Source organism: Dasypus novemcinctus, chromosome 9 (genome assembly GCF_030445035.2).
Source record: "Dasypus novemcinctus isolate mDasNov1 chromosome 9, mDasNov1.1.hap2, whole genome shotgun sequence".
Lineage (NCBI taxonomy): Eukaryota > Metazoa > Chordata > Mammalia > Cingulata > Dasypodidae > Dasypus > Dasypus novemcinctus.
In genome coordinates, this window is record NC_080681.1 from 109868678 (window position 1) to 109940766 (window position 72089).

General features: G+C 43.6%; 1 non-coding gene across 1 annotated transcript; it reads left to right on the forward strand.

Moving 5' to 3' along the window:
• Positions 1-14044: 14044 nt before the first annotated feature.
• On the forward strand, positions 14045-14156 carry LOC111765826 (U6 spliceosomal RNA). The gene has a single exon (XR_002798050.1). It is a non-coding gene; the product is annotated as a U6 spliceosomal RNA (small nuclear RNA).
• Positions 14157-72089: the final 57933 nt, after the last annotated feature.

The window sequence follows — 72089 nt, forward strand, 5'->3', positions numbered from 1 at the left end:
CTTTTGATCACCTGGGCAGCTTTAAGGAGTACAGATGAGGTCCTTTGTGGACTGTGCCTCCGTGTGGGATTGTCTGGTGTTTTCCCCGTGACTGGACTGGGTGATGGGTTTTAGGGTGGAAGACCCTGGAGGCAAAGGGCCAGTCTCATCACATCACATCAAGGGCACGTGCTACCAGCGTGACTGATCACTGGCGAGGTTAACTGTGAGCGCTCGGTTCCAACAGTGTTTACCAGGTTTTGCCTTTGTAAAGTTCCTTTATCCCCTGTCTCCTTTTCAATATTCTGTTATTTGAAGGGAGGTCACTATGTGCAGCCCATGCTTAAGGAGTGGCCACTCTATTCTTCCAGATATTAGGACTAAAAACTTTGGAATCATCTTTGACCCTCTTTTTTTAACCCACCTGATGATCAGCAAGTCTTGCTTGTTGCACCAGTGCAGAAGAGCTTACATGTACTAGATGAGCTGGATGCCTGGTACTGCTCTAGGCACTTTACATGGTGACTCATTTAATTGGCACAATGACTCTGTGAAGTAGATACATGTATCCCCATTTTGCAGATGGTGAAACTAAGGCACAGAGAGGTTAAGTGACATGCCCAAGATGAAACAGCTGTAAAGTGGTACTTTGAAACTGTAAATACGCTGTTCGTCATCAAACTTCAATTTATTCATTTACTAATTTGTATCATGGTTTCCTATGTTATTCGATGGGTTATAAACTGCCACTATGATTATTAATTTTGATGCCCAAGTTGTCCCTGAGTTAGTCAGTGGGTGCCCCCTTGAATGCTGTCTTTTTGACCTGCCCCCATCTTTCTTTGAGCCTGTTCCAGGCTCATCTTGTACTTTCCCTGCCTCAGCCCTGGAACAAGGCATTCCTCCAAGGAGTTCTGGTTCTTTTTGTGGAGAAGGCACTTAGAAACCAAGCACTGGGTGCTAGGGGTGCTCACTGCTCTTGGGAGGTGTGGGGGGTGGCTGCTTCCAGGCTGTCTCCTTACATCTCCATTTATTTCCCCCTCCTGTACAGACACTGTCCTCAAGTGCCCTAATCTCTGGAACCTGTGAATATGTTACCATATGTGGCCAAAGGGACTTTGGAGATGTGATGATAAAGGGACCTTGAGATGGTGAGATTACCTGAGATTACCCAGTGGGCCCAGTCTAACCACATGAGCCCTAACAGCATGGAACCTTTACAGGCTGGGGCAGAGAGGGCAGACAGAGGAAGAAGGAGAGGTTCGTAGTGGGAGAGGGACTCGAACTGTGTGGCTGGTTTGAAGGTGGATTAAGAGGGACATGAGTCAAGGAATGTGGGTGGCCTCCAGAAGCTGGAAGAGGCCCTCAGCTGACAGCCGTCAAGGAAATGGGAGCTCAGTCCTACAATCACAGGCAACTGGATTCTGCCAACAACCTGAATGAGCAAGAAAATGGATTCTCCCTTGAGCCTCCAGACAGGAATGCAGCGCTGCAGACACCTTGATTTTAGCCTGATAGGACCCATGCCAGACCTCTGAGCTACAAAACTGTAAAATAATATACTTAAGCTGTTTTAAGCCACTGAGTTTGTGGTAACTTGTTATACCAGCAATAGAAAAGTAATGTACTCTCAAATTTGGGTTTGTTTGATGGCTTCGTCATAATTAGATTCATATTTATTGATCTTTTCTAATAATCAGTTTTGGGTTTGTTGATCCTCTAGAACAGGGGTTCTTAACCAGGGGTCCAGGGAAAGATTTCAGGGGGTCTGTGAGCTTGAATTGGAAAAAAAAAATCAATTTATCTTTATCTTCTCTGGCTTCTAACTGAAATCTAGCATTTCTTTCATTTATGAATATATGCAGTAAATAAATTACAGTAGTGTTCATTTCACCTGACTGGCAAAGGGGTCTGTAGAACAAAAAAGGCTAAGAACCCCTGCTCTAGAATTGCATGTTTTCTCATTCATGAATTATTTCTGCTCTTTATTTTTCCTTCATTCTACTTTCTTTGAAGGCATTTAGGTAAAATGCTTAGCTCATTAGTTTTCAGCTTTCGTTTTTTTGTAACATAACCATTTAAGACTATAAATTTCCTTTTTAATGTTGCTATAGCTGCATCCCACAAGTTTTGATATGTAATATTTTCATTGTCATTCAGCTCAAATATTTTCTACTTACCATTTTAATATCTTTTTTAATCCATCAGTCATTTTGAAGTGTTTCTTACTTTGGAAACTTATGGAGTTTCTCCAGTTATATTTTGTAATTGTTTTATAAATTAATGATACTGTGTTTAGAGAATGTTCATAAAAATTATTTCATCCATGGATGGAGGTATACTTAGTGCAATATTTTATATATGTACATCAGATAAAGCTTGCTAATTGTGCCAGTCGAATTTTCTAAATGCTTACTGATTTTTTTTCCCTAAAGATTTATTTATTTCTCTCCCCTCCCTCCATTGTCTGCTCTCCGTGTCCATTTGCTGTGTGCTCTTCTGTGTCTGCTTGTATTCTCATTAGGCAGCTCTGGGGACTGATTCTGGGACCTTCTGGAGTAGGAGAGAGGTGATCATTCTCTTATGCCACCTCAACTCCCTAGTCTGTTGCATCTCTTATTGTCTCTCCTCTGTCTCTCTTTTTGTTGCATCATCTTGTTGTGTCAGCAGTCCGTGTGGGCCAGCACTCCTGTGGGGCAGCGCTCCTGTGCGGGGCAGCACTCCACGTGGGCCAGCTTGCCACATGGGCCAGCTTCCCTTTACTAGGAGGCCCTGGGTATCGAAACCTGGGCCTCCTATGTGGTAGATGGGAGCCCAATTGCTTGAGCCACATCTGTTTCCCTGCTTACTGATTTCTTGTCTGTGTATCAATCCTGAGAAGACTAGGCTAAAATGGTAGATTATTCAATTTTTCCTTGTAGTTCTGTCAAATGTTCCTTAAATGTTTCTAGGTTATGTTATTAGTTGCTTATCAATTTAGAATTATTTCTTCTTGGTGAATTAAATATCTTATCATTATTTTGTGACCTTCTTTATTTCTAGTAATATTTATTTTGCATTAAAATCTATTTTTATGATGTTAGCATAACTACTCTATCTTTCTCATTTGGTTAATAAACCTGGAATATCTTTTTCTATTCTTTTACTTTTAACCCTTCTGTGTACTTGTATTAATCAGGGTTCTCTTGGGAAACAGAACCATGTGTGTGTGTGTGTATATATATACATATATGAATATGAGATTTTTAAAGAATTGTCTCAAGTGACCTTGGGGATGGGCAAATCCAAATTCCATAGGCAGGTTGCAAACAGGGAACTATGATGAAGATTTTCAATGAATTCCCCAAGAGAAGCTGGCTGACTGAAGATGAGATGGAAATTTTCCTTTCTGCTGCTGAAATCATCACTTCTCTTTTTAAAGCCTTCAACTGATTGGATGAGACTCCCCTCACTGTTGAAGGCAATCTCAATTGCTTGTAGATTAATTAGCCATAGATGCAACCAACTTACTGATGATTTAAGCCCATGAAATATCTTCACCATAACAACCAGGCCTGTGCTTGCTTGACCAAAAAAGTGGACACTATGGCCTGGCCAGGTTAGCGCATGAACTTGACCCAGTCCACCCCTTGTCAGCCTGGCACCCATACACATCTCCTTAAACCATACTTTATCTCTAAATAAAAACAACAAGAGTCATATTTTTCCAACAATGCACAACTGTCCTGCATACAACCAGAAAGGCAGTAACTTTCCCCAGAATATGGTACAAGTCCTTAGGCCATATGGTAAGGGGATAAGATAGGGAAGAAACCAATGATATTTGCTTTATGTATATGTACAAGCATGCTCAAACAAAACAAGGAAGAAATATTCATAACCATTATAGTCCTTATTTCTGTAACTGGTCACATGGTTGTAGCTCAGATTTATAACTACCTTCTTCCACTATCCATTCCATATTCACTTTACCGTCAGCAAGTACCTCAGATGGCTGTGGTTCTTTGCTTGGTGGCGTGACCTAAACCTTCATTCCTGAAATTTCTGGGCTATTGATAGTACTAACTGGATTGCATTGTTGCAATTTTTCATTGACTGCAATCACAGGGCTTGGTAGTACCAAGAGATGCCCAGGGGATCTCCTGTACTCTAGGCAACCTCTTCTTTACCTCCATTGTGTAGGTGCAGTCCTATTTCCCCATAGTCAGGATCAATCACTCCAGCCAGTACAGTAATTCCCTTCTTTGCTGATTGAGTCAGAGGCATGAGGAGCCCAAAGTGATCTGGTAGTAGTCTTCATTTCAAGGTCAATTGCATCATTGTTTTGTCTCCTGGTGTAAGGACTCCTTCTTTTGTAACTAAGACTTGTAGACCAGCAGCGCTTAAGGTTGCAGCAACAGGAAGCAAACATTTTTCTAGTGGATCACTGGGGTTAATAGTGAGTGGTGCCACTCCCATTTCCACTCTTTGATTCCTAGACCCATGAATCCTGGCTAGGGGAGAAACAGCACCATAGAGTGGATCCTGATTTAGAGCATGCACGGCCTCCTGGAGAGCACTGCCCCAGCCCTACAAGATATTGCCACCCAGTTGGCGCCATAATTGAGTCTTCAAAAGGCCATTCCACCATTTGTTCTATCAATCCAGCTGCTTCAGGATCATGGGGGTAAGACCAGTGGATTCCATGGACATGTACACACTCCTGCACATCATTTGCTGTGCACTGGGTTCCTTGGTCAGAAGCAATGCTGTGTGGAATACCATGGCAATGAATAAGGCATTCTGTAAGTCCATGTATGGTAGTTTTGGCAGAAGCATTGTGTGCAGAGAAGGCAAACCCGTATCCAGAATATGTGTCTATTCCACTTAGAATAAATCACTGCCCCTTCCATGAAGGAAGTGGTCCAATGTAATTGACCTGCCACCAGGTAGCAGGCTGATCACCTTGGGGAGTGCTGCCATATTGGGGACAGATTGTTGGTCTCTGATGCTGGAGACTGGTCACTCAGCAGTGGTTACAGCCAGGTTGGCCTTGGTGAGTGAAAGTCCATGTTGCTGAGCCCACACATAATCTCCATCCTTACCACTGTGGTCACTTTGTTCATGAGCCCATTGAGCAATGATAGGAGTGACTGGAGAAAGAGACCAACTGGTAGCCACAGAGCGGGTCATCTTATCCACTTGATTATTAAAATCTTTCTCTGCTGAAGTCATCCTCTGGTGAGCATTCATTGGGGAGAAAATATCTTCATGTTTTTTGTGCACTCAGAAAGGTGTTTTCACATATCTCTCTCCCAGACCTCTTCGTCACCAATTTTCCAATCATGTTCCTTCCAAGCCCCTGACCATCCAGTCAAACCTTTGGCAACTGCCCTTGAATCCATAAAAAATTCCCCTCTGGTCATTTCTCTTTCCAAAACAAAATGAAGATTCAGGTGCGGTGCTCAAAGTTCTGCCCGTTGGGAGGAATTCCCTTCAATATTGTCCTTCAGGGGCATCTCAGAAAGGGGCTGCAGTGCTGCAACAGTCCACTTTCAGGTGTTAGCTGTATTTAGTACAGAACCATCTATAAACCAGGCCTGAGTTTTCTCTTCCTTAGTCAACTGATTGGAAGGAACTCCCCAGGAGGCCAGAGTTGTGGACTGGGAAAGAGAAGGCAATAGGGCAGGAGTGGGGGCCATAGGCCTTTGGTCACTTCCTCATGTAACTTACTTGTGCCTTCAGGATCTGCTCAAGACCTATTTCATATATGCCACCTCCATTTTAGGATGGAGTGCTGCTGTGCACACCCAACTTTATGGCTTGGCAAGTCAGACAACACCCATTTCATGATGGGCAGCTCAGGTCTCATGGTAACTTGGTGGCCCATGATTATGTGTTTGGTCTCTACTAAGGCCCAGCAGAAGGCAAAAAGCTGTTTCTCAAAAGGAGAGTATTTATCTGCAGAGGATGGGAGAGTTTTGCTCCAAAAGCCTAAGGGTCTGCATTGTAACTCTCCTTTAATGGCCTGTCAAATGGTCCAGACAGTGTCTCTATTTGCCACTGACACTTCCGGCCCCATTGCACATGGGTATATGACCCAAGTGGCAGAGCAGCTTGCACAGCAATGTGGACCTGTTGCATGCAGCGAAGCCTCCTTTTGTTCCTGTCCACATTCAAAACAAGCAGCTTTTTGGATCACTTGGTAAATGGGCTGGAGTAGCAAATGAGGAATATGTTGTCTCTCAAGCCCAAAGAAGCCGAATAAGCTTTGTGCCTCTTTTCTGGCTGTAGGAGGGGCCTACATAAGATGTAACAGCTTATCCTTCACCTTAGAAGGAATATCTTGACAAGCCCCACACCACTGGACACCTGGAAATTTCACTGAGGTGGAAGTGCCCTGAAATTTTATTGATTTGTCTCCCACCTTCTGACATGAAAATGACTTATGAATAAGTCTTGTGTAGTTGCTAGATCTTGCTCACTAAGGTCAATCAACATGATATCATCAGTATAATGGCCTAGCGTGATGTCTTGCAGGAGGGAGGGACAACAAGGTTCCTGCGGACTAGATTATGACATGAGGCTGGCGACTTGATATACCCCTGAGGTAAGACAGTGAAGATGTATTGCTGGCCTTGCCAGCTGAAAGTGAACTATTTCTGGTAGTCTTTTCTAAGAGAAATTGAGAAAAAGACATTTTCCAGGTTAATAGCTGCATACCAGGTACCAGGGGGATATGTTGATTTGCTGAAGTAATGATAAAACATCTGGAACAGCAGCTGCAATTGGAGCCACAACCTGGTTAAGTTTATGATAATCTACTGTCATCCTCCAAGATCCATCTGTTTTCTGCACAGGTCAATAGAGTTGAATGGGGATGTGGTGGGAATCACCATCCCTGCATCCTTCAGATCATTGAGGGTGGCACTAATTGCTGCAATCCTTCCAGGAATCCAGTATCGCTTTTATTTACTATTTTGCTAGGTAGAGGCAGTTCTAGTGGCTTCCACTTGGCCTTTCCTACCATAATAGTCCTCAGCCCACAAGTCAGGGATGATTGTGGGGGTTCTGCCAGCTGCAGAAATGTCTAGTCCAATTATGCATACTGGAACTAGGAAATAACCGCAGAATGGGCCTGGAGCCCACTGTGACATGGACCTGAGCTAAAACCCCACTGATCACCTGACCTCCAAAGCCCCTCCTCTGACTGGTGGCCTACAGTGACATTTTGGGTCTCCTAGAATTAATGTCACTTTTGAGCCAGGGTCTGATTATCACCAAAATGTCTGATCATTTCCTTTCCCCATAGCAGTTACTCTAGTAAAAGGCCATAGGTCTCTTTGGGGATGGATGGGAAGAAGATTTAATAGTATAACTTCTTGGCAATGTAGCAGGCTCCTTCCCCAAGTGGACCTGACCTTCTCTTCATTCAAGGGGTTCTGGGTCTGTAAACTGTCCCATCTGGGAATTGATTAAGGGGGCATGACTCTCCAGTTTTGTAATTCAAGTTAGCCTTTGTTTACTTGACTTAGAACTCTTCTACTTATACAGATCAAGTAAGAATTTAAGTTTGCCTACCCATTTTACTTCTGGGTACCCCATGATCTACTAGCCAGTGCCATAGGTCTCCGCGAGTCAGACTATTCTGATTACTGCTTTGAGTCTGCTTTCCATTAGGGTAGCCACATCCACCTTGTTTTTGTAGACTTAAGTGCTGTCACTTAGCTTCCGTCAAAATGGGGTCCAGTCATCCCCGTGGTGTTTAAGGATCCCAGTTCAGTGACAGGAGTTCCAAAAGTAAAACCTGACCCACAGAGAAGAGCAACCACAGAACTTTTAGGGATTATGGAGTAAAGCTCACAAATTTATTCCTCACAGTCTTGGTGAAAGATGTGTCCTCTGGCCACTCCTGGGGTAGGTGAGCACGACTTAACATGGCAGATCCACCCTAACATTTCCACCTCTCTCAGGCTTTGGATCCCCTCATCTACGTTATACCAGGGCAGTTCTGGCATTTTGACTTCAGACCCGGCAGGCCACGTTTTGGTCCATGTTTCAGCCAACTCACACGAACACACTGTTAGAGTACTGTTTAGTCCTTTGAACTGCAACAATGAATCCAGAATCTCTGCTTAGTGGGCCCGTATCATTAAATTCAGCCTGACCTAACTTTATATTCCTTCCAGCATTATCCCACTCCCTTAATGCCGACCCCCTGATTTCTGTCTGTATGAATTGGAAAAGCCAAGCAGTTCATTTGGAGCATATTATACCTCCTCATGAGTCACACTTTGTACCTCCCCTTTTGTGGCCTGTTGGGACTTCAGTCTACATATAGGTCTGGAAGAGAGAGGGGTGGTGGGCATGGGTTATTGGAAGAGTTAGAAGTACATGTGGGAGTGGATGTAGCTCAAGTGGTTGAGTGCCTGCTTCTTACACGGGAGGTCCTGGGTTTGGTTCCCAGTAACTCCCAAACAAACAAACAAACAAACACCAGGAAAACAAACAAGCAAAACAAATGAAGAAACCAACTCAGGGTTGCTGATAAGGCTCAGTGGCTGAGCACTGGCTTCCCAGATACAGGTCCCAGGTTCAATCCCTGGCTCCTAGTACCTTAAAAAAAAAAAAGAGGTATATATAAGCCAAATACCTCCCAGCATTCCATTGCAGTTTCATAAGGTGAAATATGATTAGGATTAATCTCTTCAGACAGACGTGTGTGTGTGTGTGCGTGTGTGTGTGTGTGTGTGTGTGCGTGTGCGTGTTTCCTCTGGGAAAGTGGTTACAGGTTTATCCAACAGCAGGATAAACCTGTTTAGGTGGAGGTTGGATGGCCAGTTCCTCGGAGCAGACCATTATAGTTTTATCTGGCAAATACTCAGCAGAATCAGTGTCCCCACTGTCATCATTATCAGCCCATATGTCCCCAATTCAATTCTCAGTATCCCATTGTTTTCTAATCAATGTCCTCACTTTAACATCACATATCCTACAAGGTTAGGTAACCAATTTACATTGCAATTCAGTCACTTACACAATGAGACTCTGGATCTGTTTTTTCAGAGATCTCAAGTGTGAGGCTACAAGAAATAAGATCTTCTTTCAAGGCAAACATATAAAATTTTATGTCCTTAATGAAGCATGTAAGTTGGGAATTTGAAACCTTGAGCTCATCCCTTTCTTTTACAACTGTATTCAATATATTTAGGAACAATCAGTCAATATCATTATACTTTTTAAAAAAATTAATTTATTTTATTTCTCTCCCCTTCCCCCACACCCCCACCCCAACTGTCTGTTCTCTGTGTCTATTTGCTGCGTCTTCTTCTTTGTCCGCTTCTGTTGTTGTCAGCAGCATGGGAACTTCTTTTTGTTGCATCATCTTGTTTTGTCAGCTCTCTGTGTGTGCGGCTCCATTCCTGGGCAGGCTGAACTTTCTTTCACGCTGGGTGACTCTCCTTACAGGGTGCACTCCTTGCGCGTGGGGCTCCCCTATGCAGGGACACCACTGCGTGGCAGGGCACTCCTTGTGTGCATCAGTGCTGCGCATGGGCCAGCTCCACACGGGTCAAGGAGGCCTGGGGTTTGAACCGCGGACCTCCCATGTGGTAAACGGACGCCTTAACCACTGGGCCAAGTCTGCTTCCCTCATTATACTTTTTAACTCTATAAACTGTTAAGGTATCAAAAATACTCTCACTTAGAGCACTGCCTCTTGTAAGCATTTGAGTAACCATATCCAGTGGTGATAATTTACATATTTCTATTGTTAACCGTGGACTATGAGAGCCATCTTGATTGTTGGAAATAGAGTCATTAGAGCCTTTGAATCGAATCAGATTAAAGAACTAATTCCACAAAACCCTAGAACCAACTCAAAAGTCTCATGCCTAAGATTCTGTTTTTCAAGAACCATTCCTGGTAACAACATCTGGATTAGTCAGGATTTTCTGGGGAAATAGAACCAATAGAATAAATATTTATATAATGCAAATATTATGAGATGTTTTATAGGAATTGGCTCACATGACTGTGAGTATGGGAAAGTCCAAATTCCATAGGGCAGGCCACAAGCTGGGAACTCTGATGAAGGTCCTCAGTGAATTCCGCAGGAGGAGCAGGCTGGCTGAAGTAGAGATGGAAATTCTCCCTTCTGACTACTGGAATTATCGCTTCTCATTTTAAGGCCTTCGACTGATTAGATGAGACTTTTCTCATTGTTGAAGGCAATCTTCTCAGTTGTCCGATGATTTAAATCCACGAAATATCTTCACAGCAACAATCAGATAAGTGCTTGCTTGACCAAACAGCTGGATACCATATATCTGACCAAGATGATGCTTGAACTTAACCATCACACTTCTTACTTATGTTGTAGTTTTACCTTTAATAAATGGAACTTAACTGGGTTTTAAAAATCTAGATTTTTAACTGGGAATTTAGGTAATCAATGACATATGTGGATTTTTCCTACTGTTTACTTTTTGTTTTGTATTTGTTTTGCCTTTTCTGTGTTTATGTTTTCTGTCTTTTCTAGCCAAGTTTGGGAGATTGTTATTTTTCTCATTCCCCTTCCCTGCCCCCAATCATCAGTTTGGAAGTTACATACTTTATTACTTTTCTTTTAGTCATCACTCTAGAAATGTCAACATACCCACTGACCTAATCAAAATTTAAAATTAATCATCATTATCCTTTCCCCCAAGTGTTGGCAACTTCTAAATCTCCATCATCCTTCTTGCATTTTATTGTTATATGTATTTTAGTTCTAACTTGTTTTTTTTTTTTAAATCCTACATGGTATTAATGATTTGGTCAATCTATGTTGTTTAGATTTTCTCGCACAGTCACCGTATTCCTTGCTCTCCATCTCTTCTTGTTTTTCTGATCTTACATCTGTGATTACTTTTCTTCTGCCTAAAGGAGTCCTTCAGCATTTTTAAAGTGAGGATCTGTTTATGGCAAATTTGTTGTTTTATTTACTTGAATATGTCTTTATTTTAGTCCAATTTTAAAGGATATTTTTTCTGGGTATAGAATTCTAGTTACGTTCTTTCCATATTTTGAAGATGTTATTCCACTGAATTTCAGTATCTGTTGTTGCTGTTGAGAAGTCATTTGTCAGTCTAATTGTCATTGATTTAGAGGCAATCTATCTTATCTCTTTGGCTGCTTTTCTGAACTTCCTTTTACTTTGGTGCTTTATGGGCTCATGGTGATGTGTCTAGGTGTTAGGATTGCCAGATAAAATACAAGATGCCCAGTTAAAGGTGAATTTCAGGTAAAAAAATGAATACATATTTAGTATAAAAATGTCCCAAATATTGCATGGGGGTATACTTATACTGAAAGGTTTTATTCATTTTTATCTGAAGCTCATATCTAACTATATTTTTATTTGCTAAATCTGATAACCCTGATTGAGATTTTCTAAAGGATTCTTAAATCTGTAGCTATTTATTTTCATTAGTTAAGGAAATTTCTCAGGGATAATGGCTGATTCAATGACCATTATATCTCTGCAAATATTACCTCTGTCTTATTCTTTCTCCTCTTTCCTCCCGTAGTCAGGATTAGATAAGTTATACCTTTTCACAATATTATCAATATATCTTAATCTGTTTTATATTTAAGACATCTTTATGTCTTTCTGCTTCACTTTTCTTCAGTTGTGTCAATTTGCAGTTAAACTCATCTGATGAGTTAAAAATTTCAGACATAATGTTTTTCATTTCTTGAAGTTCTTTTTTAAACCCATGAAGTAAATTTTATAGATGCTAACTTTTTACTTATATTTTAATACTTCTTTTAAAATTTCATTAAAAATATTAAAATTATTTCAAATTCTACATCTGATAATCCCAGTGTTTGAGGTCTTTGTGGGTCTGAATCTACTAACTGTTATTTCTGCTGACTCTTGCCCTGGATGCCTAGCTTCTTGTATGTTTTGTAATTGTGACTGTGAGCTCATATATCAGAATTTTACCTTTGGGCAATTTGTGAGCTTGTGTTGAAGGTGGGTTTACGACCACTTTAAATTCTTGACTTGATATTTTTAGACCACCCCAGGTGAATAAATTCAGTCTGCACACCTTATTATTAGAGTTGGCTTGTAGCTACAAATTCTATGCGAGTGTTTTTTTTTCCTTTCACTCATTGCCAAAGTCCAGTATAAGCAATTTGTTGTAAAGTCCTCAGGGACTATAGACTAGAGTGGTTTTGTTCTGATGTGTAATTTTTGGGGTCTCAGATTTATGCAGAGGGGGTTTTATATTAGAATCCTGGTCACTTTAAGTGGGCTCTCAGCTCTGTCTCCAGTCTGCACTGGAACTTTGGGGCACCACTAACCTTCCTAGGTTCTAGTTTTCACTTTGTTTTTAGTTTTGAGTATTGCTTATCTTTTTTAGAGTAATTGATGCAACTAAAACATGTTTCTATTTTCTGTCTGGCATATTTGGTTTGTTTATAGTTGGAGGGTGTAAAGAGTATTAGCCAGCATCCTTCTGGCTATACAAGACTCCCCCTTCCCTTCTCGTGGTAGCAATTCTTTAGTGAAAATAGTCATAGCATTGAATCTTTAATTTTGGCTAGCAGTCATTCATTTACTCGTTTGTTCATCAAATTTTTATTGAGCAACCCTTAAAGGCTAAACTTTTTATTAGGTCCTGGGGATCCAGGGTAGACAAAGCAGTATCAATCCTTGTCTGCCCTCACGAGGCTTACAGTCCAGTGGCTTGAACGTGGTGTAGTGCTAAGTACTTTATGTACATTATTTAATTCATTTTATAGATTAATAGAAGAAATTAATTAATAGTAGATCACCCAAGTTCAGACAAGTAAAAACTCATCAATATAAGATCTTAACCATTATGCTCTTGGTTATGCCAAGAGAGGGTACTCTTGGGTATGCCAGGAAGAGAGGGCACTGTCTCATTTAAATGTGAGGAGGGATATGCAGGCAGAAACCAGTGTTAGTTTTTTCAGAATGAATTTGGATGGTATGTCATGCCAACCCATGATCAGAGTTTAGAGCTGCAAGTAATAGGATGGAGGCAAATGAAGGCTCATTTTCAGGATCTCAGTAGCTATTTTTTTCATACTGAAACATTGTGGCTAGATAGTTGTCTGCGGTCATGAAGGACAACTAGGAAGAAGGAATTAGTAGCAACCAGAGCAGTAAGTACCTGGGGGTTGCAGTACTGCAGTTGTCACTGACTTTTGGAAAATGTGCCCTGCTTGGTAATGGTATCAGAAGCCGAGTCTGACTGGAATGTGAGGCTAGCTGGTTCCTAGCTCGAAAATCAGGAGACCTCGGGAAAAGACCTTTCCCCTCAGTGGGCCTCACTTTCCTCACATACAACGAGGACAATCAACTCCACTATCTCTAAGGAGTCCTGCCAACTCCAACTCGCTATGGTTCTGTGATTCTGTGAGATGTCCAGGGAAGGCCCATTTTCTGTGCCTTGTCCAGGGAAGAGAAGGTGGCAGAGAGTCTGAGAGCAGGAGACCTAGCTTCTCCTGCCCCCAGCCAGTGTCCCAGTTCTGGTTACAGAAGAGTGAAATAGAAGATTTGAAACTATGTGTTCAAATCCTTTAACTCTGTACCTTCCCTAACCTGGCCTGAAGGGCATCTCTTTTAAGACGCTCTCCTTGCTTGTCCTCCTTTGGGATTCCCAGAACACTTTGCCTGGACTTCTTCCAGAACACCCACCTCTTTCCTTCTTGCTAGACTGTTAAACTTCCCACACAGCTCACAGCATCCGGAGCAATGCCTGTTGTGCATATAAATAAAAGGAATTCTAGATATTTTGTCCCATATATTCTACTGAAATGCTCAAATTTTAAAGAAATAAGTAACTTTTCTATATTATAAATAATAGAAAAACATTTTATAGAGCATGTAACATAAAAAAAAACACAACTGTTCATATAGCTTTTAAATGTTCATGGTAGAAAGCAGATGTGACTCAAGCGACTGAGCTCCTGTCTACCATATGGCAGGGTCCTGGGTTTGGTTCCCGGTGCCTCCTGATGAAGGCAAGCCGGCTCGTGCAGCGAGCTGATGCAACAAGATAATACAACAGTGCTCGCTTTGGCAGCACATATACAGCACATGTAAATTGGAATGATACAGAGAAGATTAGCATGGCCCCTGTGCAAGGATGATGCAAATTTGTGAAATGTTCCATATTTTGAATCTGTTTAAAATTCAGTCTTTTAAAAGTGACAAATAAAATGTCATATTTGTGATGGCTTGCTAAAAAAAAAAGAAAAAAAAAAAAAGATGATGCAACAAAAAAGAGACACAAAGGAAAAGAGAATGAGAGACACAACAAACCAGGGAACTGAGGTGGCTCAAGAGATTGGGTGCCTCTCTCCCATGTCAGAAGTTTCCAGGATCAGTTCCCAGTGCTTTTAGAGAAGATGAAAAGAGAAGACAAGTTGCCACAGAAGAGTGTGCAGTGAATGGACACAGAGAGTGCAAGTGGCAAGGAGGGGGGAAATAAATTTTTAAAAAATCTAAAAAAAATTGTTCATGGCAAAAATTTCGTAAGTATCAGAAAAATGTAACGATGCAAATAAGTATCCCTTGCATTCCGCTCCCCCACCACCTAGAAAAAGCAATGGCCAATGTTTTGGTGGAGCTGTCCCCAGGCTTCCTTCCACACGTGAGCACTCTGGCACCTGCTGCACACGGAGTTTGCTACTCTATCTGTGCTCAGAAATTTTTGGAAGCCTTCCCCTATTTCCTTAAATATTCTTTGAGTATATGATGTTTAATGGTTATAGGGTGTTTCAAACACGTTAAGGTTTGAGACTGACTTTCTGAGCTGCACAGGGGAGCTATGTTTGGAATTTCCCCCTGAGAGGCTCAAAAGAGTCTAGGGGGTTAGCTGCAGACAAGCTCCATGTTCTCCATTTATGGTGCACCCACTCTGCCGCCAGCCTCTGGGCCTCTAGTCCTCAAAAAAAACCTACGAGAAGGTTCTATAGAGATACTCTGGAAGGCTCAGAGAGGCCAAGTACTTTAGCTGCACAGCTGGTAAATGGTAAAGGAAGGTGTGGATTTCCAGGCCTCCTGCAGTTCTCTCTACCGTTGTCACTGGCCATCGGGGGAGCAGGAAGAAGGAATTAGAAACAGCAGAAGCAGTGCCCTGTGGCTGGGGGTGCCGCTGTGGTCGAACCGGCCCTTCCTGGGAGGGAGAACTGGAAGCCCGGGTTGGTGCTTCCCGGAGGATGAACTCCCAGAGCCTGTCCCGCCCTCCGTGCTCTGGCTCCAGAAGCAGTCTGGAATGCCACTCGGCACATTAGCTGTAAAGTTAACTGGCTCTGGATCACAAGTTCACAGCTCTCGGCCCCTTCAGGGAGGCAGAGGAGCCGCGTCTGGTGGCCAGAGCAGAGGGAGGGGCAGGAGGGAGGCTGCGGGCCCCAAGCAGTAAAACATCTTCTCTGATGACTCCTCTCTCTTCAAGAGTCTTCAGTGATTCATTAGCATGGAGAAGAGGGTAATTAGCTGGCTAATTATGAAGGGGAGAAACAAAAAATCAAACTAACCAGTTACATAAATGCAGTTCCTTGGAGAACCGCTCTCCTCCCCAAGCCCTTCCCAGCTCTGGTCCTGGCTGCTGAGACTTGGGGTTTCTTGTCTGTGTGATAAAAGCTCCTCTCTGTTCCGGTGTGTGCACCATTTGTCACCCTCGAAAACTGGGCCAAGAATACTCGATGGGGGCCGGGGGGCTGGTTATTGTGCTGCAGAAACGGCTATTACATGAATTGGCATTCCTTTCCACCCACATGCTTGAAAACTTCCTGGTTATAATTAGAACCATTTCTAACTGTTCTGACACTTACAGGGGGCTGCCCCGAGCTCAGGCTGAACTGCAGAGGACGGAGCCAGAAAGTCAGGTTCTAACTCCGTCCTTGATCATCATGGCCATTAATTTAGGTTAATCGTGAGCCGGATGGTTTCAAGTCCTTGGACCGTGAAAACCAGAGCTGCCTGCCCCGCAAAGGCCACCCCCCCAGGCCCTGATTCCCTCCCCGCCTCCTCTTCCTTTCTGCTGAGGAGACTGAGGGGGGTGTGTGTCGGGGCAGGGGAGGGGTAGTTCTAGCCTGAATCCCTAAAACGTTTGGAATAGGATACATTTTCACATAAAAATGATAAATTTTTGGAATGAAGAGACTTTAGTAATCTTTTAACTGTGTGGTTTTTCAGCTTTGGGGATATGCCAAAAAACACACACGCGGGTCCCCACCCCAGAGCTATTGAATCAGGCTCCCACCTCAGGTGGTTATTTTGAGAAAGACTCCCAGGCTTTTTTGTTTGTTTTACTCTGTTAATTGAAGTGTTTATTTTGAGATAATTGTGGATTGACAGGCGGTTTCAAGAAATAATGCAGAGTGCTCCCCTTCCCCGACCTTTATCAGTTCCTCCGGAGATAACATCCTGCAAAACCATACAAGATATTGACAGAGATACAGAGAAGGTCCAGAGGATTCCCATCAGCTCCAGGATCACTCCTGCTGCACTTTCACAACCTCCCCTCTCCCCCATCCCCTCCCGAGTCCTCAAAACCACTACTTTGTTCTTCATTTCTATGGTTCCGTCAGTTCAAGAATTTTATATAAATTGAATCACATATTATGTAACATTTTTAAAAAGATTTATTTATTTACCCCCCCCACCCCCCTGGCTTATTTTTGTTATCTGCTCTCTGTGTCCATTTGCTACCTGTTCTTCTGAGTCTGCTTGTCTCCCTTTGTTGTGTCATCTTGCTGTGCCAGCTCTCCATGGGTGCGGGCCAGCCTGCCTTCACAAAGAGGCCCTGGGATGTGAACCCAGGGCCTCCCACATGGTAGACGGGAGCCCAATCGGTTGAGTCACAGCCGCTTCCCTATGTAACATTTTGGGATTCCATTCAGCATAATTCTCTGGAGATCGATCCAAGTTTGTTCCTTTTTCTTGCTGAGTAGCATTCCACAGTATGGATGCCCCACAGTTTGTTTGACCATGTTGGTGGCCAGGAGCCACGTACCCCAGGAAAATACGTTCTTAAACTTAAGCTGTTCCTGTGGGTGTGAACCCTTGGAAACAGGACATTTTGATGAGATTAATTCAGTTAAGATCTGTCCCAGCTGACTCAGGATGGGTCTTAATCCTATTACTGAGACCTATAGGAAAGGCCACAAGTGGAGAGAAAACCAGAGGAAGCAGCCAGAACTGAAAGTCAATGGAATTGGAAGAGGAGGGAGAAGCCAGGAGAGACTGCCAAGTGACAGAAAAGCACAGTACCAAAGGATCACTGGCAGCGAACCCCAGGATGCCCACTGTATTCTAGGTGAAACGATCACCTTGATTTCGGACTTTTCCAAGCCTCAAAACTGTAAGCCAACAAATTCTCATTGTTTAGGCCAACCCAGTGAATGGCATTTGCTTTGGCATCTAGGAAACTAAAGCAGCTTTTGGTACCAGGAGTGGGATGCTGCTATTGCAAATACAAATACAGATATGTATCAAACAAAAAAATCTGTTGAAGGACATCTAGAATGCTTCTAGCTTTTGACTACCACTAATAAAGCTGTTATATACTTTCAGGTATAGGTTTTTGGGTGAACACAAGTTTTCGTTTCTCCAGAATAAAAGCCCAGGAGTGCAATTGCTGGGTCATTTGATAGATGTATATTTAGTGTTTTAAGACACTGCAAACTGTTTCCCAGAGTGACCATACCATTTTACACTCCACCAGCAATGTATGAGTGGCCCAGTTTCTCCTCATCAACATTTGATGTTCTTTATTTTACCCCTCTGATAGGTGTGTAGTGATATCTCACTGTGGTTTTAAGTCACATTTCCCTAATGGCTAATGATATTGAGTGTCTTTCCATGTGCTTGGTTACCATCTGCATGTCCTCCTCTGTGAACTCCCAGATGGTTTGGATGGGCAGTGAAGGTCACACATTAGGTCTGCTTGAGTTCTCTCAACCCCTGGACTGAGTTCTCTGTCCAAGCCCATCTGCCGTTAGGAGCAGGCTTTCTTCCTTCTGACAGTCGTTTTGGTCAGACAGTGTCTGTTCAGGTAAAACTAATTGTCTTGGGATTGGACACAGGTCCTTCCTTATCTACAACATTTATAGTGATTTAAACTATGTGATATAATATAAGGGATATATCTATCAGATGCTGCTTGGCCGGTGCTAGTGTCTCTGGCATTGGAGGAGGGTTCCTGTGGACTGCGATCCAGACGTCAGAGAAGGGGGCACTGGCTGGTTGGTGCTGGAGTCTGGGGAAGGGATGGGGGCAATGAAGCTGTTCTGCAATTGTTGGAAACCCTCAAAGTGGATTCCTTTGTTGATACTGGAAGGAAGTGCTATGTCAGGGTGAAGGAGCACTGCTAGAGTGACCTTCACAGGAGCAAAACCAGTCTCCAACTCCTATTTTGGGACCGCTCCTGGTGTGGGTCAGGGTCCCATCAGGAGACAGAAGCTACAGTAGTTATTTTAACAGACAGAATTAATATCAAGAATTGTTAACTAGGTATAAAGTTGTTAAACAAGTAATTGAAAGGTTGAAAAGAGAACTTTGAGGTATCACAGAAATATCTAAGGTATCCCTTAGAGCTGGGAGAACAAAGGGAAGAGATTGGAATCATTAAGATTTAGAGACTTAAAGGAAGGGCCGCAGGGAGCTGACGCTCAGGCCTCTGAGGAGGGGCTCCTGCTCAGCTGGGGCTGGTGTTTCTGAGCTTGGGGGAGGGGCCCCATTGGTCCAGGACTTGGACTTCTATAGAAGAGGTGCAGGGAAGCTAGTGCTCATGTCTCAGAAGAGGATGTGACGAAACTGCTTCTGCAACTGCTAGAAAAACTGCAAAGTGGATTCAGCTGCTGCTGCAGGAAGGCTCTGCTGCTGCTGGGGTGACCCTCAGAGAAACAGGAAGCAAACAGGAAGTAGCAAGTGCCTTCCTCCTCCTCCAGCCTTGCAGTCTCCCTTAAGCCCCCTATGGTTAGAGTCAGACACAGAGCCACCTGGCAAAGCAGACCCCTGCGAGCAGAGTCCCTGCTTCCACATCCTAGAGTAGCATGCACAGGGGCAAGTCTGGAGGTGAGCGACAATAGCTCAATGGCTGGCGTAGCAGCCCACTGTAGGGCTCTGGCCTCAGGCAGGCCTGGGCTACAATTTTGCCTCTTGCCAGCTGTGTGGCTTTGGGCAGGTCACTTTCCCCTTCTAAGGCTCAGATGTCCCAGAGGTAAAATGGGGATTAATGATGTCTTCGTTGATGAATTGTTCATGGGAATTATTCTCTCTCTCTCTTTTTCTGTTCAGGGGAATTAAACAAGAGAATGTATGTAAAGCAGTTAGCCCTGTGCCTGGTAAATAGAGCTTTCAATAAATTCAACTTTGTAATTCATGCACTCATAATTGGTATTTAATGAGTGGTCCTGGGGCATTTGGGACAGGAACCTGTGACAATGGCAAGGGCAGGGGGACTAAGGAGCCATTGATATGCGCTGTAGTCTCCATTCTGCTTGCTCGCTGTGTAAGCTTGGACAAATCACTTACCCTCTCTGGGCCTCAGTTTCTTCAGCAGTAAAGAGAGAGGTTAGGCTCCATGGACTCTGGTGGATCAGGGATGGTCCCTGCAATCCAGTGTTCGCAGGTTATGTTTGTAGCAAACTTTTCTTTGCACAGAGAGGGATGGGTGGGGGTGGAAAGGCCAACAGCCGAGAAATGGGGTTCACACAGCCTGACAGGGTTTCCTGGAGTTCTTCTGGGGATCAGTGGAGAAACAGCTACAGAAAAAAGTTCAAATGCTGATGAAAAAAAAGGAAGGAAAGAAAGAGAGCCTTCTCCCCTTTAGAATCCCAGGGGAGCCAGCACCTCCATTTTGATGGGGGCGCAGCAGGTCTAATCCAGTGGGTCCCAAACCTGGCTGACCATTGTCATCGCCTGGAGCGGTTGTAGGAATATAAATTCCCGGGCTCCATCTCAGAGAGTCAAAGCCAGGGGCTTCCAGAGCGGGCCTGGGCCTCTGCCTCCTGAACAAATGCCCCAGGCAGGACCCCTGGAGGCTGCTTGGTAACAGGCATCCCCGGTCCTTGGAAGCGATGCCCCTCCCTGCTGGGTGGACAGCCGTGATTATGATTATGTCTAATCATATTGACATCAACAAGAACAGCAAAGGATTATTAAGCGTTTCCTTCCAGGAATTGTTCTAAGTGTTACCCCGCCCATGCTCCACCCTCACCTATGTGAGGAGTAGGTATCTACACATCCCCTCCTCCCTACATTCTCAGGGCCTGGGTACGATTATCACCCCCGTTTAACCGGGGAGGGAATGGAGAGGGCCGGCGAGTGGCCGAGCTGCTTGCATCTGGGCCCCGGGGTGCTTCGAGGCCCCCGGAGTGGGCCCCGTGCGTGGCAGGCAGCGGAGAGCTCCAGGGCGCAGGCCGGTCACCTCGCTAGCTCCCGGCTTCCCCAGCCAGAGGCCGCGGACGCAGCCCGGGCAGCCCGCCGGCCGCGGCTTCCTTCCCCGTCCCCGCCGCTTCTGCTTTGCCGCGCGAGGCTTGCGGCAGCCGGGGCCAGACGGCACCCGCGGCCGGGGGGCCAGGCGCCCTCGGGCCGCGCCGCTTCCGCCCCCGGCCCCGGGGAGTTCCGCGTTCCCAGGGCGCTGCCCGGCTCCGCTCAGAGCGAGGATGAGATAATTGTCACTCAGACCCCATCTGGGCTTGCGACGTGAGAAGAGGAAACGGGCTGGCTTTGCCACAGGCGTGGTTTAGAGTTACACTCGAGGGGCTTTCCGGGTGGGTTTGTAAGTGAGAGAGAGAGAGGCAGGTCACTAGCACAAGCTCGGGCTCCGGGCCCAGCACGTTGCAGTCGGTGCTCTGTGATCTTGGGCAAGTGGCTGGACGCCTCTGGTCTGGAGATGGGGCGGATGAGAGCAGCCCCAGCCTCACAGGGATCTGGACTGCGATGGGGAATGTGGAGCACTTAGCTCAGGCCGGCAGAGAAATGCCTACTAAATGTCCCTTTATTATTGTTTAAAGATCTTGAAGGGCACAGTGAATACGCACTTGCATTATTTTCAGTCTCAAAAATGGAAACAGTGGGAAATCAGTGATTATTTCTTCTTTCTCCACCCAATGCTTGTCCAGGGTCCAGTGCTCAGTGCGCAGTCCCGGGCTGCAAGTGGCCACCGTCTCTGCCCACGGGGATCCTCCACGCTGTGGGGGCAGCAGTGCCCTGGGCTGTGGGGGGAGCAATAAGAACATTCTCCGGGCGATTGGCGGCAGGAGCACATGCCTTCTGGGGTGGGTTGGTAAATCATCCCAGGACTGAGCCCACGCGTCCAGGAGGGGTGGGAGTTAGCGAGGCAGATCAGGTAAGGAAAGGGGGTGAGCAGGGTGCTCCAGGCAAAGACCCCTGCAGTGGCAAAGGCCTAGATGGGAGAGGGAAAGTGGGGTGCGTCCCAAGAACTGTCGGAGTGCTGGCTTTAGAAGAGGGAGGGGGCGTGGGGGGAGGTGAGGCTGGAGAGAGGGACAGCTGGACCCGGAGCGCATCCTCGGGCAGTCTGAACCTGCTGGGGAGGGAGGGAAGCATCTGGCTGTGAAGTGGAGCCAAAGCTCTGGCCCGGCTGTGGGGGTCCCCGCGGCTGCTGCCCCACCTTCAGCTCTTGAGTAGAAACAAGTCCATACCCGTGTCCCGCTTCCTGTGTGTGTGCCTCGGTAATTCTTTGCTCTCTACCACTATTTTCTCTGGACTGCTTTTCTGTCCAAGTTATCCCGGCACCCCTGGCGCTGCCCGTCCCCCGTTATTTAATTGAGAACTGCTCATCTAATTAGCGTCCGTCGGGGATGGTTTTGCCTGCCCGGCCTGGGCTGCATGGGGCGACATCTTGATTTTCTTCCAGCTCCAAGACTTCCACGACGGGGCTCCCACACTTATTTTGGCCCCAGAACGTTCCGTGGTGGAGATCAGAGACCAGGAACTTGGGAGCCTCTGTTGTCTCTGGTGCCGACCACTTCTGGCAAAGGGACTTTGCCTCGATGGGCCTCCGTTTCCCCACCCAGAAAGGGGCCAGCCCTGGGCGCCCACCTGTCTCAGGGGGCCGTGAACGGGAGCTAAAGCATTTGTGATGTTTGGTGTTTGATCTCCCAACTTCCTTTCTCAGCTGCTGGAGTTCCTCTTCTTCTTTGCCCGCTCCCCCCTCCTTTTTTTTTTGTTCTTCTCCACATCAATAAAAAGAGGTGGCAGGAACCAGCAGTGCTGTCTCTCTCCATCTGGCTCCTTTGTACTCGTCTCTTGTGACTTTATTCTATTTGATCTTCTCTGAGACTTCACTAGGGGCCTTTGTTCCCAAATCTGCTCTACAGGCTGGACTCTGCCAGATTGTTTAATGCAAAGGGCCTAGAATGTAGAGCCAGAGAGAGGTGTTTGCCTCCTGGACCCACCATGTATTTGTGTGTGTTTCGGGAAACTGCTTTTTCTCTCTGAGCCTCAGGCGCCTCGTCTGTAACATGGAGGATAATAGTAACAATAATGTCAACAGTCTTTGTACTCACTCTCTGCCAGGCACCATGATAGCTTTTTACCTACCGATCTCAATAAATCCTTACAATAAACCTGCTAACATTATCCTCCCCATTTTACAGATACAAAAACTGAGGCTCAGAGATTACATAACTTGTCCCAGGCCACAGAGTGGCAAAGCCAGGATTCCCAGGTCTGCAGACATGCCAAAGCCCAAAGGATAGTCTGCCCTGGGGCCGTCGTGAGGATGGCGGAGGCACAAGTGGCCGAAGGTGGTTTGGCAGCGCTACAGTTAATTATCAATGGAAAAGATTTGGAAGACTAGAAGAAACAATTCTGAGCCATGAGTCTCTGACATTGCAGTACTTGTGTCCCACGAGTGTATTGTGACTAGATAGGAATTAAGAGTATGAATGAAAGACCAAAGAAGGAAGAAGGGTCGTCTCAAAGGTTGTACCCTGTGGATGTTTTGCTGCAAGCGCTTGTGTTTGCCAGCCTTTGCCAGCCTCTGTACTAACATAGCAGGAGTATTCTCTGCGAGGTAATACAAGGGTTGGATTTAGTCCATTTCAAGGCTGGGCTAATGGCCATTGGTGAAAATATTTTCTGGGAATCAGATATTTGGATTGGTTCTTCCTTTTAGGGTCTCAGTAAGGAGTAAATATTCCCTGGGAAGCACTGTTGCTGGTAGGTTGTCATACTCCAAACTGTGGAGATCCTGTCCTTAGGTCAGGAAAGCAGATAGATGTGACTTGGAGACACCCAGAGAGAAGATCTATTAAATAAAAAGGACTTTTGAAACCAAGTCATTTTTCTGACCACAATTCTCCTCAAGACCATTGTGGTTACTTTTTTTAAAAAAGATTTATTTTGTTTATTTATTCCTGCACCCTCCTTGTTTGTGCTTGCTGTCTGCTCTGTGTCCATTCACTGTGTGTTCTGTGTCTGCTTGACTTCTTTTTAGGAGGCACTGGGAACCGAACTGGGAACCTCTCATGTGGGAGAGAGGCACTTAATCACTTGAGCCACCTTAGTTCCCTGGTTTGTTGTGTCTCTCATTGTCTTTCCTCTTTGTGTCTCTTTGTTGTGTCATCTTGTTGCATCAGCTTGCCGTGCCTGCCTGTGCACCAGCCCGTCTTCTCCAGGAGGCAATGGGAACCAAACCAGGAACTTCCCATGTGGTAGGCAGGAGCTCAATCACTTGAGCCATATCCATTTCCTTGGCTCCTTTTTTTTTCTTTTAAAGATTAATTAATTAATTAATTTCTCCCCAACCTCTCAGTGTTTGCCCTTACCGTGTCTGTCTTCCTTGTTTCTTTAGGAGGCACTGGGAACTGAACCCAGGACCTCCCATGTGGGAGGGAGGCACCTAATTTTTTTTTCTTTTCTTTTTTAAAAATATATTTTAAATTTATTTTTAAAAGACATATAGATCACACAAAATGTTTTTAAAAAATATAGGGGGTTCCCATATGTCCCATACCCCATACCCCCCACTTTTCCCACATCAACAGCTTCTTTCATTAGTGTGGTACATTCATTGCAATCGATGAACTCATTTTGGAGCACTGCTACACAGCATGGATTATTGTTTACATTGTGGTTTACACTCTCTCCCAGTACATTCGGTAGGTTATGTCAGGATATATAATGTCTTGTATCTGTCCCTGCAGGGTCATTCAGGAGAACTCTAAGCCCCAAAAATGCCCCCATATTACACCTCTTTTTCCCTCTTCCTGCCTTTAGCAACTTCAGTGGCCACTGTCTCCACATCAATGATATAATTTCTTCCATTGCTGGAATCACAATAAGTCTATAGTACTATACCAGTAAGTCCACTCTAGTCCATGTTTTATTCCCTAATCCTGAGGACTCTGGGATGGTGATGCCCACTCCACCTCTTACTTGAGAGGGGGCTTTGATCCCACATGGCTGATGGACAGGACTCTCCTGCTTGCAGTTGTAGACTCTCTTGGTTCCTTGGTGTGGTGGTTGTCCATCCTCACCTCCTTGTTAGCTGTTCTAGGTGAGTCCAACAAACTGGAGAGTAGGTGTTACAACTCCGGTGAGGCTCAGAGCCCAGCTGGCCCAGAGATTCAAGTCTCCTGAACATACACCCACCAACCCCAGTGCCAACCACAGGTTCAATAAAAGAACAGAAGAAGCATGTGTAGAGAAGTCACATCTGAGTCCAATTCTGTTACACTTAGGAGCACAAACTCCAAAGTATGGCTCACTGGCAAGGCACCAAACTCCAGAGCCATCTGCCATGATTGTAGGACCTGGGTGTCTCCATAGCCCTCAGGAGCCCTACTACCTGGGGTAGTATCTACTGTGGCTGTCTATGAGATCCTGCTGAGATGTGCATAAGTGCCACACCTCTGATAACCTACTGACTCATTTTGAAGTCTCTAAGCCATATAAACTCATTTGTCTTTACCATTCCCCCCTTTTATTCAAGGTCTTTTTCCAGTTGCACCACCAGCTGGTGCTTGGTAGTAATCCCTTGGTGCCAGGGAGGCTCATCCCTGGGAGTCATGTCCCATGCTGTGGGGAAGGTAATGCATTTATATACTGAGTCTGGCTTAGAGAGTGGCCACATTTGAGCAACATGGAAGCTCTCAGGCACCTAAGTTCTTAAGCTATCCCCATTCCCTGCTTTGTTGTGTCTCTCACTGTTTTTTTTCTTGTCTCTTGTTGCATCAACTTGCTGTGCCTGCCCATCATGTCAGCTTGCTGTCTAGCTCATCTTCTTTAGGAGGCAATGGGAAACTCCATTCCCTGCTTTGCTGTGTCTCTCATTATGTTTTTCTTCTTTTGTCTCTTGTTGCATTATCTAGTTGTATCAGATTGCTGTGCCAGCTCGCTGTCTTCTTTAGAAGGCACCAGGAACCAAACCAGGGACATCCCATGTGGTAGGTGGGAGTCCAATCACTCAAGCCATATCCACTTCCCCCTGGTTCCTTCTTAAGACTCACCAATGCATGGTATCATCCATGTGACCATGAGGCCATGTGGCCTCTGGTTCTAGAACTCTTCATCTGCAGGAGAAGAAAAGCTTTGTGGAATTGCCCAGAATGTGTCTGCTGGATAGGAAATAGTTGCCCAGCAGGAGAGAAAGCCCATGAAGTTAATTTGCTTACTCAGAGGGAACAGAAAGTCAATATTCTGGATGGATGAAGGAAGGGAACCAGGCAGGGGGCTCTGGGCTATGTGGCCTTGGCTGGCCCCCTGTGCTCCTCTTCTCTAAAGACAGGATGGACCCTGGTCCTTGAGCTCCTATTACCCCAAGGGTGTCTCCTATGAGACAACCTATCAGATCTTTGATGGAGAACCTGGCCTGGGCTTGCTTTGGAGAAGATCCATTTTTGGCACTACGTCCAATACACTTGGATCAAATTGCTGTTCAAATGCCCATAGCTGCAAATAATGTGTAAAGATCAGGATGTGTGTGAAGCAGGCAGTAGCCAGGAACCTGTCTGAGGGGTGGTCCAGGGACTAATACAGAAAATAAAGGCAGCGGGGTGCCAGAAAAGAAAGGGAGCATATGGGGTTAGGATACTTGGCAATGGTTTTTTAGGGGATGTGAGACCTGAATAAGATCAGAAAGGATGGGCAGGATCCAGAACCTTAAAAAAATTTCCTTTTAAAACTTTCAAGGCAAATATCACCTCTTGAATATGCACTGAATACAGGGCACAGAAATATCCTCAGTGAGATGGAGGTGTCTGTGAAGAGCTTGGTGCATCAGACAGCATTTCCCCCAAGCTCTGAGACTAGTTGCCATGGTCCGTACCCCAAGACACTAGGGAAAGAAAGGGATTCGGCCACAGAAGTGACCCAGGAGCTTTCTGCCTGCCAGGGGTGGTCTGCATTTGGGGATCTCCTTTCTGGGCCATTCGGTTCACACGAAGCATTTGCCCTGAATTCCCAATTTCCCTACCAGCTTCTGCATCCTGGCGTGGCTCTTTGGTTTGGATGAATGCCAGGCAAGCTGTATCACCCTGGGAGGGTCCACTCCCCACATTTGTGAGGGGTCCTCAATATTGCACCTCAGCAGCTCTGGCCCATGGGGGAGCCAGGCCTGTGGATCCTCCCAAAGCTCTTCTCCAAAGCAGAAGTGATTTAGCATCTGCAGCCATGCTTTGTCCCAGTGGGGAGAGACCGGGAAATGGATAGATGCAATTGTGAAAGCAATTTTTCTTGGGTCAGGATCGTATAAGACAATTCCTCAGCATTCAAATTATTATAATGAGCCGAGTTCCACTTCAAAGGGGGCTAATTTTATAAGAGGAAGAGCTGGGGGCTCTGAGGGGTTCTAATTTGATTTCTCTCCACACCCCCCTGGTGTGTGTTCTGAAGAGCAGCCAGGGCTGCTAGATTGTGTTGTGTTTGGGTCCAGCATGGAGAACTTTGGAAGCCAGGCCTGGCAGTGGAAGGCCATCCATCTGACTCGAGCCCGACAGCCCAGATCCTGCTCCCAGCAGGAGAGGGCCCTGGCCACCGGGAAAGTCGGCAGGATTTAGGGCGGCGGGAGTGGGGGAGAGCAGGCGGGCGGGAGGTAGAGGACTTCCTGTGCCAGCCTGGTGAGGTGGGGGATGGGGTGGGTTAGGAGAGTGAGATCTGGTGCCCAAACTGCCTGGGCTTGAATCCCAGCCCTTCCCCTTTGCTCTTGGGCCCCGTTTCCTCACCTATAAACTGGAACTGATGGTGGAGCCCACCTCATAAGGCATTTGGGAGCATTCACTGTGCTAAGGCATATAAAACGGCGAGAAAGTGGCACAGAGTATTATTGTTATTATTCTCTAAAGTAAGGAAATTCAAAAGATGGGCAAGGTTTTCCAAGGTCAGGGACAGGCTTCCCAAGGTCAGGGCTGACAATTTTACCCAAACCCAGTGAGCTCTGAAGCCAGCTTTGAGGAAGAGTCCATCTCTACTATGGTGACAAGATCGAAGAGACCTCAGTTCAATCATGGCTTTGCTACTTTCTAGCTGTGTGGCCTGGGACAAATTGCTTTACCTTTCTGAACCTCAGGGTTTTCACGAATAACAGTAATAAACTCAAACAAGAGAGCTGTGACACTAAGGCATGGTGCATGTTAGAGAACCTGTCATGGGGCCAGGCTCGTAGTGGGGCCTTCATAAATACTATCGTCCATTCCTCAAAGAAACTATTTCACGTAGTCACATCTCTGAAATTGGGATGCATTTTGCAACCGATAGTGTTTTACAGTTGCTGTAGCCTGGGTAAATGGCAAAAGCTCCAGTGCCAAAACTTGCAGAGTGGGAACAAATCCAGAGGATGATTAAGAACCAAACGCTTGTGTCAGAAGAACCGCACATGGGAGTGCAAAGTGAGCTCGTGCTACATAGCAGCAAGGCTGGCATCAGAGCCCAGCCCCATAGCTTTTGCTTCTTTTGGGGAGTCTCTTAGAAAATGCTGCCTCACCAGTGCTCCTGAGGCCAGAGGACAATATCATGTGGGAAAATACGAACTCCAACAGCTCCAGTCGAGTCTTGGTCCTGTGGTCTTGGGCTTGTCATTTCCTTGCTCTGAGCCTTGGTACAGCTGCAAAATTGGGAGGAAAAGCCTTCCTTTATGGATCAGGACTCGATTCCAGAGTCGAATGCATTGAGTGCATTGCTCCATCTTGCAGTGGCTAGCCAAGGCCTTGCCTTCCCTTGAGAAGCTGCAGGTCTGCTTTGTGCAACAGGACCACCCAGGCATCCCTCAGTGGCCTGGCGAAGATGACTTGGATTCAGGGTCAAGGCCAACACCGCCTAGATCCCCAAGTCATCGTTCCATCAGGTGACATATAATTAATATTTATTGGTGCCATAGCAGTTTGATATAGTTATGAATTTAAAAAATAGATATTGGATTATGTTTGTAAACTGGTCTGTACCTGGGTGTGATTAAATTATAATTAGGGCTTTGATTGGGCCATGTCAATAGGGGGTTGACAAATAAAAGGCATGGCAAAGGACAGAGTCAGAGGGATTTTGATGTTGGAGTTTTGATTTGGAATTTTTTGCTGGAATCTTGAGCTGGAGCCCTGGGATGTAAGCACAGAGGGGAAGAGAAGCAAGTCCAGGAAGAGAGGACCTGAGCCAGGAGAAGAACACAGAGGGATAGAGATGGCTCCTCAGACATGGCAGAAACCCCAGGGAGAGAGTCAGAGCTGTTTGCCTGTTAGTCTACAGCTGACCTTGTGGAGAAAACAGAGGACCTGACCCCAGAGAGAAGCAAGCCCTGGGAAGAGAGGAACCCAGGAAGCCTGAACCCTGGCAGACGTTGGCAGCCATCTTGCTCCAACACGTGGAAATAGACTTTGGTTAGGGAAGTAACTTATGCTTTATGGCCTGGTCTCTGTAAGCTCCTACCCCAAATAAATACCCTTTATAAAAGCCAACAGACTTCTCATATTTTGCATTGGTGCCCCTTTGGCTGACTAATACAGGTGCCATGGAAGCAAGTGGGGCAGCAGAAACAGGACTGAAGGGAGTGCCAGGAGAAATGGATTCCAGTCCCAGGGGTTCCACTTCCTGGCCGTTTGGCTTGGGCAAGTCATGTCACCTCTCCAGGCTTCTGTTTCCTTAGCTGTACCATGAGTTGACTGGAGGGGAATTATTACACCAAATCTGTCTTTTATGTAGGTCTTACAGGTTGGGAGAACTTGACAATGGATTCAGTCCATCTAGGGTCAGGCAGGAGCTACTGGGGCTTCTGGTGGACACTGGGGAGTGACTGTCCTTCAAATGAGAAGTCAGCAAAGGATGGATAGAGAGCAAGGTTTCACTTCTGGTTTGCAGAGACATGCAGAATCTAGAGCTCTAGAGCTTCCTAAGGATCTACTGTCCTGGATGGGAGGTCAGACCTATTGGCCATATTCATGCAGGAAAAGTCTATGGACAACCTGAATTCTCAAAACGTTTCTGACAAACAGCACTTGGGCTGCATCATTTAGCATTTCACCTCATGCCAGTCCTGTGCAGTGGAGATGATGCAGCGTCCAACTCCTAGGTCTTAGCAAGGTTAAATAATGCATGTGCTTTATGCTCTTGAGTTGGCATCTGGCATATTCAGCAAGTGCTCGATCAACACTAGTAATGGTCTGTATTGATAATGACCTACTTGGCAATCTGAAGAGTTAAGCATTATCATTTCCATTACAGAGATGAGGAAACAGGCTGAAGAAGTAAAATGACTTGCCTGAGGTCACACAGTGCAGAGAGATGGCTGGACCAGGATACAAAGCCAGGACTGCCTGCTGCCCAGGTCTGTGTCCTTTACTCAGTTCTCCTGCCCCCTCACTGACCAGAGCTGCTGTCCTCCTCGTGTGACAAGTCCTGGGGGAGGGCCTGGAAGGGGCATCCCAGCAAGACCACCCAGAGACCAGGACATGGTGGTGCAGAGGAGTTTGGCTGTGGGGTCTGGGGTTACCTTGCCAGCCTACCTCTCCTTGGCGGTGTGAGCGTGGGCAAGTGACTTCAGCTCTCCGGGCCTCTGCTGCCTCACTGGCAAAACGGGGGGTGATGAGGAGAGCAAAATGCGTTCAGCCCTGTCAAGCCTCCCTGTATGTCAAGAGCTCAGAGTCGGAGCTCCCGGGGTGTAACTTCCTGTTGTCATGGTTACCATCACCACCTGGGGCAGCCCTCTCTGGGCCCTTCAGGGAGTCTTCAGGGCAGAGACCAACCCACAGGGCCTTTGGGGGCCGGAGGACTTTGGGACAGTGACTGGCTGTTGCCGCTCATCTCTCTGGGCGGGGCAGAGGTCTATGAGGTTCTGGCCAGCAGCCCCAGACGTCCGGCTCAGGCCAGACTTTCGTGGGTAGGAAAGGCTGGGTCCTGGCGGGAGGGAGCATGGCTCCTAGTGCCCATCTGAGGACTCTGCGTTAAAAGATTCCATTTCTAAGGCTTGATCTTCAATGGCCCGGCCCTTCCCAGTCCTGACCACAAGCCATATGGGGCGCAGAGGGACCGCAGCCTCAGGGTTCGCCAGCAACTCTGTTCTCCAGGGAGGAAGTGGCGGTGGATTTCCCAGCTGGGACAGAACTCAGAGTGGCTGGGGCAGATCCTATACTCAATAAATGCTAATTGTTCTGGTCGTTTCTATTTGATAGCCTGATTTTCTCTCTGATAGATTTTTATCTCCCATGAGAACTGGGATGTTGTCTGCCTTATTCACTTCTGTAGGGCTTAGCATGTTGTAGGTGCTCAGTAAATACTTTTCCAGTGAATGGATGACTAAACATTTCTAAATGTTTATCCTAAACGGTTTCAAATCCAATAAGCATTAGATTTTCACCTGCAATATTTTAACAACAGCATAATAACATCTCATTGAATTTGTTTCTAGACTTGTGGCTGGGGCTTATTTCACAAATTCACTCCCGACCGTCCAGCTCTGCACCTCACTCAATCGCCCCATCCCAGACCTCGTTCCCACCTGCAGGAGTTGGGAGATGCTGGGTCCCCCCGAGTTTTGGGCATCATTTCAGAGAAGCCAGAAGCTGGCCTATAAGATGTTGGTGCCCTCCTTGGCTCTTAGCAACAGCCGGTCATCGATTTAAACCGTCTAGGTAGCACACAGACGAATTAAACCCCAACTCCTGCATTTTTGATGAGGTTGCCGTTATACAAACGCTCACGAGGTTTACTTGGTCAGACCCGACAGCAAGGGGCTGGATCAATAAGGAAACACTGGGAGGAATAAAGCATTGAACAGGGCGTTCTGCAAGGCAAGCAGCTGGGCGGTCAAGGCAGGTGGCCCTGCGTGGCTCATGGCCAATTGTCCCTTTCCTCTGGATGCCAGGTCTGGCTGGACAAGTCCTCGATTCCTATCAGTCTGGAAGGCAATGTGACTTCCTGGAAAAACTCTAGGCTGGAGGCCCAGGAAAATGGAAATCACATTAATGTTGTGGCCTTAGGTAAATGGTTTTTGCCCAGCTGCTTCAGTTGGGAATAAGATCCTTGAAGAGGGAGAAGAAGGTTCTTCCCAGCTGCTGGAGTCAATGCATTGGGCACAAACTTAGGAATATGACAACATGGAAAGTCTGTGAAGAGCCACAAATGAGCGGAAATGGAGAGCCATTGCTTGGTTCTGCTCTAGTTCTCTTTTTTCAACCTTTTCTCTCTTCTCTGAGATTTTTGGCATCGAGGTCCTTGGGAAAAGCCTTCATGAGGCCTCTGCTCCTGAAATGATTATCTCTATTTGGAGATAATCCTTTTAGGGAAGGGGACCCCCTCAATTTCACCATTCATCCCATGTCACAACTTTGGCCCCTGCCATAAGACCCTCAACTTCAGGACAGAAATCTGCCCACCCCCCCCAAAGAGCAAAAGGCTGGGAATAGGGAGGAAAGAGGCGCCAGTCGAGAGGGAGTAAACTGTGAATGCAGCCACCAGGTAGTCGTCTTTACTTGCTGGTTTGCTTTCTAAAGCCTGGTCTATGGTCCAGCAGCACCGGCTGTGCCTGGGAGTGAGAAATGCAGACCTAGACCTACTGGTATAGAGCCTGCGATTTAACAGTGGGCTTGGAGAAGCACAGCTCCTCTTGACCGCAGGGGAGCTGCTGGAGGTACGGCGCTGCTCACAGCAGCTCTGGGGCAGTTTTACACCATCCAGCTGCAAAGTCCTGTTGGTCCCCTGTTGTGATTTGACTTCTTCATGGGAGGAGATACTTTGGAGATGCGTTTTCTCTGGGGTAGTGTATCTCTGTTTATTTTTACCACAGAGGTGGTTTTTTTGTTTTTGAGGTACCAGGGCTGGGGATTGAACCTAGGACCCCTGGGAAATGTGGCACTCAAACACTGAGTTACAGCAGCTTCCAAGTTTTGAAACCAAAGTCACTCAAAGGGACACAAAAGTTGCCCTCTGTTGACTTGATGACATTTCAAAGGACTTCCCCACTCTACTCTTTCTGTTGTGAAAATAAAAATAAGTTCAACAAACATTCACTCAGTGCCTGCTATGGACTCGGGCCAGGGCTTGGGGAGGGGATCCCAGGCCTGAGTTCACTGTGATCTAAGGAAGCACATGAGAACATGAAACACAGCTGGGTAAATGCCCATACAAGGCCTTCCCCTACAGAGAGGTACTCCTTAGACACGGGGCTTAACTCTACTACCCTAATTAACAGTAGAATTGCCTGGGCTGAATCAGAAAGACTTCCATGGTAATTCTGATCCTTGACCTTGGCCAGCTAAGAACCACTGATTTGTAACGTAGTCCATTATTTGTTCTCCTTTTAGGCGCTGAGATGGCTGGTCAGCAGTGATCAAAGCATCTCCCTGTAGTGGAGACTGCTGGGTATGTACCAAAATCTCTTCTCCTCTCCTCCTGAGCTCATAGCTGGACTACAAGTCCCAGCCTCCCTTGCAGTTGGAAGTGATCGTGTGAGTAAGTTCTTGTTAATGGTTGTAAATGGAAGTGTACATTTCTCAGGGCTAAGCCTTGAGAAAGTGACTGGGTCTTCTCTATGATCTTTACCCATTTCCATCTGCTGGGATATGCAGTGACTCAAACACACAGATAACAAGTTCCCAAGGGAGGGGTCGCAGGATGGAATGAACCTGGATCCCTGAATCCCTACATGGAGTTGAGATGCTGCCAACCAGCAACACTCATTTAGGGTAAGAATAAGAGACAGAACTATCTATATTTTCTTAAAGTCATTAAACTTTGAGATTTTCTCTTGTTGTAGCAGTGTTCCTTACCCTAACTTACTACAACCTCCCCTGCCCCACACAATCTCCCCCAATACATTTTTGCCTTAAGGTTCAGAATTCAGATTTTAGCTTTATACCACTGCATTAATGTTATTCGGTGGGAGTGGGTAGAGCTTTTGTTTAGTACAGCCCAACCCTCCATATAGAATCACGAGTGTTTATCTGAGGATGAGTCTGGCTTCTTAGTTTCTTTTTTGAGCAGTTCTATTTATAAGGATTGATAGGTCATGACTTTTATTCTTCCTTAGGGATCTTTCAAAGAACAAAGAGAAATTGTACTTATTTTAAAAAATAGAAAAAAAATTGTTCTATCTTTCAATTACTACCTGAGTCCATTGGACCTCTTTAAAATAAATTTAAGATATTTGATAGGCTCTCAGTGATCTCAGTTTTCCTACCTCTTGAAACATTTTTCTCATCATAAGAATTGTTTTATCTTGACTTTTCAACTATTTCTAACTTAAATAATAATAATAAGAAAGCAGAATACTGTTGGAATTGCCCAAAGGATGACATATTAATGAAATAAATAATCACTGTTGAATCATCATCCTATAGTTTTCTTATTGTATTGCTGTGGTAGCCAGAACAATGCCCCTTCCCCCCAACCCCCCAAGATGTGTCTAGCTCTTACCACAACGCTTGATGTAGGGCATCATGGATTTCTCTAAGTGTAGTCCATGGGCCCCTAGGGAGTCCCTGGTACCCTTTCAGGGGATCTGTGAGATCAAAATTAAAAAAAAATATATCAAGATGTTACTTATGGCGGCAGACTCGGCTCAGTGGTTAGGGCATCCGTCTACCACATGGGAGGTCCGCGGTTCAAACCCCAGGCCTCCTTGACCCGTGTGGAGCTGGCCCATGTGCAGTGCTGATGCACGCAAGGAGTGCCGTGCCACTCAGGGGTGTCCCCCGTGCAGGGGAGCCCCAAGCGCAAGGAGTGTGCCCCATAAGGAGAGCCGCCCAGCTCAAAAGAAAGTGCAGTCTGCACAGGAATGGCACCGCACACACGGAGAGCTGACACAACAAGATGATGCAAAAAAAAGAAACACAGATTCCTGTGCCGCTGACAACAACAGAAACAGACAAAGACAACACAGCAAATGGACACAGAACAGACAACCGGGGTTAGGGGGGGAAGGGGAGAGAAATAAATAAATAAATAAATAAACAAATCTTAAAAAAATAAAAGACGTAACTTGTCTTTTTTACTGCTGTGACATTTGTGTTGATGGTGCAAAAGCAATGGCTTGAACTGCTGGTGCCTTAGTGTGAATCAAGACAGTGTCACCCAACTCTATGAGGAATTATTGTTCTCCATGTCCAAGTACTCAGTTTTTTTTTTTTTTAAAGTGCCGGTTTCATTAACAAATGTCCTTGAAGATTCAATAAAAATTATTAATTGCATTAAATCTTGACCCTTGAGTATACATCTTTTAGCATTCTGTGCAATGAATTGGATAGTACCCAGAAAGCAAGAAGTATGGCAGTTGCCTTGAGGAGGAGCATTTTGTGCAGTTATTAGAGTTATAAGATGAACTGATTTGTTCATGGATTCCCATTTTCACTTGAAAGGATGACTAACAGACAAACTGTGGTTATTCAGACACAGATCTCTGGTAGACATTTTCTTGAAAAATGAATCAAATAAGCCTGTCACTTGAAGGAAAATAACTGACAACGTTTGTTTCCGAGGACAAAATTTGAGCTTTCAAGTGAAATTCAGAATTTTGGAAAACTTGTGTCTGCCACTGTGAGTTTGACAGCTTCTCAATATTTAGAGACTGATGAGATCTGTGGTAGTATTAGCAAATGTGATTTTTTGATATTGTATAATGAAATATGTCACCATTGGGAAAATCTGTGTAATTCAGTGAACCGTTTTCAAAATAACCAATGCATGATGTGACAAAATCATGCATGGGTAAAAGATCCACTCAAAGTGTAAGGCAGCTGGATGGATTTCAGTGTAACAGGGTGTGGCAGTTTGGTATTGTTTATGAATTCCAAAAATAGATATTGGATTGTGCTTGTGCACTGGTCTGTTCCTCTGGGTGTGCTGGATTTTATTAGACTCAGAGGTTTCACTTTTACTTTATTAAATCAAGATTGGGGCTCTTATTTGACTGTGTCATTGGGGTGACTCTTTGAATCCCTGCCTCCAGTTAACCTACAGCTGTGGGCTATATAAACGGATGCGCAATCAAAGACAGGGAAGTAAATACATGGAGAAGGAGAACACAGAAGCAGATAGGCAGGAAGAGAGAGAGTTCCATAGACATGGCCCTGGGAAGAGAGATGAGCCTGATAGTCTACAGCTGACCTAGTAGAGAGACCAGAGCAGCTGAGCCCGGGAAAAAATGAGCCCGGAGTGACGAGACTTACGCTAGCTACAACTGAGATCAGAAGAAGCTGGGACCATGGAGCCTTGACAGGAAGGGAAAGGCTGAACCCTCACAGACATTACCTGCCATCTTGCATCAACACATGGCAACAGATTATGGGTGAGGAAGTATCTCTTATGGTACCTTGAGTTGGACTCTTTAGGGCCTGGTGACTGTAAGCTTCCATCCCAAATAAATACCCTTTATAAAAGCCAATAGAGTTCTGGTACTTTGCATCAGCACCCCTTTGGCTGACTAATACACAAGGTATGAGAAAGTTCATGACTATGGATTCAGAGTTCACATGGCAACTAACTTTTTTTAAAAAAGATTTATTTTTATTTATTTCTCTCCCCTTCCCCCCCCACTTGTCTGCTCTCTGTGTCCATTCACTGTGTGTTCCTCTGTGACTGCTTCTATCCTTATCAGCAGCACTGGGAATCTGTGTTTCTTTTTGTTGCATCATCTTGCTGTGTCAGCTCTCCGTGTGTGCAGCGCCATTCCTGGGCAGCTGCACTTTCTTTCACGCTGGGCGGCTCTCCTTATGGGTGCACTCCTTGCGCGTGGGGCTCCCCTACGTGGTGGACACCCCTGTGTGGCACAGCACTCCCTGCGCGCATCAGCACTGCGCAGGGGCCGGCTCCACACGGGTCAAGGAGGCCTGGGGTTTGAACCGTGGACCTCCCATGTGGTAGACGGACGCCCTAACCACTGGGCCAAGTCCGCTTCCCTCGCTTTGTTCTTAGTATTGGCCTTCCCTCATGCGTTTGTTTCCATATGGGGTCTCACGGCCATGGAATCTGTCAGGTCCCAGCTGTGACAGGATGTCCTCCGTCATCTTCCCTTGTTCCATATACTAACCTGCCTCAACTCCCCCTCAGAGAGTTTACACCCTATTCTTAAGGGTGTGGTTATTCTTCTCTAACTGCTTCCTGCTGGCTGGGGCAGTGGTCCTTGCCTGACAGGGTGTAAAACTCTCTGGCTATTCTGTTGAGGTTGAGGGAAGGCAGGAGGTCCAGCACCATGGCTGAAACTGGATGAAATCCCTTTGTGGCTAATAACTGGTTCTGGAAGGCGTTGATTCTGGAAGAAATAAGCTTAGTTAGAATTTTGAAGATACATGGTTCCTCTAAGAGGATAAAGAAGTTGGTGGAAGTAGGCCCCAAAAGGGAGCCAGCCATGACACACTGGACACGAGAGTGAACAAGGCCACGTGTCTTCAGAGGCTGCATCCTCCTGAAGTTGACGGGCTTCATCTTGTAGATTTTGAATGTTGTCTAGGACTATTCTGGGACAATTTACATAGAAACAGCATTCTTCCTTGAGGAACAGGCAGCATTCTTCCTAGCAGCACAGGGAGGCTTTGCTATTTTGCAGCACCACAGCAGCAAGGGAGTCTATTTGCTGCCTAAGGGCTTCTAAGGCACAGGTAGTTTCTTCTACGCTGTTGGTCAACTCTATGGAGAGATTGTGGTAGACCTGCTGGGTTTGGTATAAACTGCCAACACCTGTTCCCATGGTGGTGGCTATGCGTAGGACAGCTAGGAGAGGGGTGAGACACACTGTCCTTTTAGTTACTGTATGATGAGAAAATACAGGAAATGGGATGGTGAGGTTTTCAGGATCATAGTTGATGGAAGTGGTGATGTATACTAGTGAGCATAAGCCAGTTCAAAGGGGAGGCAAGGAGAGGTAGGCCTTGTCTCTGCAAAGAAAGAAAATTCCATCTTGATATTTTAAAGTGGCAGCCAATGTGAGATGAGTTACTGGTGAGCGGGAGCCCTCTTCAGCACTGACGGTTACCAGCTCACTGGCTGACCCGCTAGCAGACGGTACTGACATACCCCCGTCGGGCCCTGGGTCATGAAACAGGACGCTCCTCTGGGTGTCCCAGATAAGGCTGGTTTCTCCTCCTAGGCCATAGGGGTCTAGTTTACACCCAAGGCGTCTTCGGTGGGGTGATTTGGCCAGCATAAGTTGTGTTTAGAAGGATAGAATCCCAAGAGCTAGCAGGGTGTCCCCAACTGTCCTGGGTAGTGTTTGAGTCCTTTTCTATTCGTCCCCCAGGCTGCGAGCCTTGAATGGGGCTTTGGTGCTGGTAAGCACTGAGGCACCTGCCATTGTTCGGTTTTGGCATAGCGTCAAAGACGACTATGCACAGGTATCTGAAAAGGCTCTTAGAACACTTCCTTTTTTCAACTACTTATTGGGTGAAGCCAGATTTTCTTCATCCACTTCAACCAAAATCATGTATGAAGCAGCTTGACTGCAGAAGCAGATATGGGAATCCAGCTGTCTTCTATGAAGCCAGACATTTCAGAGATTTACAAAAATAAAGCAATGCATTATTTTTGCTATTTATTTTTTGTTTTGTAAAAACATGGTTATTTTAAAAATGTTACTTCCATTAACATGTAATGGGTTTATTATCATTTAAATGAATTCACAGGTAAATATTTTAAAATTTCCTCAGTTACAATTTCTACTACAGTAAATATCTATAGCAGGTTTCTCAACCTTGGCACTATTTTTAATTTTTTTAATTTTTTAAAAAGATTTATTTAGGCAGACTTGGTCCAGTGGTTAGGGCATCCGTCTACCACAGGGGAAGTCCGTAGTTCAAACCCCGAGCCTCCTTGACCCGTGTGGAGCTGGCCCATGCGCAGTGATAATGCACGCAAGGAGTGCCATGCCACGAAGGAGTGTCCCCCACGTCGGGGAGCCCCACGGGCAGGGAGTGTGCCTCGGAAGGAGAGCCGCCCAGCGTGAAAGAAAGTGCAGTCTGCCCAGGAATGGCACCGCCCACAAAGAGAGCTGACATAACAAGATGACACAACAAAAAGAAACACAGATTCCTGTGCTGCTGACAACAACAGAAGTGGACAAAGAAGATGCAGCAAATAGACACAGAGAACAGACAACCGGGGTGGGGGGGAAGGGGAGAGAAATAAACAAATAAATCTGAAAAAAAAAAGATTTATTTGTTGTGTCATCTTGTGTCACCTCTCTGTGTGTGCGGCACCATTCCTGGGCAGGCTGTGCTTTCTTTCGCGCTGGGCGGCTCTCCTTACAGGGCACACTCCTTGCGCGTGGGGCTCCCCTACGCGGGGACACCCCTGCGTGGCAGGGCACTCCTTGCATGCATCAGCACTGCACATGGGCCAGCTCCACACGGGTCAAGGAGGCCCAGGGTTTGAACTGTGGTCCTCCCATGTGGTAGGTGGACGCCCTAACCACTGGGCCTAGTCCACTTCCCAACCTTGGCATTATTGACATAAAAAAAAAAAGGTTTTTAAAAAATCTTTTGGTTACTATCTTTTTTTTTTAAAGATACATGGATCACACAAAATGTTACATTAAAAAATATGAGGTTCCCATATACCCCACTCCCCACTCCTCTCACATTGACAACTTCTTTCATTAGTGTGGTACATTCATTGCATTTGATGGGTACATTTTGGAGCACTGTTACACAGAATGGATTATAGTTTATGTAGTAGTTTACATTCTCTCCCAGTCCGTTTAGTGGGTTATGGCAGGATATATAGTGTCCTGCATCTGTCCTTGTAATATCATTGAGGACAACTCCACGTCCCCAAAATTTTGGGCTGATAATTCTTTGTCATGGGGGCTGTTTTGTGCACTGCAAGATGTTTAGCAGGCCTTTACCACTGGGTGCCAGTATTGCCCCCACCTCACTGATTATGACACCCAAAATATCTCCAGACATAGCCAAATATCCCCTGGGGGGCAAAAATCACCCCTGGTGGAGGACTGCTAATCTATAGCTATAACAGCTATGATTACTATAAACAAAAAACTCCTTGGAGTCCTCAATAATTTTTCAGACCGTAAAGGAGTCCTTAGACCAAAATGTTTGAGCCCGTTAATGTAGGGGATCCCCTAATGAGCAAAGCATTCATTGTCCCTCCTCGTCTGGAGATTACTGTCTAAGCGAGGGGGCAGATATGAATCAAAGAGCAGTAAAACTGCAGCCTTGGCAAGCGTTTTTGAAGATGAGGTATATCATGCTATGAGGCCTCCTCCTTCTTTCTACCCACTCCCACACCCACTTTTTCATCCCAGCTCCTGTGCTTGGGTCTGCTCTCCTTAATCGCAAGACCTTCCCCCCTCCCCACCTGGACTGGCCTGTCCAAGTCAAAGTCATTTGGAATATACAAAGCATGAGTCATGGATTTGGAGTGGGAAGATAGCACTTTATTAATTCCCTCCCTTCACATAACAGAGATGCAGAGAGGGAGGGTGAGGCAGAGAAAGTCAGGGGTCACAGAGCATTAACAAACGTCCCTACTTCTTGTAGCTGTCCTAGAGTCTGGACAGCCACAGGAGTCCCTGAGGCAGGAAAGAGCTTGAAATGTTAAGGAACAGAAACAAAGGACAGTGGGACTGGGGTGTAGTGAGGGAGAACAAAGTGGCTTGAGATCAGGTCAGAGAGGTTGGTGGTGTCCGGATAACTTAGAAACCTGGGATGCAAGGTTTTGATAACATGGGAAGCCACTGGAGGGTTTTAAGCATAGTTTGTTTTATATATATATATTTTTTAACTGCTAAATTTGTTTTATTTCCTCCACAGGGAACACTAGAGAAACTTGGAGCCAAAAATGCATTCTGATTTTCTACAGTGTAGAGTATTTTATTATGTGTAGCATAAGTTAATACATTTTTATTTATGGAATTCAATATATGATCATTCCACTATTTAGTGATCAAAGTCAACTTAATTCCCCTGAAGTTTCAAGCAAGATTTATCGTCAAGATAGCCCTTTTAAAAAGAATCCATGATTGTTTTTCAATCAGCCTGAGGCTATTCTTTTAGGTGGGCTTCTTTCCTTTTTTTTAAAGATTTATTTATTTATTTATTTAATTCCCCCCCCTCCCCTGGTTGTCTGTTCTTGGTGTCTTTTTGCTGCGTCTTGTTTCTTTGTCCGCTTCTGTTGTCGTCAGCGGCATGGGAAGTGTGGGCGGCGCCATTCCTTGGCAGGCTGCACTTTCTTTTCACGCTGGGCGGCTTTCCTCACGGGCGCACTCCTTGCACGTGGGGCTCCCCCACGCGGGGGACACCCCTGCGTGGCACGGCACTCCTTGCGTGGATCAGCACTGCGCATGGCCAGCTCCACACGGGTCAAGGAGGCCCGGGGTTTGAACCGCGGACCTCCCATGTGGTAGACGGACGCCCTAACCACTGGGCCAAAGTCCGTTTCCCGAGGTGGGCTTCTTTTCATCTCCACTTGTGTATGGACAAACTGATGTATACTTCAGAAACTCCCCACCAATTTTACTAGAATTCTTGGATCCTAATTTCTTCAAATGATTCACTTTAAGTCCCTAGAAAGAGTACATTTGTATTTTGGCAAATGATTTAAAATGTTTAACCTTTAATCTGTTTATAATATTGAAAAATCTTTTTAAATCTATTTTTTAACTCATGACCTTAGCAAAAAAAAAAAAATCATTCTTCTTTTTCAAGATGGCTTTAGCTATTCAGGGCTCCTTACCCTTCCATGTAAATTTTTGTTTAGGAGAGACCGAGGATTGAACACAAGACCTTGTATGTGGGAGGCAGGCACTCAGCCACTGAGCTACATCCACTCCCGCCATATAAATTTTTTTTTTTAAATTTATTTATTTTATTTTATTTTATTTCTTTTTCTCCCCTTACGCCCCCCCGCCCCCGCAGTTGTCTGTTCTCTGTGTCTGTTTGCTGTGTGTTCTTCTTTATCTGCTTCTGTTGTCAGTGGCACAGGAATCTGTGTTTCTTTTTGTTGCATCATCTTGTTGTGTCAGCTCTCCGTGTGTGTGGCGCCATTCCTGGGCAGGCTGCACTTTCTTTCATGCTGGGCGGCTCTCCTTACGGGGCGAACTCCTTGCGCGTGGGGCTCCCCTATGCAGGGAACACTCCTGCATGGCACGGCACGCCTTGAGTGCATCAGCACTGCGCGTGGGCCAGCTGCACATGGGTCAATGAGGCCCGGGGTTTGAACTGTGGACCTCCCATGTGGTAGACGGATGCCCTAACCACTGCCAAGTCTGCTTTCCCTCCTCCATATAAATTTGATGATTGACTTTTCCATTTCTGCAAAGAAGGTTGTCGGAATTTCGATTGGGATTGCATTGAATCTATAAATTGCTTTAAGTAGTATTGACATCTAAATGGTATTTAGTCTTCCACTCATGAACACAGAATGTCCTTCTATTTATTTCGGGGGGCTGATCTTGTACCCCACCACTCTACTGAATTCATTTACTAGCTCTAGAACTTTTGTTGTGGACTTTTCAGAATTTTCTGTATACAGGATCACATCACCTGCAAATAGTGAAAGTTTTACTTCTTTCTTTCCAATTTGGATGCCTTTTATTTCTTTTTCTTGACTAATTGCTCTGGCAAGAATTTCCAGTACAATGCTGAGTAACAGTGGGCATCCTTGCCTTGAACCCTGATTTTAGAGGGAAAGCTTTCAGTCTTTCACCATTAAGCAGGATGTTACCAGTGGACTTTTCATATATGCCCTTTATCATGTTGAGGAAATTTCCTTCTATTCCTAGTTATCTAAGTTGCTGTTTTTTGTTTTATGAATAAAGGGTGGTGGATTTTGTCATGTGCCTTTTCTATATCAATCAGTTGAGATGATCATGTAGTTTTTTCTTTGTTCTATTAATGTGGTGATTTTCATTAATTGTTTTTTCTTTTGTTGAACCTACCTCGTATACCAGGGATAACCTCTTGATCTTGGTGTATAATTCTTTTAATATGCTGTTGGATTTGGTTTGCTAGTATTTTGTTGAGGATGTTTGCATCTATATTTTTAAGAGATATTGGTCTGTAGTTTTCTTTTCTTGTGGTCTCTTTGTCTGGCTTTGTTATGAGGGTGATGTTGGCCTTATGGAGTGAATCAGTGTGTGTTCCCTCCTCTTCAAAATTTTGGAAGAGTATGATAGTATTGGTGCTAATTCTCCTTGGAATGTTTGGTAAAAGTCCCCTGTGAAGTCATCTGGGCCTTGGCTTTCTTTGTTGGGAGGTTTATCATTACTGATTCAATGTCTTTACTAGATATTGGTGTGTTGAAATCTTCTATTTCTTCTTGAGTCAGTGTAGGTAGTTTGTATGTTTCTAAGAATTTGTCCAATTCATCTAGGGTGTCTATTATAATTTTTTGACATGAGTTGTTCAAAGTATCCACTTACAGTCCTTCTTATTTTAGAGGGCTCTGTAGTAATGTCCCCTCTTCATTTCTGATTTTAGTTATTTGTATCCTCTCTCTTTTTTTCTTTGTTAGTCTAGCTAATGGTTTGTTGATTTTATTGATTTTTTCAAAGAACCAACTTTTTTCCATAAAATAAACTTTATTTTTAAAGAAGTTTTAGATTACAGAAAAGTTACATAAAAATTATAGAGGATTCCCATATACCCTACCCCTATCCCTTGCACATTTTCCCCTACTAATAACATCTTACATTAGTGTGATACATTTGTTACAATTGACGAGCAAATATTGAAGCATTGCAACTAACCAAGGCCTATAGTTTACACTATAGTTTACACTTTGCATTGTACAATTTTATAGGTTTTGACAAAATGTATATTGGCCCATTTCCGTCATTGCAATATCATGCAGAACAATTCCAGTGCCCTAAAAATGCCCTATATTGCACCTATTCTTCCTTCCCCCTTCCCTCAGAACCTCTGGTAACTACTATCTTTCTATCAGTGTTAGAAGTTATTCCGTTACTACAATAATAATAAGTCTGCTTTGGTCCATGGTTGCATTCCCTGCTTATGTTTGTTCATTCCTCAGTCTTGAGGATTTGAGGATGATGATGCCTGTTCTGCTTCAGAATGAGGATAGATCTTATGGGGCAGATGGAAGAAACAGTTTTGCTTGCAGTTGTAGATATTCTTTGTTTGTTTTTGATGGGGGTTGTCCATCATTATCCTTTTGTTAGTTGTCCTGAGTGAGTCTGATGAACTGGAGGGTAGGTGTTGGCTGCAACTCTGCTGAGATTCAGCACTCTACTAGCATATGAACAGCTTGAAGATTTAAGTCTCTGGGACATGTATTTAATGCAATTATAGTATTAATTATAGGTTGAAATAAAAGGGGTAGAAGAATCATTTGTAGGGATATTATAAATGCGTCTAACTCTGATACAGTGGGGGGATAGGTTATCATATATTCCAAGGTAAGGCCCACTGCTGGGGTGCTGATTTCCTGGGGTTGCCTGCCCTGCCTACTGTGTCTAGATGTCTCTAGAGCCCTGGGAGTGCCCCTGCTTGAGGCACTGTTTTCTGTGGCAGCCAGTGAGATCCTCCGGAGACATGTGTAAGTGTAACCTCTGGATTGACCACTGTACTCACTTTGAAATCTCATGTTGTAAAAGCTCATTTGTATTTAATATTTCCCCTTTCTGGTGAAAATCTTTTTCCAACTCATCACTAGCTGGTGCTTGGTAATAATCCCTCAGTGTCAGAGAAGCTCGTCATCAGGAGTTGTGTCTCCTGCAGGGGGCAAGGTAGTGAGTTTACATGCTGAATTTGGCTTAGAAAGAGGCCATATTTGAACAACAAGGACGGGTTCCCCCTTTTGATCAAGGTCTTTTTCTAATGCATCACTAGTTGGTGCTTGGTAATAATCCCTGGGTGTCAGGGATGCTCATCCCCGGGAGTCGTGTCCCATGCTGGGGGTAGGGGGAGAGCAGTGAGCATCTGTGCTGAGTTTGGCTCAGATAAAGGCCACATTTGAGCAATAAGGAGGGTTTCATGAGGTATCTCTTAGGCAATATATATTACTAGACTAAGTTTCAATTTTACAAGAACAAGGTTCATAAATGCAACCATCAACATCAAGGGCCTGGAGTATTGATTTGTTCTCCTTCACTAGGCAATGCCCATGTACTCTAGAGATTCTTGCCACCCTATTAGAGAATATAGCAGGATTCCGCAGGATGGGATTTTAATATTCTTACCATTATTGTGTGGGTCTCCACCCACTGAGACAATACCTCATAACCATTTGAATACATTCATATTCCACAGAGGCATGCCCCAGGAAGTACAGAGGTTTTTAATTTTGATGAGATCCCATGTATCTATTTTTTCTTTCATTGCTTGTGCTTTGGGTATAAAGTTTATGAAACCATTTCCTACTATAAGATCTCATAGGTGCTTTCCTACATTATATTCTAGGAGCTTTATGCTCTTGGTTCTATTTAGGTCTTTGATCCATCCTGAGTTAATTTTTGTATAGGGTGAGAGATGGTAATCAAAGAACCAACTTTTGATTTTTTTTATTCTATTTTTTTAAATTTCATTTATCTCTGCTCTAATCTTTGTTATTTCCTTCCTTCTGCTTGCTTTGGGTTTACTTTGCTCTTCTTTTTCTAGTTTTTCCAGTTTTGAGGTTAGGTCTCTGATTTGAAGTCTTTCTTTTTTAAAAATGTAAACATTTAGAGCTATAAATTTTCCTCCCAGCACTGCCTTCACTGCATCCCATAAGTTTTGGTATGTTGTATTTTCATTTTCATATGCCTCAAGATATTTCCTAATTTTGCTTCTGATTTCCTCTTTAATCCATTGGTTGTTTAAGAGTATGTTGTTTTATTTCCACATATTTGTGATTTCCCCTTTCTCCTTCTGTTATTTATTTTTAGCTTCATTCCATGAGGTCTGGAAATATATATTGTATGATTTCAATATTTTTAAAATTTACTAAGACTTGTTTTGTGGCCCAACATATGGCCTATCCTATAAAATGATCCATGTGACTTGAGTAGAATGTGTATTCGGTTTTCCTTGCGTGTAGTGTTCTATACATGTCTGTTAGGTCTAGTTGGTTTAGTGTTATCATCCAAGTCCTGTACTTCCTTATTGACCTTCTTTTTTTCATAATCAATTTTATTGATACATTAATAAAACATACAATCCATCCAAAGTGTGTAATCAATGGTATTTGGTATAATCACACAGTTGTACATTCATCACTTCAATCATTTTTAGACAATTTTCATAAAAATCATAATAAACAGGGAAGCGGATGTGGTTCAAGCAATTGGGCTCCCATCTACCATATAGGAGGTCCAGGGTTTGATGCCCAGGGTCTCCTGGTGAAGGCAATGTGGTGAGCTGGCCTACACAGGAGTGCTGCCCTGTGCAAGGAATGCTGCTCCACGCATGAGTGCTGCCCCATGCGGAGAGCTGACGCAGCAAGATGACGCAACGAAAAGAGACACAGAGGAGAGACAATAAGAGATGCAAGAGACCAGGGAGTGGAGGTGGTGCAAGAGATTGATCACCTCTCTCCCTCTCTGGAAGGTCCCAGGATCAGTTCCTGGAGCCACCTAATGAGAATACAAGCAGACACAGAAGAACACACAGCAAATGGACACAGAGAGCAGACAATGGAGGGAGTGGTGAGAAATAAATAAATCTTAAAAAATAAAATTAAAAATAAACAAAAAACCAGACAAACGAAAAAATGCTCTACATCTTAGTAATCACCTCTTAATCTCTCTGTGCTTCCCCAGCCATACATAGCTGCTACTCTGTTTGTCTTTCTAGTTTATCTGTATTTATATTTTGTTTAGGAATCAAACAACATGTAGTACCTTTTGTCTATTTTTTTCACTTAGTGTATTTCCTTTTTTACCCTTAATGGAAGATTATTACTGTATTATTTTTTACTACTGTCCATAGTTTGCTTTGGTTTTATTTTTGCCTGATATTAATATCTTGTAACATTAAAGTACATTTATTTACTTTCAAAGAAAAACAGTCTTATATATGCAATGTTATCCAAATGCATATTTCACATGAGGTTTTGCTATGCTATACAGTCCAATGTTCCATTTTTAAGCTTTCTTTCTAGTAATGTACATGACCTTAGACTTTCCCTTTCAACCACTGTTATACACTGCTAGTTACAAACACAATGGTGTGCTTTCACTATTTTTATTAATTTCTAAAGATTTACTAACAACTTTTTTCCCAATTCTGTACAGATTAAATCTCAGCCTTCCATTCTCTAATCTCATTCTATTTCTGGTGACCTATATTCTAGTTATTAACTCCATGAGTTTAAGCAATATATTTAGATCATAATAACACAATCATACAGTATTTGTCCTTCTGTGCCTGGCTTGCTTCACTCAACATAATGTACATAAGGTTCGTCCAGGTTGTCATATGCTTCATGATTTCATTTCTTCTTACAGCTACATAATATTCCATTATTTGTATACACCACAATTTGTTTATCCATTCAATGGTTGATGGACAACTGGGTTATTTCCATTTTTGGCAATCGTGAATAAGGCCATTTTTAGCAGTGATGTGCAGATGCCTGTTAATGTCATTCCTCTCAGTTCTTCTGGGTGTATACCTAGTAGTGGTATTGCCAGATCACATGGCAAATCTTTATTCAACTTCCTTAGGAACTGCCATATTAGCCAAAGGGGTGCTGATGCAAAATACCAGAAATCTGTTGGCTTTTATAAAGGGTATTTATTTGGGTTAGGAGTTTAAAGTTACCAGGCTATAAAGCGTAAGTTACTTCCCTCACCAAAGCTATTTCCACGTGTTGGAGCAAGATGGCTGCCGATGTCTGTGCGGGTTCAGACTTCCTGGCTTCCTTTGGGCTCAGCTCCTCTGTTTTCTCCACAAGGTCAGTTGTAGACTATGAGGCTCTCTAGACTTTGCCTCTTTCCACAATGTCAGCTGTACACTATCAAGTGAATGGCTCTGTCTTTCTCCCTGGGGTTTCTGCAGTGTCTAAAGAGCCATCTCTATTCCTCTGTGTTCTTCTCCTGGCTCAGGTCCTCTCTTCCTGGGGCTGGCTTCTCTTTCCTCTGTGTGCTTACTTCCTGGGGCTCCAGCTTAAGACTTCAGCATCAAAATCCAACATCAAAACTCCAACATCAAAAACCCTCAACTCTGTCCTTTGCCATGACTTTTGATGTGGTCCAATCAAAGCCCTAATCATAACTTAATCACACCCAGGTATAGATCAGATTACAAACATAATCCAAAATCTATTTTTTGAATTCATAACCATATCAAACTACTATAGCATTCTACATTCCCATATAGTGAATAAACATTCCTATTTCTCTACATCCTTTCTAACACCTGTAGTTTTCTTTTTAATAGTGGCCATTCTAACAGGTGTGAAATGATATCTCATTGTAGTTTTGATTTGCCTTGTTTACATTACTGATGTTGAATATTTTTTCATGTGTTTTTTGCCATTTGTATTTCTTCTTAGAACAAATGTTTTGCCCACTTTTAAACTGGATTCTCTTATCTTTTTATTGTTGAGTTGTGGCATTTTTTTATATGTCATGGATATTAAACCCTCATCAAATATGTAATTTCTAAATTTTTTTTTAAAGATTTATTTATTTCTCTCCCCTTCCCTCGCTCCCCCCGGTTGTCTGTTCTCTGTGTCTATTTGCTGCGTCATCTTCTTTGTCCATCTCTGTTGTTGTCAGTGGCACGGGAATCTGTGTCTCTTTTTGTTGCGTCATCTTGTGTCAGCTCTCCATGTGTGCGGCACCATTCCTGGGAAGGCTGCACTTTCTTTCGCACTGGGCGGCTCTCCTTACGGGGTGCACTCCTTGCGCGTGGGGCTCCCCTACGCGGGGGACACCCCTGCGTGGCAGGGCACTCCTTGTACAAATCAGCACTGCACATGGGCCAGCTCCTCACGGGTCAAGGAAGACCAGGGTTTGAACCGTGGACCTCCCATGTGGTAGACGGATGCCCTAACCACTGGGCCAAGTCCGCCGCCCCTAAATTTTTTATTCCCATTGAATTGGCTGCAATTTTACCCTTTGACAAAGTCCTTTGAGGAGGTCTCATTTGTCTATTTTTTTCTTCTGTTGCTCATGCTTTGGGTGTAAGGTCCAAGAAACTACCACTTACCACAAGGTCTTTAAGATGTTTCTGTATAGTTTCTTCTAGTAGTTTAATGGTTCTGGCTTTTATATTTAGGTCTTTGATCCATTTTGAGTTGATTCTTATATAGCAAGTGTGATAGAGGTCTTCTTTCATTCTTTTGGTTATGAATATCCAGTTCTCCCAGCATCATTTGTTGAAGAGACTGTTTTGTCCCAGTAAAGTGTACTTGGTAGGTTGTCAAAAACCAGTTGGCTGTAGAGCTGAGAGTTTATTTCTGGACTCTCAATTCTATTCCCCTGATCAATGTGTCTATTTTTATTTCAATACCATGCTGTTTTGACCATAGTAGCTTTGTGATATGTTTCAATGTCAGGCAGTGAGAGTCCTCTCACATCACTCATCTTTTTTTTTTTTAAAGATTTATTTTTCATTTATTTCTCTCCCCTTCCTACTCCCCTCCAATTGTCTGCTCTCTGTGTCCATTCACTGTGTGTTCTTGTGACCACTTCTATCCTTATCAGCGGCAACAGGAATCTGTTTCTTTTAGTTGCGTCATCTTTTTGTGTCAGCTCTCCATGTGTGTGGTGCCATTCTTGGGCAGGCTGCACTTTCTTTTGCGCTGGGCGGCTCTCTTTATGCGGTGCACTCCTTGCATGTGGGGCTCCCCTATGCAGGAGATACCCCTGCATGGCAGGGCACTCCTTGCGCACATCAGCACTGTGCATGGGCCAGCTCCACATGGGTCAAGGAGGCCCAGGATTTGAACCGTGGACCTCCCATGTGGTAGGTGGATGCCCTATCCATTGGGCCAAGTCTGCTTCCACATCACTCATCTTTTTTGGGGGGGGGTTGTTTTGGGTGCCCCTTCCAAATAAATTTAGTAATCGCATTTTGTATTTTTGTAAGGTAGGCTGTTGGAATTTTTTTTTTTTAGGTACTAGGGTCAGAGATTGAACCCAGGACCCTGTATGTGGGAAGCCAGCACTCAACCACTGAGCCACATTGGTTCCCCTGAGTTGATTGTTTCATTTGTTTTCTTTTCTTTTCTTTTTAGGAGGTACCAGAAACCAAAACTGGGGCCTCCCATATGGGCAGCAGGTGCTCAACTTGAGCCACATCTGTTCCCCTGGAATTTTGATTGGTATTGAATCTATAAATCAGTTTGGGTAGGATTGACATCCTCACGATATTTAGTCTTCCAATTCATGAACATGGAGTGTCTTTCCATTGTTTTGGCCTTCTTTGGTTTCTTTTAGCAGTGCTTTGTAGTTTTCTGAATATAGATCCTGTGCATCTTTGGTTAAATTGATTCCTAGGTATTTGAGTCCTTTTTTGCTTTTGTAAATGGATTTTTTTTTCTGATTTCCTCCTCAGATTGATACTGGTGTACAGAAACATTACTCATTTTTGCATGTTGATCTTGTAGCCTGTCACTTTGCTGAACTCATTTAGTAGCTCAGGTACCTTTGTTACAGACATTTCAGAATTTTCATGTTATCTGCTAATAGAGTTTTACTTTACTTCTTCTTCTTATTTGGATGACTTTTATTTACTTATTTTTCTTGTCTAATTGCTCTAGCTGGAACTTCTAGCATAATGTTGAACAACAGTGGTGACCGTGGGCCTCCTTGTCTTGTCCCCAGTGCTAGAGGGAAAGCTTTAGCCTTTCCCCATTGAGTCTGATGTTGGCTGTGGGTTTTTCACAAATGCACTTCATCATATTGAGAAACTTTCCTTCTATTCCTATCTTTCAAAGAGCTTTTATCAAAAAAGGATGCTGAATTTTGTCAAATGCCTTTTCTGTATCAATCAAGATGGTCATGTGTTTTTCCCCCTTCAAATCATTAATGTGGTGTGTTACATTAATTGGTTTTCTTGTGATGAATCACCTTTGCATACCAGAAATAAATCCCACTTGGTTGTGGTGTATAATTCTTTTAATATGCTGTAGGATTCTATTTGCAAGTATTTTGTTTAGAACGTTTGCATCTATATTTATTAGAGAGATTGGGCTGTAATTTTCTTTTCTTGTAGTATTTTATCTGGCTTTGGTATTGGGGTGGTGTTGGCTTCATAAAATACATTGGGTAATTTTCTCTCTTCAATTTTTTGGAAGCGTTTAAACAGGATTGGTGTTAATTCTTCTGAAACTGCTTGGTAGAATTCACCTGTGAAGCCATCTTGTCCCAGACTTTTCTTTGTTGGGAGAGTTTTGATGACCGATTCAATCTCTTCAAATGTGATTGGTTTGTTGAGTTCTTGTATTTATTGTAGAGTCAGTGTAGGTTGTTGGTGCACATCTTGGAATTTTTCCATTTCTTCTAGGCTGTCTAACATGTTGGCATACAGTTTCTCTTAATAGCGTCTTATCCTTTTTATTTCTTTTTGGTCATTTGTAACATGCCCTTTTTTATTTCTGATTTTATTTATTTGCATTCACTCTTTTTTCCTTTGCTAATCTAGCTAGGGGTTTGTCTATGTTTTTTTTTTTCTTTTGATCTTATCAAAGAACCAGCTTTTGGTTTTGTTGATTTTGTTTATTGTTTCTCTGTTCTCAATTTCATTTATTTTTCCTCTAATCTTTATTATTTCTTTCTTTCTGCTTATTTTGAGATTGGTTTGCTGTTCTTTTTCTGGTTCTTCCAGTTGTTCAGTCAGGTTTTTGATTTTAGCTCTTTCTTCTTCTTCTTTTTTTTAGGAGGCACTGGGGATTGAATCTAGGACCTTGTACATGGGAAGCAGGTACTCAACCACTGAGCTACATCTGCTCCCCAATGAGAGTTGGTTTTTTCATTTGTTTGTTTATTTTGTTTTTAGGAGGTTCTGGAGATTGAATCTGAGACCTCATACATGGGAAGCAGGTGCCCAACCACTTGAGCTACATTTGTTCCCTCTTCATTTTTAATACAGGCGTATGGGGTATAAATTTCCTTCTCACCACTGCCTTTGCTATATCCCATAAAATTAAAAAAAAAACCAACGAATCAACATTATTGATACATATTAATAAAGCATATTATTCATCCAAATTGTACAATCAATGGTATTTGGTATAATCACATAGTTGTGTATTCATCACTTCAATCATCATTAGAGCTTTTTCATTATTTCAATAATAATAATAAAAAAACCAAGCAAACAAACAAGGACATTCTTCACCTCTCAATCTCTCTATGCCTCCCCTAATATACGTAACTGCTATTTCTGGCTATTGTTGCACAATTATTTATTTTTTAAGCAGTTTTATTGAGATACTTTCAAATACCTTATGATCTATCCAAAGCGTTTAACCAGTAGCTTTTAGTATAATCACAATGTTGTGCATTCATCACCACAAAAAATTTTAGAACAATTTCATTACTTGAAAAAGAAAAACTCCACAGCCCTTAGTAGTCTTTACTTAGCCCTGCATAACCATAATCTAACTTCATCTTTATAAATTGATTTATATTTACATTTTATATAAATGGAATCATATACTATGTAGTACTTTGTCTGGTTTCTTTCACTTAGCATAATGGTTTTTTTTGGTCAGATATTCACATCTTGTAATATTAATATACACTTGTTCAATTTCAAAGAAAAACAATTCTATATATGCAGTTTTACTGATATTCATATTTCACATGTGGTTTTGTTATGCTATACAGTTCCATTCTACATTTTTTAGTTTTCCTTTTAGTAATATACATGACCTTAAACTTTCCCTTTAAACTCTTTCATGCCCACATAATAATACTGCTAGTTACAGACATTGTGTTGGCCTTTCACCTTTTCTATTCATTTCCAACAAAGCCATCTGATCCTGGACTTTTCTTCACTGGGAGATTTTTGATGGCTGATTCAATCTCTTTTAATGTGGTTGGTTTGTTAAGTTCTTGTATTTCTTGTAGTGTCAGTGTAGGTTGTTTGTGCATTTCTAGGAATTTGTTCATTTAACCTAGGTTGTCTAGTTTGTTGGCATACAGTTTCTCATAATATCCTCCTATGATCTTTTTATTTCTATGGGGTCAGTTGTAATTTTATCCCTTTCATTTCTGATTGTATTTATTTGCATCTTCTCTCTTTTTTTCTTTGTTAGTCTAGCTAGGGATTTGTCAATGTTATTTATCTTTTCGAAGAACCAGGTTTAGATTTTGTTGATTTTCTTTATTTTTTCTCAGTTTCATTTATTTCTGCTCTAATCTTTCCTTCTTCTTGATTTCAGAGTGGTTTCCTGATCTTTTTCTAGTTTCTCCAGTTATTCAATTAGATGTTTGATTTTAGCTCTTTCTTCTTTTTTAATATAGGCATTTAGGACTATGAATTTCCCTCTCAAGACTGCATTCATTGTATCCCATAAGTTTTGGTAAGTTGTGTTCTTGCTTTCATTTGTCTCATTATATTTACTAATTCACTTACAATTTCTCTGAGCCCCTGTGCAATTTTTTTCACTCTTTTCTCTCTGTTCTTTTCTCTCTTAAATTTCAGCTGTTGTTCTTTTTTTTTAAAGATTTATTTATTTTATTTATTTCTCTCCCTTTCCCCCCTGGTTGTCTGTTCTCTGTGTCTATTTGCTGTGTTCTTCTTTGTCTGCTTCTGTTGTTGTCAGCGGCACAGGAATCTGTGTTTCTTTTTGTTGCATCATCTTGTTGTGTCAGCTCTCCGTGTGTGTGGCACCATTCCTGGACAGGCTGCACTTTCTTTCGCACTGGGTGGCTCTCCTTACAGGGTGCACTCCTTGCGTGTGGAGCTCCCCTATGCGGGGGACACCACTGCGTGGCAGGGCACTCCTTGTGTGCATTAGCACTGCGCATGGGCCAGCTGCACACAGGTCAAGGAGGCCCCGGATTTGAACCGCGGACCTCCCATGTAGTAGGCGGACGCCCTTACCACTGGGCCAAGTCTGCTTCCCCAGCTGTTCTGTATTTGGTATCACTTCTTTTTTTTTCCTTCCTTCTTTTTTTAAGAGGTACCGGGAATTGAACCTGGGATCTCATGCATGGGAAGCAGGCATTCAACTACTGAGCTATACCCACTCCCCTCTTATCCTTTCTTCTATCATTTTGAGTCTGCTGTTGTATGCCTTTATTTTTTTATTTTATTTTTTTTGAGTTAGGCCAGTAGTTTATTCAGGTATGGAGGGAAGAGAAATGGGAGAAGACAACAGAAAATAACAGAGCAGGGTCCCAGGTAGAGAGAAAAAGGGTGAAAAGGGATGAAAAAGGCTGTTTTACAAGCTACAATTCCCCATTACAGATTTTATTTTATTTTTTATTTTTTTAATTGACTTTGAAATAATATTACATTAAAAATATATATGTGAGGTCCCATTCAACCCCACCCCCCCACCCCCCCTCTCCCCCCCCCCAACAACACTCGTTCCCATCATCATGACACATCCATTGGATTTGGTAAGTACATCTTTGGGCACCTCTGCACCTCATAGTCAATGGTCCACACCATGGCCCACACTCTCCTCCATTCCATCCAGTGGGCCCTGTGAGGATTTACAATGTCCGGTGATTGCCTCTGAAGCACCATCCAGGGCAGCTCCATGTCCCAAAGACGCCTCCACCTCTCATCTCTTCCTGCCTTTCCCCATACCCATCATCCACCATGTCCACTTTTCCCAATCCAATGCCACCTCTTCTATGTGGACATTGGATTGGTTGTGTCCATTGCACCTCTATGTCAAGAGGAGGCTCAGATTCCACATGGATGCTGGATGCAATCCTCCCACTTTCAGTTGTAATCACTCTAGGCTCCATGGTGTGGTGGTTGTCCTTCTTCAACTCCATCTTAGCTGAGTGTGGTAAGTCCAATAAATCAGATTGTAGGTGCTGGAGTCTGTTGAGGCTCAGGACCTGGCTATCACATTGTCAGTCCAGAGATTCAAATCCCCTAAATATATCTTAAATCCCAAATTAACTGCACCTCCAGCACATTAGCATGAAAGTCTTATGAAGGAAGATCCCATCTGAGTCCAGATTCATCACACATAAACACCATTTCCAAAGAGGGGCCATCTGACCTGGTAGTTAACCCCATCGGCCATGACCATAACTCCCATGGGTCTCTTTAGCCCTCAAAGGAACCAATATCTGGGGGTTGTATCTGCTTTATCTGTCTCTCTGACTCTGCTCAGTTGTGCATGAGGGCAATCCTTCTGCCAGCCTCCAGACTCTTTTTTAGAAACTCGTAGCCATATAAACTCATTTCTTCTTTCCATTTTCCCCTTACTTTAGGTCAAACAGCATTTTAAAGTCATGTTATTTTATGTAGACAGGGATATTCTGCTGATCCGCATTGAACCTTCCGTATAAGGTCATTTTCCAGTTGCATCATCAGTTGGTAGTTGATAGTGGTCCCTCGTTGCCAGGTAGGCTCATCCCCGGGTGTCATGTCCCACGCTGGGGGGAAGGCATTGCATTTACATGCTGAGTTTGGCTTCGAGACTGGCCACATTTGAGTAACATGAAGGCTGACAGGAGGAAATTCCCAGGCACAATGTTGCTCTAGGCCTTGTTCTTATTTTAAGTATGCCTTTAATGAGTGGGTATTTTTTTAAAGATTTATTTTTATTTATTTCTCTCCCCTTCCCCCACCCCATTGTCTGTTCTCTGTGTACATTTGCTGTGTGTTCTTCTGTGTCTGCTTGCATTCTTGTCAGTGGCACCAGGAATCTGTCTCTTTTTGTTGCATCATCTTGCTGTGTAAGCTCTCCGTGTGTGCCACTCCTGGGTAGGCTGCTCTTTTTCCATGCAGGGCAGCTCTCCATGTGGGGTGCACTCCTTGCACGTGGGGCTCCACTATGGCAGGGGACATTCCTGTGTGGCACGGCACTCCTTGCACACATCAGCACTGCACATGGGCCAGCTCACCACATGGGTCAGGAGGCCCTGGGTTTGAACCCTGGACCTCCCATATGGTAGGTGGATGCTGAGTCAAATCTGCTTCCCTTTAATATGCTTTTGATCTCACCTATTGTGTCATTCATTCCCATGAGCTCTGTTACTTTTCTATTCAGGTTTTCAAATTCTTCTTTGTGCTCTCTCATGTCTCTTGATGTCCGTTTTGTCTTTAGCTATATTGTCTTTCAACTCATTAATTTTGTTTTGGAAATTTGTGTGCATCTTGTTGATTAGTTGTGTCAAATCCTGCGTCTCTTCTGGGGCTTTGATATATTCCTTTTCTTTGGTAATTTCTTCCATTTTCTTAGCATGGCTTGTAGTTTTCTGCTGATGTCTAGGCATCTGATTAGGATGGTGAGTTTACTCAGATGCTCAATTTCTCTCTCTTTCATAGGGTCTAAGTGGCGGGAGGCTGTGTGTTACTACTGTTCTTTGATTCTTGGTTCAACTTCTGCATCTTTAAGATTGTCCCTATTAGTTGCTCAAATCTAGGCCCCAGACCCAGTAGTGAGTTGCAGACCCACTTCCTAGGGCCTTGGGGAGGGGGGTGTAAGGCTGGTAAGAGCCCCTCTTATTTACTTTCATTTTCCTCACGTGCACTTCCTTGGTCTGCCTGTAGATGGCACTCTTTGGCAGCCCTCTCAGTTCAAAGCCTGTTTGGAGTACCTTTTGCTGCAGTATGGCCTGGATCAATGTGATAGAGGTTCTTGCTTGGAGGCTAACAGCCTCCCATTTCAGACTTTCTCAGAGGCAGTTCTTCATCTTTTGCGGGCCAGCGACCTTCTCCCAGGTAGTGAGTAATCCCAGCCCTCGACAACCAGTCCTGATCGGTAGAGAGGGAGATTTCGGGAGTCTGATCTCTTTAGTCCCCAGCCGGCTCTCAAGGTCACACAATCGTGCCGCCCCTCCTGGCCTGGAAAGGCTTGTGTGACACAGCAGGCCAAATTTGTGGGCCAAAAGCTGAGTTGGCCTTAAGCTGTGTCCCTTTCTCTCCCCTTTCCTGGGGAGAAGATCCCGAGGGCCCCCTTGGTAGTGGCTGGCGCCAAGTCCTGAGAGATCAGAAGTGTCTGTAGTGTGGGGGGTTACTGCAGCTGCTGCTTTTTAACTCACAGTGTTACTATCGCGACTCCTTTGTCCCTCTCTCTTCTGGGTGATGTCCAGCCTTTCCCTGGTGTCTTAAACCCTACATGAATTTTTTTCCAAGCCATTTATGCCTGTCCTCTAGCTGTTTTTCTGGGAGAGAGTCAAGTCCCATGTTTTTCTAGTCTGCCGTCTTCCCAGAAGTTATCTCCCATAAGTTTTGATATGTTGTGATCTTGTTTTCATTCATTTAGAGATAATTTTCTAATTTCTCTTACAATTTCTTTGACTCACTGAAATTTAGGAGTGTGTTGTTTATCCTCCACACATTTGTGAATATTCGCCTTTTCTGTATATTATTATTTTCTAGCTTCATTCCATTATGATGAGAAGGTGCTTTGTATAGTTCAATCTTTTTATATTTATTGAGACCTGATTTGTGACACAACATGGGGTCTATCTTGGAGAAAGATCCATGAGCGCTTGAGGAGAATGTATAACCAACTGACTCAAGATTCAGCATTCTGTGTATATCTGTTAGGTCTAGCTCATTTACCATATTGTTCAGATTCTCTGTTTCCTTGTTGATTTTCTGTCTAGTTGTTCTATTTAGTGTTGTGAGTGGTGTGTTGAAGTCTCCAACTATTATTGTAGAGATGTTTACTTCTCCCTTCAGTTTGTCAGAGTTTGCCTCATGTATTTAGGGGCACCATGGTTATATGCATAGATATTTATGGTGGTTACTTCTTGGTGGATTGTCCCTTTTATTAATATATAATCACCTTCTGCATTTCTCATAACTTTTGGACATTTAAAGTCTGTTTTGTCTGATATTAGTATAGCTACTCCTGTTCTCTTTTGGTTACTGTTTACATGAAATATCTTTTACCAAACTTTCACTTTCAGCCAATTTGTATCCCTGGATCTAAGGTGACTCTCTTGTAGACAGCATATGAACAGCTCATGTTTTTTTTTTTTTTTTAAATCTGTTCTGTCAGTCTATATCTTTTGATTGGGGAGTTTAATCCATTTACATTCAATGATATTACTGTAAATGCATTATTCACTTCTACCATTTTATTCTTTGGCTTTCATATGTCATATATTATTTTCATCTATCTTTTTACTCTTTTGGTTATCCTTTCTGCTAGTCTTGCCTTTTACATTCTTCTCCAAGTCTCTCTCTTCCACTAATGTTTCCTGCAAAGGTGGATTTGTTTTTATGAACTCTCTTTGTTTCTGTTTATTTGTGACTATTTTAACTCACCTTCATAAAATGAAAGACCATTTTGCTGGATAAAGAATTCTCAGCTGGCAATTTTTCTCTTTCAGTATCCTAATTTTATAACACCACTGTCTTCTTGCTTCCATGGTTTCTGGTGAGAAACCTGCACTGTCTTTTCAGTGCCCCTTGTATATGATGGTTTGCTTCTCCCTCCTGCCTTCAGAATTTTCTCTTTATCTTTGGCGTTTAACATTCTGAGTAATATATGTCTGATAGTAGATCTATTCACATTTATTCTGATTGGGACACACTGCACTTCTTGCACATGCAAACTCTTTTCTTTCATGAGAGTTGGGAGCTTTTCAGCTATTATTTCCTCAAATACTCTTTCTACCCTTTCCCCTTCTCTTCTCCTTCAGGAACTCCCGTGACACATAAGTTGTTGTGCTTTGTGTTATCATTCAGCTCCCTGAGCCCCTGCTCAATTTTTCCCCACTCTGTTGTCTCTCTATTCTTTCTCTTCAATTTCAACTGTTCTGTCTTTTGCATCACTTATTCTTTCTTCTGTCATTTTGAATCAGCTGTTGTATGCCTGTAATACATTTTTTTAATCTCACTTATTGTGTCTTTCACTCCCATAAGCTCTGTTATTTTTCTATTTAGGTTTTGAAATTATTTTTTGTGCTTGTCCAGTGTCCTCTGACATTCTTTACCTCTTTAGCCATATTGTCTTTCTAGTCATTGATTTGATTTAGGATATTTGTGTGAACCTCATTGATTTGTTGTCCCAAATTCTGTGTCTCATCTGGGGCTTTGATATAATCCTTTGCTTAGACCATATCTTCCATTTTCTTAATACGACTTGTAGTTTTTTGCTGATGTCCGGGCAGCATCTGATTATGATGATGAGTTTAGTTTGATGCTCAGTTTCTCTCTCGCATAGGGATTTAGGGCAGGAGGCTATGTATTACCGCTGTTCTTTGATTCTTGGTTCACCCTTGTCTAACTCTTTAGGATTATCTCTGTTTAGTTTCTCAAATCCAGACATGGACCCAGTAATGGGTTGCTGACCTGCTTCCTAGAGCCTTGGGGAGGGAGGCCATAAAGGCCGGAGAAAGCCTCTTACTTTTAATATCCTCTCATGCATTATCTTGGTCCACCAGCAGATGGCGCTGAATTTTTAGCATCCCTCCCAGTTCAAACTCTGGTGGGACTGTGTTCACTGCAATACCAATCACAACACTGTGATAGAGGATCCTGCCTCAAGCCTATTTAGAGTCTCACAAATTAAACTTTCTCAGAGGCTTTTCTCCCACCTTTGCTGGCAGCTGCCTCCTTTTCCCCTGGCATGAAATAATGCCACTTCCTCTGTGTCCTCAATAACCAGTTCTGGTCAGTAGGGAGGGTGGTTGTGAGAGTTGGGTCTCTTTCACTCCCTTCTGCCTCCCAGGGCAAGCAATGGCATGGCACCTGGAAGGTGCCATGGAACAAAGCAGACAAAATCTGTAGGCTAAAAGCTGAACAGGGGAGTGGACGTGGCTCAAGCAGTTGAGCACCTGCCTCTTACACGGAGGTCCTAGGTTTGGTTCTGGTGCCTCCTAAAACAATGAGCAGACAACCTGCAAAAACAACAAGAAAGACAATGAGCAAACAAGGAACAGATAATAAGCAAAACCAAACAAGCAGGGAACAGATGTGGCTCAAGCAGTTGAGCACCTACCTCCCACTCGGGAAGCCCTGGATTTGGCTCCTGGTGCTTCCTAAAGAACAAAAAACCCACACAGACAACGAGCATAAAAACCACCCCGAACAATGAGCAAACAATGAGTGCAAACAATGAGCAAAACCAATAAGCAAGAACAATGAGCAAACAGAAGAGGAAGCCATCTCAGAGGGAGGATGTGGAATAAAAGTTGAATCAGCCTTAGGCTGCATTCCTCTTTCTACCCTTTCTTGGGGAGGTGGACCCCTGTGGTCACCTGTGTCTGTAGCCACTGGCCAGAGACCAGAGAATTCAAAGTTGTCTGCTCAGAGGAAGGGAAGGAAGAGTGCTGGCAACTGCAGCTACGGCTTTTACTCCCAGAGATTCTTTCCCTTTGCCCCTCTTTATTCTGGGTGGTGTCCAGCCCTCTCCTGGTGCCCTAAACCCTAAAATATGTTTTCCAGGCCGTTTCTGCCTGTCCTCTAGCTATTTTTCTGGGAGAGAAGTGAGTCCTTTGTCTCTCTAATCCTCCACCTTCCTGAAACTCTTTCTCTTATTGCTCTTCTTACAAGGTGTTCTATCCATTATTGAGAGTGTTTTGTTAACGTCTCCTATTCTAATGTAGAACCACCAATTTGCTTCATGTATTTTTGGTGCTCTGATGTAAGGTGCATATATATATATATATAATTGTTACACCTTCCAGTTGAACTGTCCCCTCTATCAGTATGTAATGACCATCTTTGTCCCTCGTAACTGTTTTAGATTTAAAGGCTATTTTATACAGCTTTCTTTTGGTTATTACTTGCATGGTGTGTGTGTGTGTGTGTGTATAATTTCACCCTCGGCCTACCTGTGTATCTTTGACTTTAAGGTGGATCTCTTGCAGACAGCATATTTTGGTCATGATTTTTTATCCATTCTGGCAATATCTTTTTTTTGACTGGAGAGTTTAATCCATTTACATTTAAAGTCACTGCCAATAATACAGGACTTTCTTCTGCCATCTTGCCATTTAGCCTTTTTAAGTCTTATACCTTTTTTGGTCCCTTACTTTTATTAAAGTCTACTTTTATATTTATTTCCTTTCTTGTGTTGTACCATACCGAGTACCTTCTCATTTCTATCTGGGTATATTTGTCATCTATTTTCCTTGTGGTTACCATGTGGTTAAAATGTAAAATCCTAAATATATAACAATTACATTTGATTTGACACCAATTTAACTTCAATAGCGTGTACATATACTACTTCCATATTCCTCTGTCCCGCACCATTTTTTGTACTTGTTACCACTTATATCTTCATACAATGTATGTCCAAACTCTAGATTTATCATTATTCTTTATGCATTTGCATTTTAGCAACTCTAGGAAGTAAGAAGTGACATTACATAACAAACAATAAAATACAATTATATTGGCATTTATAATTACCCAAATTGTTACCTTTACTTCACGCCTTTATTTTTCATGCTGCTTTGAACCACTGTCTGGTGTCCTTTTGTTTCTAAAAGAACAAAAGTGAAGAACTCCCTTTAGTATTGCTTCTAGGGCAGGTCTAATGGTGATGAACTCCCTCAACTTTTGTTTATTTCTCATATAAACAATGTTTTACTTTCTCCCTCATTTTTGAAGGAGACTATCTCCAAATATAAAATTCTTGGCTGGTAGTTGTTTTCTTTTAGCACTTTTAAGTATTTCAACCCACTACCTTCTTGCTTCCATGGTTTCTGATGAGAAATCAGCTCTCAATATAATTAGGACTCCCTTGTATGTAACACATTGCTTTTCTTTTGCAGCTTTCAGAACTCTCTCCTTGTCCTTTGCATTTGAGAGTGTAGTCATTATATGATGGAGTGTATTTTTCTTCATGTTTGTGCTTCTTGTGTAGCAGTTTGATATAGTTTAAAAATTCCAAAAATAGGTACTGGATTATGTTTGTGAACTGGTCTGTTCTTCTGGGCATAATTAAGTTATGATTAGGGCTTTGATTGGGCCACGTCAGTAGGATGTTGAGTCTCTGCCCTCTTGGTGGAGACTCACAGATAGAACTACACAGCAGAGCAGAGGAGTTAGTTGGAGTTTAGATGTTGGAGATTTGATGCTAGAGTTTTGACTGGAGCCCAGGAAGTAAGCACACAGAGGAATAGGGACAAATCCTTACACATGGCAGAAGTCCAGGGGAGAGAAACAGAGCCATTTGCCTGATGGTCTACAGCTGGCCTTGTGGAGAGAGCACAGCAGCTGAGCCCAGAGAGAAACAGAGTCCTGGGAAGAGAAGAACCCAAGAAGCCTGAACTCTTGGCAGGTGTCAGCAGCCATCTTACCCCAACATATGGCAATAGACCTTGGTGAGGGAAGTAAATTATGCTTTATGGCCTGGTAACTGTAAACTTCTACCCCAAATAAATACCCTTTATAAAAGCCAACATATTTCTTGTTTTGAATCAGGATGTATTTGGCTGACTACTACATCCTGTTTCATGTTCTCTGAGCTTCTTGGATGTGCATATTCATGTCTTTTGCTAAGTTTGGGAAGTTCTGTCATTGTTCCTTTGACTATTCTGTCTGCCACTTTCTCACTTTCTTCTCCTTCTGGGACTCCCATAATGCATATATCGGTGCACTTGATTGTGGCCCATAGATGACTTAGGCTATTTTCACTTTTTAAAAAAAATTATTATTTATTTCCCCCCCTCCCCCGGTTGTCTGTTCTCTGCGTCTTTTTTGCTGCGTCTTGTTTCTTTGTCCACTTCTGTTGTCGTCAGCGGCACAGGAAGTGTGGGCAGCACCATTCCTGGGCAGGCTGCACTTTCTTTCGTGCTGGGCAGCTCTCCTTACGGGGCGCACTCCTTGTGCGTGGGGCTCCCCTACGCGGGGGACACTCCTGCTTGGCAGGGCACTCCTTGCACGCATCAGCACTGCGTGTGGGCCAGCTCCACACGGGTCAAGGAGGCCTGGGGTTTGAACTGCGGACCTCCCATGTGGTAGATGGATGCCCTAACCACTGGGCCAAGTCCGTTTCCCTATTTTCACTTTTAATATTTCTTTTTTCTCTCTGCTTCTCAGCCTCCCTCACTTCAAGTGTCTTGTTTTCAAGTTCACTGATTCTTTCTTCTGCCAGGTCCAATGTGCTCTTTTTTCCTTTATTTTTAGAGATGTTTTAGATTACAGAAAAGTTACATGAAAAATATAGGGTATTCCCATATACCTCATCCATCCTGCTCCTATTTTTCCCTATTAATAATATATATATATTTTAAGGTTTATTTTATTTATTTCTCTCCCTTCCCACCCGTCCCAGTTGTCTGCTCTCTGTGTCCATTCACTGTGTGTTCACTGGAATATGTGTTTTTTTTGTGTGTGTGCATCTTGTTCTATCAGCTCTCCGTGTGTGTGGCGCCATTCCTGGGTAGGCTGCACTTTCTTTTGAACTGGGCGGCTCTCCTTACGGGGTGCACTCCTTGCGTGTGGGGCTGCCCTATGGGGGGGACATCCCTGTGTGGCAGGGCACTCCTTGGGCCCATCAGCACTGCGCATGGGCCAGCTCCACATGGGTCAAGGAGGCCCGGGGTTTGAACCGTGGACCTCCCATGTGTTAGACAGACGGCCTATCCACTGGGCCAAGTCTGCTTCCTGATAGTATCTTTATTTAGTGTGCTACATTTGATACAATTGATGAAAAAATATTGATGAGTTGCTTCTAATTCTGGTCTATAGTTTACACTATGGTTTACACTTTATAGTGTATAATTTTATAGGTTTTGACAAAATGTATAATGGCCTGTATCCATCATTGCAATATCATGCAGAACAATTCCAATGTCCCCCAAATGCCCCATGTTACAACTATTCTTTCCTCTCCTTCCCCTCAGAACCTCTGGTGATCACAATCTTATATCAGTGTTACGAGTTATTCCATTACTGTAATAATAATAAATCTACTTTGTTCCATAGTTGCATTCCCCCCTTAGGTTTGTTCATTCATCAATCTTGAGGATTTGAGGATGGTGATGCCTGTTCTGCTTCAGATTGAGAGGGGGCTTAGATCTTATGGGGCAGATGGAAGGATCTGTCTTGCTTGCAATTATAGATACTTTGTTTTATGGGATGGGCATTGTCTGATGAACTGGAGAGTAGCTATTGGCTGCAACTCTGCTGAGATTCAGGGCTCAACTGCCATATGAAGCTGGAAGATGAAGTTTCTGGGACATATATTTAATGGGTATAGTTCTAATTATAGGTTCAAATGAATGGGGTAGAATAACCATGTGTGGGGAAATTATAAATGAGTCTAACCCTGTTACATCCAATGTGCTCTTGAAACCCACCTGGGCATTTTTCATTTCCGTTATTGTGGTTTTCAACTCCAGTAGTTCTGTTTGGTTTCTTTTTAAAGTTTTGACTCTTTACTTAGACTCTCATATTGTTTAGTCATTGTTTTCCTGATATCCTTTAGTTATTTCTCTGCAACTTTCTTCATCTCCTTGAGCATTTTTAAGATCATTTTTTAAACGACTTTGTTCAATATGTCCACATTCTTGTCTTCTTCATTCATGTTTTCTGTATTTTTTATTCTCTTCCTTTGCATGCGCCATCATTTCCTGTTTCTTTGCTTGTCTTGTACTCTTCCATTGTACAGTATACATTTTAATATTTTGAAATGTCAACTCTGGGATTTACTCTCTGGGATGTCCGTTTCTTGGTTTTATAACCAGCTGGAGATGAGATGGAGGTCTTCTTGTACGTCAACCCTCCTAGCAGGATGGTCTGCCCAAGGCAAATGCAGTGTGCAGGATTTTCTCTGTTTTTCTGGGCCTGTCTTGTCCTGAGCTTTTGTTTGTTAGTTGTTTTAGAGTTCCTCAGTTTAATTGTCCCCTCTCTTTCCCAGGAGATGAACTTCCCTCTCCTGAGTATTTGAAGCTGGCAGGCCTTTGTCCCAGACTGTCTGCCTCTATAGCTTTTTACACACCTTTCATTGTTTCATGCTCCTCTTGCCTGGACGTCAAATCCTGGGAGGAAGGTACCCCAGGGAGGACTTTCCCATGTTTGTCTCTCCCAGCCAACACAGGACAAGGAACCCATGAATGGGGTGCACACCTGCTCCAATGTGCCTGTAGAAGGGGTCAGGAAGGGCACCAGTAGCTTTTCCCATGGCCCCCCAAAGACAAACTTTCCTGACTTGCCCAGCAAATGCAGCCTTCAGCTAAATGTCCCTGCAGCCCTGAGGAAGTGCTGCATCTTTAAATCTCCATGGCCTCTGCCCCTGTCCAGGGAAAGTTGAAACAATGGTGGCCACCACCTTTGTCTGCGATGGGTTGAAACAATAGCTGTCTTAGAGCCAGGACCCAGTGACCTGAATTTGTTAATCAAAAGCCATGATCAGTGATTGGTCATGTCCACTCCTGGTTTGGGGGAGAGGATTTTTGCATCTCTTACTGTCACCAGCACCTAGCTAGGGACTGGACCCTGAGGTGACCTGCTCTGAGAGTGGTGGGTGAGCACTGTTAGCCACTGCACGGAGAGGACAGTTTTCCGTTCTTTATCATAATTTATCAACCTCTTCCTCCTGCTCTTCTCTGGATGCTGCACAGTGTTCTGGCAATGTTTTAAAATAGTAGTTTCCGACGACTCTTGCTTGTTTAATAGTTGTTTTGGTGGAAGGACTGCGTCCTGGAGCTCCCTACTCCACCATTTTCCCTCGAAATTCCCTCTCGTAGCTTTCCTGAGGGTTGTGGGATTGTCTGTGTATAGAATCATGCCATCTACAAATAGGGATAAATTTACTTCTTTCTTTCCAATTTGGATTCCTTTTATTTTTTTTCTCTTGCCTCATTGCTCAGGCTAGAACTTCCAATATAATGTTGAATAAAAGTGGTGACAGTGGACATCCTTTTCTTGTTCCTAAATTTAGGGGGAAAGTTTTCAATATTTCACTATTGAGAATGAGATTTGCTCTTGCTTTTTTCATAAATGCTATTTACCATGTTAAGAGAGTTCCCCTTATTTCTAGTTTACTTGTTTTTTTTGTTTTGTTTTTGTTTTTGTTTTTAACATGAAAGGATGTTGAGCTTTGTCAAATGCTTTTTTCCTGCATCAATTGAGATGATCATATGTTTTATTTCCATCATTCTATTTATGTGGTGTATTATATTGATTGACTTTTCTTATGTTGAACCATTCTTGCATTCCTGGAATCATTCCCACTTGGCCATGGTATATAATCTTTTTAATATACTGTTGGATTCAATATGCCAGCGTTTTGTTGAAGACTTTTGCAATTATATTCATAATGGATATCAGTCTGTAATTTTCTTTCCCTGTTTTGTCTTTATCTGGTTTTGGGATCAGGGTATTGTTAGCTTCAGAATTTTCTTCTATTTTTTTCTTTTGAAAAGTTTGAGAGGCATTGTTAAATCTTCTTTAAAAGTTTGATAAAATTCAGCCATCTTGTCATAGACTTTTCTTTGTTGGGAGGTTTTTGATTACTGATTCAATCTTTTGACTTATTAAACATCCATTGAGATTTTCTATTTCTTCTTGTGTTTGATTAGGTAATTGAATGTTTCAAGAAACATGGCTATGTCATCCAGTTTTTCTAATTTGTTGGCATATAATTGTTCATAATTATCCACTTATAATCCTTTTTATTTCTGTAAGTTTTGAGTAATGTACCCACTTTCATTCTTGATTTTATTTATTCATGTCTTCACTCTCTTTTTTTGTCATACTGGCAAAAGGTTTGTTGATCTTTTTTAAAAAAACTCAACTTTTGTTTTTTTATGTGTTCCATCTTTTGTTCTCTATTCTTTATTTCATTTATCTCTACTCTAATATTTACTATTTTCTTCCTACTATTAATGTTGGGTTTAGTTTGCGCTTCTTGTTCTAATTTCTTTAGATTTGAAGTTACAATATTGATTTTTTATCTTCTTTTTTAAAAGTTTTATTTATATATTTTTTATTTATTTCTCCCCTCTCCCCTCATTGTTTGCACTTGCTATCTGCTTGTCTTCTTTTTTTTTTTATAATGTCTTCTTTTTTTAAAAAAGATTTTATTTATTTCTCTCCCCTTTCCCACCCCCCTCCCCATTGTCTGCTCTCTGTGTCCATTCACTGTGTTCTTCTGGGTCCGCTTGTATTATTAGGCAGCACTGGGAAACTGCATCTCTTTTTTGTTGTGTCATCTTGCTGTGTCATCTCTCCGTGTGTGCAGTGCCACTCCTGGCATGCTGCACTTTTTTCACGTAGGGTGGCTCTCCTTGCAGGACATACTCCTTGAGTGTGGGGCTTCCCTACATGGGGGCACCCCTGCGTGGCATGGCACTCCTTGCATGCGGCAGCACTGCACATGGGCCAGCTGACCACATGGGTCAGGAGGCCTTGGATATAGCACCCTGGACCCTCCATATGGTAGGTGGACACTCCATCAGCTGAGCCATGTCTGCTTCCCTGCTTGTCTTCTTTTTAGGAGGCACTGGAAACTGAACCAAAGCCTCCCATGTGGGAGGGAGGAGCCTAATCACTTGGGCCACATCCACTCCCTATTTTGTTGTATCTTTTATAATCTCTTTTTACTTAAACTCTATTTTGTCTAATAATAACATAGTCATACTGGCTCTCTTTTGTTTATTGCTGGAATGGGTTATACTTTTGCACTCTTTTACTTTCAACCTCTTTGTGTCTTTGTCCCTAAAGTGAGTCTCTTGTAAACAGCATATAGATAAAGCCTGTGTTTTCATCCAGTCCACCAATCTCTGCTTTTTAATAGGGGGATTTTAATCCATTGACATTTAAGATAATAACTGAGAAGAAGTATTTACTTCTGCTATTTAATTATTTGTTTTCTGCATGTCTTGTACAGTTTGGTCCTCATTCACTCCATTGTGTTTAATTGCTTTTTTGCTGTGTACCATTTTGATTCCCTTCTTTCATTTTCTCTATATTTTTAGATACTTTCTTAGTGGTTACTTTGTAATTACAATTAACATCTTAAACTAGAAGCAGCCTAGTTCGACTAGTACCAATTTATTTCAGTATCTATTTTCCTCCCTCTTTATATTGTTATTGGTTCAGATTACATCTCTTACATTGTATTGTCCATTAATACAAGTTTGAAATGTTATTTTACGCATTTGCCTGTTAAGTCATATGGGGGGCGGGGGGAAGCAGTTACACCAAAAGTACAATAATACAGGATTTTATACTTACCTATGTAGTTACCTTTACCAATGTTTTTATTTCTTCTTACGGCTTTGAGCTAGTGTCTAGTGTCCTTTTTGAAGGATAATATTGATGGATATAGAATTCTTGGTCTACAGTTCTTCTTTTTTCTTTAAAGGGCTTAAATATGTCATCCCACTGTCTTCCGGTCTCCATGATTTCTGATGAGAAATCCACTGTTAGTCTTATTGGGGATCCCTTGTGTGTGACAAGTTATTTCTCTCTTGCTGCTTTAAATCCTCTCTTTGTCTTTGGATTTTGACAATTTCACTCTAATGTGTCTTGGTTTAGATCTCCTAGAGTTTGTCCTGCCTGGTGTTCATTGAACATCCTGGATGTTTCCATTCATGTCTTTCGTCAGATTTTGGAGGGCTTTGGTCATTATCTCTTCTTTTTTAATTTAATTTTTTAAATTAGAGAAGTTGTGCCCTTATTTATTCAAATACTTTTTCTGTATCTTTCTCTCCATCTTGTCATTTTGGGATGCCAATTATGTGTATGTTGATATGCTTAAAGTATCCCACAAATCCTTCAGGCTCTCATCAGTTTTATTCATTATTTTTTCTTTCTGCCTCTCACTCTGGATAATTTCTATTTTTCTGTATTCAAGTTTGCTTATTTTCTCTTGTGCCTGTTTAAATCTGCTTTTGAATTATCTAATGAATTTTTCATTTCAATTACTATACTTCGCAGCCCCCAAATTTCTGTTTGGTTTCTTTTTATGATTTCCATCTTTTTATTTTGTTCAGATAATGTTTTCCTAATTTCCTTTAGTTCTTTGCATATGTATTCCTTCATCTCATTGAACATACTTAAGACAGTTGATTTAAAACCTTTGACTAATAGCTCCAGTGAATGCGTGTCTCAGGGATGGTTTCTGGGAATTTTTTTCTTGTAACTGGGCTATTCTTTCCTATTTCTTGTATGTTTTATAATTTTTGTTGAAAACTGGACATTCTGAGTATTATGTTGTTATAACTTTGGAAATCTAGTTCTCCCACTCCTCTGGGATTGCTAGGGTTGCTGTTGACTTTTCCAAACTATTTTTTGCTCCCACACAGAGAATGGAAAGAGGAGGAAAAAAAAGGAACTGCCTTTTTAAACTCTTCTTTTTCCTGAGGCGTTTGGAACAAGGCCACTCTCAGAGTCGGCCCCCCAGTGATCTGAAGAAGCTGATAAAAAGTTATGATGAGTGTTCAGACCACAGCCCTTGGATTTTGGAGGACTAGGTCCTTATAGTCCACCTTGGCACCTGCAAGCTGTGCTGGTAGCCTGGGCTTCAGTTCCACTGCTGCCTGCCACACGGCTGTGGATAAGGGGTGGTAGCTGCTGTAAAGAGTGTGAAGCTCACCAGTATTTACCACAATTTACCAGCCCCTTCCTCCAGCTCTTCCCTGGATGTCGCACAGTGTTCCACTAGACTCCAGATTTCAAAACAGTTCATTCAGATAGTTCCTGCCAACAACTTTAAATAGTTAAAAATTTTAAATATTTTTCTCTGTAGGAAGGGACCCATGAAGGCAAAAGTGCTGAGGGTCCATAAAGTCATAATGTGGCTCTGGGTCCAAGCTGCCCTGTCCCTTAGGCCACACGATCCAACTGACTTGATGGGGCTATAGGTATCTGGGTATTTCAGGGCACTACATCATGTATCTGGTGAGCACCATTGAGAGAGTTAGAGTCCAGACCCCTGGGGTTCTGTTTCAAGGCAGGCCTCCTTGGCAGAAAGCTACTCGCCATTTGAAAAGCAGTTCCTGGCACGACATGAGGTTCTAGTAGAGACTGAGTGCCTCATCATGGGACATAAGCAACTGTGTGGCCAGAGCTGCCTGTCCATCATGAGCCATGTATTGTCAGATGCTCCAAATCAAAATACTAGTTACAGTGCTCCAAGTTACACAGCAGGAATCGTTTATTGAGGAGGTGGGCAAGCAGGTCTAGGAGGCACAAGTAATCGACATGAATGGCTAGCATGGCAGAACCACATGTAACCTAGAGTTCTCGAACTGACACCTCTTCCTCGGCTCACAGACGTGGCTTGGGGGTTCTTTAGGACTAACTGATGGAGAATGAGAGAACTTGGGTAATGTATGGTGTTGGGCAAACATGGACTGTTGCTGCCATAAAAGACAATGGAGATGGGAAGTCTTCTTAGATAGGCAGAGATGTGAGGAATACACTTTTTTGGTCCACTTAGGTGGAGAGAAGAGTGGTCCAAGGTATGGAAATACGTGAACTCCTGGGCATAGCTAATGGCTTGGCTCTGCTTTTCAGGAAAACCAGAAACCAAAACTGGGAAAACAGAAAGTAAAACAGGGTTTACTTTCTTCCAGGCCTTTGTTTAACCCTTATACCAATCTTTTTTTTTTTTTAAAGATTTATTTTATTTATTTCTCTCCCCTTCCCCCTCATTGTCTGCTCTCTGTGTCCATTCTCTGTGTGTTCTTCAGCATCTGCTCGCATTATTTGGCGGCACTGGGAAACTGCGTCTTTTTTTTGTTGCACCATCTTGCTGCATCAGCTCTCCATGTGTGCGATGCCACTCCTGAGCAGGCTGTGCTTTTTTCGTGCAGGGCGGCTCTCCTTATGGGGCGCAGTCCTGCGTGTGGGCGTCCCTACATGGGGGCGCCCCTGCGTGGCACAGCACTCCTTGAGCGTGGCAGCACTGCACGTGGGCCAGCTCACCACATGGGTCAGGAGGCCCTGGGGATCAAACCCTGGACCCTCCATATGGTAGGCAGATGCTCTATCAGTTGAGCCAAGTCCGCTTCCCCCTTATACCAATCTTATAAGGCGGGTGTGGTGGCTTGACCAGCGTCCCCCTAAAATTCATTTCTACTTGGAACTTCAGAGTCCGACCTTATTTGGAAAAAGGGTCATTGCAGATATAATTACTTCAGTCAAGATGAGGTCGTACTGGATGAGGGAGGGTCTTCAGCCAGCGACTGGTGTCCTCATAAGAAGGGGAGCGGACATGCAGAGACATGTGCCCAGAGAAGGCCGGGTGAAGAAGGGGGCAGAGGTCGGAGCGACGCCGCCACAAGCCAAGGAACGCCTGGAGCCCCTGGAAGCTGGAAGAAGCAGGGAGGTTCTTCCCTGGAGCCTTCAGAGGGAGCACGGCGTCATGACCCCTGGTGTTGATCTAGCTTCCAGAACTGTGGGAGAAAACTTCTCTGTTGCTTTAAGCCACCCAGTTGGGGTAGTGGTTATGGCAGCCCTGGGATTTTTGTTATCCCCATTTCACAAACGAAGAAACGGCAACACAGAGGTTTGGAAGCATCCTCAAGGTCTCACAGCTAATAACTGGCTCTGCTGGGATTTGAGCTCAGGCAGTCAGCTTGAGACTGATCTTCACAGTGGAGTGAAGAGTCCCACGCCGGAAGTCGGGGTCTCTGGGCTTGATTCCCAGTGCTGGAACTGACGTCCCGTGGGCCTTTGGACGAGTCTGATCTGCTCTCGGGGCCTCTGTCACCTCTTCAGAAATGCAGCGCTCCGACTCTATCATCCTTCATGCCTCTTGCTCTAAGTTACTTGATTCTTCTGAGCCTCCCAGAGCTTTGACATCGGCTCGGCACGGGGGGATACTGAGATGAATAAGCCTCAGTTCCCCGCGTATTCCTCCAGCCCCCTCCGCAGCGACAGCCATAAAGGCTGCATTCTTCACCTACCTGAGCAATTATGGATTTGGAGGTTTTTAAATAATGATTTCAGCATGTGCTTTGTATAAACAAAGATTGGGGCAGGGGGAGATGAGAGGAATGTGGACCTGGCTCGTTTGTGCAGCTAAATATAGCAACGGGAAAGTCCGATAATGATGAGGCAGAAACTTAAAACAAATTTCTTGGAAAATTCCCTCCCCATCCCGCAGTGCCCAGGTATTTTTCCCCCCTTTTGCCTCGTGCATATGCAGCAAGGGAAATTGGGGTGAGGGGTGTGTATCACAACACACACTTCCTTCCTGGCACTGAGAAGGAGGGGCCGAGACCGAACCAGGAACAAAACGTCTGTTCAGGAGTCTGATTCAGGCTGACATGGGCCTTTGAGCTCCCTGAGTGGCATTTATGGCCACAAATATGGAAAAGAAAACAAATCTCCCAGTCCCAGCATCTTGCTTTAATTAATAACATAATCAAGTTTCTGGCCTTGTGGAATGGAAGGATTTCAACACTCAAGGCCCCTCTGGCAGCCGGGCAAGAAGTTGGCCCCCTGGCCAGGCAGCTCCCAAAGCAGTGGACTGGCCAGGCAGGGCCAGGAGATCAGGGAGGGTGTGCTCAGGGGTCCGGGCAGGGCAGACAGGGGATGGCTCCCCGGGGAGAGGGGGAAGCTGGGAGTTCAGAAGCGGAGATTCAGGGAAAAGGGAAGTATATCGATCACCATCATCCTGGTGTTTATTGTGCATTTACTATACCCTGGTGTTTATTGTGCATTTACTATACCCTGGACTTTCATTTTTG